The following is a 71,394-nucleotide window of genomic DNA, read 5'->3' on the forward strand; positions in this document are numbered from 1 at the left end:
GCTTCTGGCTAGTGTTGCTACGTCCATACTTAGGTATGGCGGCCCGGCGTGGGGCACCGCGTTAAGTACTGAATGCTACCGACGGAAGCTGGAAAGTACTTACAGGCTTATGTGCCTGCGGGTTGCGAGCGCGTACCGTGCCGTGTCACACGACGCTCTCTGCGTCATTACTGGTATGGTGCCTATCAGCATTCTTATCAGTGAGGACATGGAGTGCTTCGAAATGCGCGGCACAAGAGGCATACGCAGGACTGCCAGGATGGCCTCTATGGTCAAATGGCAGCGCGCGTGGGACAGTTCCACCAAAGGAAGGTGGACCCATAGGTTGATACCGAGGGTAGATAGTTGGATTAGGTCATACCGGTGCCCTGCGGTCGAGATCGACCCTTACAGCGATTAAGTGGCCGCGGAGAGGAAGTTCCGGTAGCGGTGCTGTCGTGGCGTCGGTCTACTGGGTTGGATCCGGGCCCGCGGTTGGAAAGGGGTCCCCGGCAAGGGTCGGGGTAGGTGAGACCCTGCTGTCTGCAACCTTCGGGTGCATCTGATAGGGCCTGAAGGGTAGTGATACCCTTCCTTTGCGGGCAGGCCAGGGCTCACCTATGGGCCGGTTATGCCAACAGTTGTGTAGTTTCCTGGTAGCGTGTAGGGGGGTGTGGTCGAATCACCAGATCTGGCTTTTCTCAGGTTCCTAACCGCCTAGCTCCACGGTCGCACACAGCCAAAGCCACTAATCAACGACAGCACCAAACTTACCTACTCCTCCGTCACCAAAGCCACTTCAAAAATCATTTACAAACCACGCATGTTGAATATAAACTAATTTAGTTTATTAATCTAATTTAACAAAAACGCGTTCACAAATTAATTTATTACTCTATCAATCGACAATGTGCGTCCAACTTGCAAGAGAAAATTTTCACTTCTTTCTCTTCTTATTCAAATTTGTACCCGTTTGCTGCGATGCCGTTCGTTCGTTACCACGGCAACCTGCTCACGTGGTCGCGACGGTTGGGTCAACGTCGGGCGTCGGCAATGCCCGAGCAAAAATGAGCGCGCTGCTTACAGTGTTCACAACAGCTCCATTAACGCTCGAGCATCTTTTCACCTTGTTTTTCACCCCCTTGATTACTCATTCCATGGCACGGGTCGCTTGGCAGCTTGAATTGGGGTTACCCTGTTTGGAACATTCAGTCGTATGTAGTGCAATCTCTGGATTCACTATTCCTAATCGTTACTCTGGGCTTCGAGGCACATAGCCTCTTGCGCATAGTGTGACTCGCAGTGAATAAAATACAACCATTTCCGTTTCTGCTAAAATACAGCCGATCATCCGAAATCCCAACGGGTTCCATAATCCATCCTTCTTCACAGAATTCGCCATGGCTAACGTAACGTGTGAATACGACAGTAGCGGCAATAGCAGCAGGACGAGTACTAACAACAACGGAAGTCTATCGACGCTTAATTCACCCTCGAACGTTGATGGTTCGTCGTCTGTGGGGCGGCGAGTTCGCCGATCGGAAGCGATTCTGCGGCAAGCAGCCGAATGTGTCTCCCGAGGAGAAACCTTCCAGACTGTGAGCGATATGTTCAACATTCCCATCTCGACTATCAGGAAAGAATGATGTCCCAATGCATTTTTATCATACCTCAATTTCTGCTTCAAAACCTTTTTACAGATTCTACATGGCGCGTAAAGGGATCCTCCCACGACGGAAACGGGGCCGGACGGCCATACTGCCGTACGTGCTGGCTGGCACAAGTCATGCCGCACATGCCACCACCACCCCCTCAACATCAACTAATAGCAGCAACAACAACATAACGATACAAAATCAGCATTTTCCGCCTCAGCAACACCACAGCCGAAGCCGTTCGGCAAGTCCGCTCGAACCGCCGTTTCACTTTGCCAACTACAAGCTACCTGAGCTCAGACCAAAGCTGGTCTAGGTTTTTGTTGATTTTTCGTGAACCATAGGTATTAGCACTATGTAGCACTAAGCCACGCCCACCTTGTGTAAATTGTTGCGCCTCAGGAGCCTCTCACGGCAATTATGCGGAATCCCAGGATTTACTACCATCAGTATTACAGTGTATTTCTAAGTGTTCAATGTAGCCTAGTATCGTGCAAAAAATGGTACTTTGCAGAAAACGAATTAGTTTCAGTAAATCACTCAATGATCGTATATAGTTGTCAACATTGGAATATACATTTCATCAAAGGTACTTATTGGTTTTCATATTTATGAGCTGTAATACTCTAAAGACACTCTGTGTCTAAAGTATAAAATTAAGATGTTAGTAAATACGTGTAGAAAATGAGGTACACTGAACTCATACTAGAAAAAAATAAATGGTTTCGTACAAAGAAATAAAGGAGCAACATTAATCATCCGATACCCCTAAGTCCCTGTTGTCGAGTCGCTCCGGATTACGTGCAGTTTCGGATGCTGCAGAAATTCGACATACATCACTCAAGTTACGAACAACGATTTATTAGTCACTCCGCTTTCCGATGTGGTTACACTTCTACTATTATTGTTTATTTTGAGCTTCCCAATAATGACATTTCCATAGACAAATAGACGACCAAAGCTTGAACCAAAGCGTCACAGACAATAGATATACAAATGATAAATATAATACAAATCTAATTACTGCAGGGTATATCAATAGTGTTTATATACTCTACATTCCTTACCTGGTCCGAGGATTGAAATATGCATAAAAACAAAGAATTTTATTGATACCGACATAGTGTTGAAAAATAGAATTGACCCAACAACGTTATAACACGCTTGGGTAGTGGCGTTTCCTTAGCAATCGGGCTTCGAGTCATCTTATTCTCGGTAACTGTTTTTGCATCTGCCGTAGCTGCACCTGTCACAGCGGGATCTGTCTTAGCTGGATCTGTAGGATCTGGATCGGTCGTTGCATCATGCGGAATGGGCCATCTCCCTCAATTGCGCTACAGGCCGACGATATCCAACTCCACTGCCAACAAGAACAACAACGTCACTTCCGCTTCTCTGAATCACCGAACACTCCGGTCGAAAGCTGTGCTCCAATTCTCCCGTCTCACCCTTGATCATGACGGCGTCTCCAATTGCTACATCTGGCCCTTTGGCGTTCTGTCGCTTATCAGCGCACAGCCTCCCCTGCAGTGAAGTGCTAATGAAGGCAGCAGGTCCCTTAAAGATCCTCCAGTAAGCAGCTCCATCGGAGACCCCCCGGCAACAGAATGCGGGGCGGTGCTGCAAGAATACACACAATCCTCAAGCGCCCTCCTCCAGTCCTCCCACAATGACCTCGCAACGCTCGGAACATCCCCTGCTTCCGTCGTTCGACCAACTCACTCATTTGGAGCCAGTTGGGGATAGCACCAAGGATGGCACGGACTAGTCGGATGCTTCCCGCTGGTACAGCAGCTCGAAAACTCCTTGCTGGCAAATGGAGGTCCATCATCCATTCGAACCGCTTCAGGACAAGTGTGCTCCGCGAACACTCGCCCCAGTGCCTCGACACTCTTGTGCGCACGGCACAGGATTTCCTTATTGGCTTACTGATGCACACTCTGCACACTCTTGCACGCGATTTTCCACGGAACGGTCCATATTCGGCCATATTCTCATTGAAACAACTCCAGGATGGCCCCTATGTGTGATATCCAACGCACCCTGCTGGAGCCCCGATGGAAAAATGACTCCGCCATTTCTCACCATTAGACCATCTATGACCCCCAGTTCCTTCGGAAAAACCTGATTTGAAAACATCTGTGATGGCCACACTTCAGATTCAATAGCCTTCACAACCTCTGTGAGTACGTCATCATCACTAGCTTTCTTTCTAATCTCATCCAACGTGACGGCCGACAAACATAGTGCTTTGAAGTCTCATCGAATGGTGGATCTGTCCGCTGCCACAGCCTCGAGAAGATGTCCGAGATATTGTCGGCTCCAGGAAAATACACAACTTCGTCAACACAGCACCAAGACCCACTGCTGACGCATCCACATACAGTTTGGTTGGGTCATTAGGGTCAAAGAATCCCAGCTCGCTGCGCAGGTCGTCAAATGCTGTCCTCTGCTCAGTACCAAACAAATCCACCTCACCCCTAACGAAACGACGCAAAGCTTCGAACCTCTCCCCTTGTCTCCGGCACCCTAAAGCTTCTGATTGCTGCCACTTTGTCGTCGGCAGGACTTATACCATGGCCGCTGATCTTAAAACCAAGTATCTCCAGCTCCTCCACCTCAAACAAGCATCCATCCTTGTTCAGCAAAGCGTGATTCCTCTCAAGGATAGCCAACACCTTTTGTAACCATTCATTATGCTCGGTCAGTCGCTCCCCACACAACAACATCATCGATACAAACTATCACCCCCTCAATGCCCGCCAACATCTCGCTCATTATTCGTTGAAAAATCTCTGGCGCGCAATTTATGCCAAACATTAGGCGCCTGAAACGCATCAGACACCCGCTCGTCATGAAGGTTGTTACCTCTCACGATTCAGGGTGTAGTTCCACGTGGTAGTAGGCAGAGGAAACATCAAGCTTTGGGAAAACAACCGCTCCTTTGAGCTTATTAAGAAAAGTATCGAAAATTGGATGTGGATAGTGCTCACGTTGTATCGCTTGATTGGGATATCGCACATCAATACATAGCCGCATATCATCAGTCCCCTTGGGGACCACTACCATTGGAGAAATTCAGTCAGATGGCCCAATAACTGGTTCAATCATATCGGCATCGAGCACTTCCTGAAGCCCCTGATTGACCCTAGCCTCCAATGCCACAGGGACTCTGAGGTAAGCCAACTTCCTTGGAGGCATAGTGTAATCAATCAACAGCTCCACCTGGACGTTCGGAAATTTTTGAAACGCAACCCTCTTTTGGACAAAACTGTATTCTAACCTCTAACCCTACTTTCAACACCAGAGATCAGAGATCGTTGACATCGTTGTGCCCCTTCAATAATAATAAAAAACAAAAATCCGCATGCCCAAGAATTCATCATGAATCGCTATCCAAGCTTTAAAAATGGCCAAAACCCGCAAGGGTTCAGGAAGCACACGCTGTAAACTGTCAATCGCATTGAAACCCTCTATTCTTGGCGCTACGGTCTTCAACCGGTCTCGCATCTTTTCAATTTCGTTACACTCTCGGTGTGCGCTACGGTCTTCAGCCGGACTCGCATCTTTTCATTTCTTCTTCAGTTGTGCGCTACGGTCGCCAACCGGACTCGCATCTTTTATTCACTTCATCCCCGGTGTGCGCTTCGGTCGTCAACCGGACTCGCATCATTTCTTTCTTCTTTTCTTCACTGCGATTTCACTTTTAAGCTTCCAACTTCTAGAGAATCGATTTTCATTTTAGAACTTGCGACATCTCTCACGATGTCATGGAATTTTTCAAATCGTCCCCGCAATCAATAATCTACATCGTACACAATCCTCTCAAGCATACACACAATGATCACTGACCGAAAATGTAGCATCAAGAACTCAAAACATCCATTTATTATTGTTCACCTTTCAAGTCCCCTCTCAAAAACCGGAACCGTAGTTTAAAGGAAACTTACCGTAGCAAACAAATCGTACCGGCTGCGCCAAATTGTCGAGTCGCTCCGGATTACGTGCAGTTTCGGATGCTGCAGAAATTCGACATACATCACTCAAGTTACGAACAACGATTTATTAGTCACTCCGCTTTCCGATGTGGTTACACTTCTACTATTATTGTTTATTTTGAGCTTCCCAATAATGACATTTCCATAGACAAATAGACGACCAAAGCTTGAACCAAAGCGTCACAGACAATAGATATACAAATGATAAATATAATACAAATCTAATTACTGCAGGGTATATCAATAGTGTTTATATACTCTACACCTGTAACTTTTGTAACTTCGTGTAACATGCACGATTTCCACTTTCAGTCCTCAAATGGCAAATATTTATCCCATAAGATCAATAACTACATGTGTTTACGCAACTGCAATATCTAATAGGTTGACTGAGCATTGTGCTGCAGAAAACTAATTTTCAAAGATATTCTAGGTTCTCCAAGAACTTCCGCGCAATATTCTGCAGGTCCATAGGGTAGTTTTCTGTAAAGAACTAGTTTGCAAAGATGTTCTAGGTCCACCAAGAACTTTCGCGAGTGAAGACCTTAAGATTTACAAGCATAATCGATGGATTACGATTTTCTGAGGCGCTGAAGAAAACTGATTTCCAAAGATATTCTAGGTGCTCCAAAACTTCCACGAGTAAATACCTATGATCTGCAAACCTAATTGTAGTAATAGAGACAGAGAAGAGAATGATTGAAGCGAAAAATATGCGCCTTCTGATTGGCCGACTCAGTGGAAAGCTAGAATGAACAACAAAAGCGAACAAACAAAAAAAGCTGCGCATCGTGGATTCAAGTCAGTTGATAGACGATAGTGGATACGAACGGACACACCAAAAGGCAACAGCAATGGCATTTGCAGTACACAGCAGTCCACCACAGAGAGGTTTTAAAGAGTTTCCTCTCTGCGGTCGGTGTTGTGGCTGTAAGAATAGCCGCAGCGGTCACGACACTAATTAATGGATTGTTCTTACATTACAGAAACGGTGCAACATCTCACAGTTCCATTGAGCATTGTGCTGAAGATAATTAATTGCCAAAGATATTCTAGGTCCTCCAAGCACTTTCGCGAGTAAAGGCCTTAATATCTACAAGAGCAATCAATGGATTTTGGTTACATTACTGATGCAATGCAACATTCTTCTACATGTCCATAGAACATTATGTAACGAACTATTCTTCGTGCAGTTGAAATCCGGAATTTTCGACTAGCGAAGTTGGATTTTTCTCCAAATCCATGCGTCGGACCTAACTTCGGAAGTGGTGCGCTGTATAGTAGACCTGGTCCGCTGTACAGCGGACCACTTACGAGGTTAGGTCCGACGCACGGATTTGGAGAAAAATCCAATTTCACTAGTCGAAAATTCCGGGTTTCAACTGCACGGAGAATAATTTCTTCCAAGAACTTGCACTATATCATGTATGTAACAACAGCCTATTGATTAGGCCGTTACAAATATTTATTTCACTTTTTGTCTCACCATTCTTTGGCTGGTCGAGGGGGGGGGGATAAAAATAATAATGCATTTATTTTTAAAAAATATTAAAAACTCTTTGGATTTGTTAAAGATATTTTGGCAAGACCCGATATTTTGATAAATATTTTTTTATCTGCCCCCTCAAAATGCAAAATCCAGCCAAAAATTTTTGAAGAGGGGGGGGAGACAAAAAGTCAAAAATAAATTTGTATCAGCCTTACTAACTAAAGCTAGTTCAATATGTTCTAGTGATTCTTTCAAGGAACAAGTTCAATAGGGATCATAATTACAAACTGTTAAATATGTATCGTGAAGTGATTACGCTTGTAGATCATGAGGCCTACATTCGTGAGAGTTGATGGAAGATATTTAACATTATTGGATAGAAATTTCTGGAAACTTCCAGAAATAAAATTTGTAAGAAGTAGTTATAATTACACTAGTTTACAGCATTTTTGAACTCGGTAAGCTGATGATCATTTTTGGTGTAAAATCATGCCCTGAGTTCAAAAACGCGAAGGACCAAAACATACAGTTGTGCGGATTTTTTTCGACTTTCCATAAATACAAGATTTTTAATTGATTTTTGTTCAATTTTTAAGCAAAGTCGCTCACTTCACACATCTCATTCTCCGTAATCAATGCTCCGATTGAGTTGATTTTTTTACTGTGACTTGCCTACATATGATATGCCAAATAAAATTTGAGAAAGAATTTTTAAATTGTTTTTTTTTTTATTGGAAAAAAAAATCATTTCTTCATATATTTTTGGAAATGTTGCTAAAATTTAAGGAGATTGTCCCCAAAACTGGCCAATATCTTGAATTTTATCAACCTGTATTCAGATGATCGAATGATATTATATTAAGCTTTTAATTTGTGGAAAAAGATTTAAAATTGGTTAAACAAAACGCAAGATATTTGAATTTTGGTAAATTCCATGTTTTAAAAAGTTCTAAAACTCGATATTGAGCTAAAACGGCTAAAACTCAAAAACTGTTCTACTTAAATTTTTTTAAAGCACGGTTTCGAAATCAGCGCTAAATTATGCTTCAAAAATTTTGGTCGTTGACAGAAGTTCACGACTTTCATTTTTTTTTGTAAACTAGCGTAAATATAATTCGTTTTTTCTAGCTGACAGTTACACTTCGAATGATAATTTTAGGGTTTCGAGAACAGTAGGTTGTTTATTGAAATGGAGTGACCGTAGATCGGACAGCGAAAAAAACACGTGAGTGTTGTATGAGCTACTACAGTAAAGTGAAAAATGTACTCCTCTAATCTTTTTGCTATGCGCCCAAGTATGCGCCCCATGTGCGTTTCCATGGTGACAAGTTATATACTCAAATATTTCATGGTATGCTGCGCCTCACGTCGTTATCTCTTTCACTCTTTCTCAACAGAAGGACTCCAGCAGCTTCACGGAAGCCCTTATTTTAGAGTTAGCGAACCTGTTTCCGAGACTAAAATTTGGATCGAAAAATGTTCGAAGTGTTACGTCTGTTTGTCTGTGGTGACATTGTTTTCCTTTCGGCATTCAAAAACCAAACACTGTTCCTTTTTTTAAACTAGCTTTTTTATGGAATTTAGGCTATTGGTACAATTATTGGAATTATAACTGCTTTCATTTTCAACATAGATTTTCCCTTCTTTTCTGCATAGTTACAATGTTTAGGTAATTATCGGCACCACAAGCACAGGTGTTTAGAAATTTGAAAACATGTATAATAAAATTTAATTAATAATATTTAATGTAACGGCAATTTAACACCGGTAATAATGCCCATAATTTCCTGAAAAGTGCAGTTGGAAAGAACAGCCTCTTTGTAGAAAAGAAGGGAGAATCTATGTTGAAAATGTAAGCAGTTATAATTTCAAAAAAATTACTAATTGCCTTAATTCGGAACATTGTTGGGTTTTTGAATGCCGAAAGGAAAACAATGATACCTTTTTCCTTCTTCATTAAAAATATTTTTGAGTTGTTATAAGAATTGTTGGCATAAACCCACGAGTGATCGCGCTGCTGTATTTTGTACAACACGTTGAAAAAATCTCGCTTTTTGTACTCATCATTAGCGTGGTGCTGACGCAGGTAGTCAACCGCGCGAGTTACGGAAGATTAAAACTGCTTATATGTTCACTTTTTCTATTCCATTGTATTGGAATAATGATAAAAGCCTTTCTCATACCGCATGAATAAAAGGCCTTTGATGCAAATAATTAGGAACAGCCATTGGGATGGATCCCTCCAACCATTTGTGTAGAAAAACGTGGTCAGTTGAGCCTTTCCGAGTAACTCAAAGTTTTCGACAGAAAAATATGTTTAATATAAACCGGCCATAAACTGGTCCATTAGCATCTTGTACAATAAACAACATCAGAAGAAAATGCGTTTTCTCTGTAAATTTTGCACATCACTTCTAAAACGTTATTCATCGTGAAACAAGTTCTGCACAATTTTCACAAATCTGTCAAGAACAAAACATTTTATAGCAACTGGAATGATGACAGTTTGTGAACTTTCAAGATAGAATTAAAGGTCAACATGCAACTGTATACTATGGTAATTTAAACGTTTGAACCATTGTAGAATATTTTTATGGATATGTATGTATTAGCGTGGTTCAAAAAATCATTTTTGCTCCACACCGCTTATTCGATAGTTAGCCAGATTGTATGCATTCTCCCAAAATTTGAGCTCATTTGGTTGAAAATTGAGACTGCACAAGCCCTTCAAAGTTTGTATGGGAAGGGAATTACTATACGAAAACGATATTTTTCATTCAATCGACCGTAACATTTTCCCAAGTGCCCTAGAGGATTAGTTGACCCTTGGTACTCCTAGGCTGTCAGCTACAACTTTGCTGAAGACCGCATTCAAATCGGACGCCTCATTAATTAGTTATCGAATTGTAATCAACTGGAGAAACTTTAACAGTGATCCTTCAGCTTCCCAGCAGGCAACATTGCTGCATATGGCGCCAAAGATAGCACACTGAAATCATGGCTACTATATGTTTCACTGCAAAATGCAGTGATGCCCACCGAATAGTTTACCCATCATAAGTAAAGATTTCGATTCTGGATAAGAATAGGTAACTAATTAATTATTATTATTATTTTTAATATTTATTAAAGACACTTTACCACTTATGTGGCATTCGTGTCTGGCAAACGTAATAACTCCTAACTTACACCTATTGATTTACATTGAATTGTAAGGGATTAAATTTCATTATAAATGTCACAGTCTTTAATGAATTTCAAAGCTTTAGCTTCTCTTTGTGCATCGAATGCTAAGAGTGGCTAAGATTTCACCGAGTGATCCGTTGATACCACAGCTTGTTCGTTGTCCGGTGTAGCCTCTACAGTCTATAAAGATGTGTTGGACCGTAAGATGAGTCCCACAATAGTTGCACACAGGTGGGGGCTTCTTGTTGATTATAAACGAGTGGGTTAGAGTAACTAATTAATGAAACATGCGATTTGAATGCAGTCTTCGGGTGTGAAGAATTAGCATTAAGTTAAAATTCACAAATACAAAGAAATTAAAAAAAAATGCAGTCTTCGGCAAAATTGTAGCTGATAGAGAAGCCTAGGAGTATCAAGGGTCAATTAATCCTCTGGAGCACTTGGGAAAATGCTACGGTCGATTGAATGAAAAACATCGTTTTCCCATAGTAATTCCCATACAAACTTTGAAGGGCTTGTGCAGTCTCAATTTTCAACCAAATGAGCTCAAATTTTGGGAGAAGGCATACAACCTGGCTAAGAATCGAAAACGCGGTGCGGAGCAAAAACGATTTTTTGAACCACGCTAGTACCGTGACCGGCCTAATTCTGCGCAGTCCCTAATTCGGCGCACTTTCTCGAATATACCACAAAATCGCGGACGCTAGTTCAATATTAGCTTCAAATATATTTTTTGAATATTGTTTCAATAGTAATGAAAAAGTTTGTGAAGAAAAATTTTTCATATCAACGATCATTATTTTGTAAAAAAAAATAAAATGATGTTGCAAGTACTGTAAATTGCCTGAAATCTGTGTCCGTTAGCGAAACTGCTAAAAAGTTGCTTCATGAGCTGAAGCATTTTGCGACATAAATAATTGAGAGAATGTCTGCTTTTCCATGCGCATCCTGTACTGCTGTCTTCGAGGAATCAGAATCGGCAAAAAACAATTGAGTTTTCTTCTTCTTTTCTTAATCTTCTTGTTCTTTTTAGGTGCGCAGAATTAGGAACCGGTATTAAATGGTCTTCCTAATTCTGCGCAGACATTTCAACACTAAGTTTTGAACATATAATTAATAAACAAACATCATATAAATGCCACCATAGTTAAAACTAGGATATTCTATGTTTCTAGCAATCCGGTGACAGTAATTACGACTCAACAAGTTAGTTTATGAACTTTGAAGGCTAATTTACGATTTTTGAATTTTTGATCTGACAGTTCGACCAGACTAACCACTTGTTTTAAACATTTGCTATCACCCTAGGGGGAAATTTTATGGATTCATGCAAGCATTCGTCAAATGCGATATATGATGTGAGTTTACATGGAATTTTCTTAAACAGTGGAAACCCTCGAGTTAGACAAGAAAGAAGACTCAGTTTGCAAACAAAGATTGTTGTGCCACCTTGTCACGGCGAAAAAGTTTATATTGCCTTTAGAAATAAAAGTAAATTTTACTAAAATGTGCGTATGCGAATAATAAAAAAGCTTTACGTAGTAGTATTCGATAATGCTACAAAATCCTTTTGTGTATTATGATTAAAATTCCATTTGCTTAGTAATCAAAGTAGGTAGTATCAATGTCGAGGACATGCAAAGTTCCAATATGGTTGTAATGTCGTATAAAGTTGAAAATGAAGAATTCAATTGAATTTCATATATGAATCTTGTTCTCATTACAATATGTTATCTTTTTAGAATTTTTCCCATGTGCGCAGAATTAGGAACAGAGACACACTTTAGAATTTTCATGATTTTATATATAAATTGAGTGTTTTGTATAAGAATTATATTTTTCCCTCATTTACAAAGCTAATAACTATGTGCAGTCAAAAATTCAGCCAAATCGGTTCGATTTGGAATTTGTTACAGCTGATTGAAATTGAAAAAGTCTTAGATGCGCAGAATATGGGCCCTCCACGGTATGTATGTATACATTTTTTACCTTAATTTGTTGCATATACCGTATAAGAAATAGATATTTGCGCGTAATAACACTATATGGTTTTAATCGAAAAATGCTCGAAGTGTTACGTCTGTTTGTCTGTGCTATAATCAAAATCCTTGCCTGCACCATATATGATATATCATTATGATCAACATTGTACTGTTTGTGTATCGAATTATACTTTTTAGCGGAGTTTAAGCTTTTCTGGGGAATGGTACATTCTGAGGAATGGATTTCTGGGGAATGGTGCATTCTGGGAAATGGTTTTCTGGGGAATGGAATTCTGGGGATTGGTATTCTGGGGAATGGTTTTCTGGGGAATGTTATAGAATCATGTTGGACGCTCTCTTTTTCGCTTCACCGTTTTGCAGTCCAGTCAGTGATCGCTGCATTGGTATGAACGAACATCTACCCCCTTAAGGGCCGATTTCTTCACCTACCCGGCTTAACGACGTAAGCCTGGTTTATCTTAAACCACACTTAAAGTTAAGCCAAATTCTTAAGCCAGGTTTAAATATTTGCATTTCTTCACACCGGTTTAGCAAATAAAGGCGACGGCTTACGCTAAGCCAAGCTTAACGAAATTCCCCATATCATTCCAGTGACTTTCCAATGGAAACGTCATTTTAAGCCGCCGATATTTTGAAATGCCCGTTATATGCAGTATGGAGTAACAACAACAAAACATCCGCTGAAATTTTAGCAGGAAAAGCGGAATCGCTCGGTAATTTTTTCGGATACAGAAGGAAATTAACTATAATGATCTACCTAGACTGTTGATGTTTTACCCAACGCTAGTATCGAAGATCTACGATTTACTATTTACTACATATGATCGTTCCACAACATTTGGTGTTCGAAAAGGCGTTGCAATGTTGATTTTATGTTTTGATATCCATAATCGCCTTCGAATAAAGTTGAATTTCGATAGTGAGTTTTTGAAAATGTGTTTCTCGTGAGATGCTCCAGAGTTCAGACCATTTTTCGAATATGTTTAAAATTATGAACTGTGTACATTCAATGAAAACCACAGTAAAGTTCAAGTTACACTAGAAACTAGAATTCCTTAATAGAAACAGTTTATTCTACTTTTATTCCATTTGTTGGTGTTTTTAATACTTTATTTTAAAAATGTTTAGGTGCCGTTCACAACGCTCTAAAGCAGTGATTCCCAAAGTGGGCGAAATCGCCCCCCTGGGGACGAAAATCAGGCCCAGGGGGGCGAAAATTTGAGAAATCAAAATTGGGTTCTTTAGGGGTATCCCGATTTTTTCATAATCTGATTCACCACCCAAAAATTTGCCGAAATCCAAAATTTCATAATTTTTGGAGTCCGGGAACTATTTTTAAAATGCATTTGAAGTTTGTATGGGGAAAAATTTTTGTTCGGGTCGAACTGTCACTTTATCGATTGAACTGTCATTCTATCCACGAAAATTAAATCAGTTTTGTTAATTCAACCATCAAAACGAAGGTATTGAAATCCAATAAAATCACGTTATGCTCAGAAAAATAAGCTCTTTCGATTAGGCTATAGACAATAGCAATATTTTATTCACTAAACAACCCAATTGGGGGGCGAAAATACTAACAAGGGGGGCGATTTTTCAATGATTGGAAAACATCAATAGTATTGAATTACAAGTCGAAAATACCAACTGAATCATAAAAATTCCCGTCAAGTTTACAGTTCAATATTTGTCTAGAATAATAAAAAATGCTATTACTATTAAACTTAAACATCGACTTATTTTACAGAATTATTGGTATTTATGTGGACTCTTTGGCAAAATTGCTAGAAAAAATGACTGCCACACATATTTCTGAAGCAAACGAACATTCGTGAATCGTGATCAGTTTTTGTCAAAATTATGAAAAGAACAAAGTTTTTTTCGCGAATTGATTAGCAAAATTGCGTTTCAACACGTAGGCAGATTTATTCATGGATTTTTTAAGCAAAAGCATGAGGTTCAGACGAATATCAAAACACTTTTCTGATGAAATTCGTAACACAGTGTTTACATAAAATGCCACACACAGTATTTGAAAATATTTCAGAGAAGCTTCTCGGAGGAATTCCAAACTTTACTGGAAGTTAATTTGAAAACATTCCAAATATCTGCGTGAAATTCCGTTCAAATCTAGCCATGCATGCTGCATATTTACTTATTTGATATTTTTTTTGAAACACAGGAAGTATTCAAATTTATAAGGAACTCAATGGTTTGGATCTGGATTTGTATTTGGAGAAAAGTAACAACATTAGAAAATACACCGATATTTATTATTATTATTTTTCATGATTATCGAAATTTTCAGCCCTCGGCAACATACCGATATTTTTCTGAGTTGCACTTTTTCACAAACCATATTTTTGTAATTGTTTCCAAATTTTCCACCAGTTTTATTTGATACTTGGGACCAAACATTGACTCTCAGTTGTTGCAAAACAATGATAAAATATTTGGTTGGGAATATCGAGTGTTCATAGGAGTTCACAGTCCGTTCTATTTCTATTGATTAATGCTTTGAACGGTTTGAAAAGTAGGCACAAACACGTTTTCAACTATATTTTTTGCAGAAATGCAAAAAATCAACGCATTTATAAAACAATTTAATGAAAATAAGAGTGACAAAGATTTACTTGCACTGAAGCGACTACTAGCTTTTCCACAGTAGCTCTTTTATAGGCTTAAGCAAAGCATAGTTTCAGCTTTCTGCTATAGACAAAATAAAACCTAACCTAGGGGGGCGAAAATATTTTTTTGAAGCTCTAAGGGGGCGATACCTCCTAAAAGTTTGGGAAACATTGCTCTAAAGAAACGAAAATATGGTCGTGCGTTACGGCCCATGCAAAAAATAGGATTTTAATATAAAAATGCTTAAATACGATGCACGCTGCCTTGTATTAAAATATGAAACGGAACGTTTTTTGCAGTGCTGAAATAGCCACAAGTTGCAAAAATGATGATTTTTTCAACACGATTTGTACATTTATCCAACCAGGCTTGACGAGTTGGATAAATACAACGAGTGCTGAAAAAATCGAGTTTTGCAACGTGTTGCATACAAAGTTTTTTGTAATTACGAAAAACACCCATCAATTACAACTTTAACTGCACATTCTGAGAAAACATTCAAGCGGGCTTCCACGTGTATTAGCCGTCTTAGCCTATTATCCGATCAAGTAGGGTGCCTGTACCAGTTATCGCACTACCTAAGGAAAACTACTTCTACAAAAATAAGAAGAAGACCTACGAATGTCGGCGATATGTCAAATGATAGATTTGTTTTCATACTTTACAGGAAAAATATTAAATCTGAGCCAAACCCACTTTTACTATTTATTACGGCGTGTGCCAATGATAGGAACCCTGTACCAGTTATGGACATATTTTCTAATTTCGGTTCCACTTCGCACTATTTACATGCATTCCTTATGGGATTTGCCATAACTGGTACACTATGGCGAAATAGGGTGCAAGGAAGCCGAAATTTTAAGGAAAATGATTTATTTCTATCATAATTTGAGCAAAATGTGAAATTTGAATGAGTGCAATCATCTTTTATGAACGTGATCGATTGTTCACATATTTTTTCTTGATGATTTGCATCGTTAAAGGTAGAAAATCAACTATGGCGAATTTGAGGTACTATAGCCATAACTGGTACACTGAGCCTAGGCGTTTCACTAGGCCTTCAGACCAGGACAGACCGAGATGGCTGTCACAAATTTTCAAGCTTCCGTCCAGTTCAGTCTGGCACTTTTTCTTCTAAGAGGAGAAGTTTTTGGAAGGAATAATAGAGGAAAAGACCGAAAGGACGTGCGCGGACATAAAATTCATAGATTTCCGGCATATTAACTTTGTTAACTATGATAAATTAAGCCAAACTAGGAGCAAATTGTCCAATCAAACAACAGTGCCGAAAAGCACTACTTTTCGGCACACTTAAGAGTGCCAAAAAGTAGTACTTTTCGGCACACTTGTTAAAGTTTGGTTGGAAAAGTAGGCCAATTCGCTGCCTTTTCACCGATTGAAAAGTAAGCACTTTCGGAACGTAATTACAAAAATGTAATTTCGACCTTTCTAGATTCAATGTCATCGAATATCTTCGAAAAAGGCAATATGACACGATCGGTGAAGCACTAGATTTGTAGTAATGAGCTAAATTGTTGTATGGTAAGAAGTTGAATTCTCCGTTTTTGCAAGGAAATCGTGCAAAAGCGTGGGTATTATGATTCCTTGACTAATTTGACGCTGTTTGAGTAAAACTTTGGAAAATTGTACTGATTAAGGGACAAGAAATAATCAAAACAATAACACAGTTTTCTAAAGTTTTGCTCAAACAGCGTCAAATTAAGCGAAGAACCATAATACTCACGCTTTTTGCACGATTTCCTTGCAGAAACGGAGAATTCACCTTCTCGCCATACAAAAATTCAGCTCATTACAAATCTAGTGCTTCACCGATCGTGTCCTATTGCCTTTTTCGAAGATATTCGATGACATTGAATCTAGATAGGTTGAAATCTGAGACGTTGAAATAACATTTTTGTAATTACGTTTCGTAAGTGCTTACTTTTCAATCGGTGAAAAGGCAGCGAATTGGCCTACTTTTCCAACCAAACTTTGTGGCTTCGTAGCCGTGCGGCTAGTGTCACCAAGCACTTAGTCGCATCGTGCTGAGGAGCGTGGGTTCGATTCCCGCCGCAGCTGTCAGGAAAAGTTTTCGGCTGTGCCACTGGGCGTTGCATGCTAGTCCGTTGTCTAGTGTCGTGCTTCCTTCAAAGAGCAAAGAGCTCACTGGAAGCACTGAACGTGTCCGTGTCTTATAAAAACTTTGACACAGTGCCTTTTTGAAGGCTTTCAATCTAATGCAAAAACTTGATTGTCCCAAACCCGATATGAATATTTTATACAAGGTTGCAACCATTCATTTGCAAAGATTTACATTCATTTGCTATTATCTCAGTTCAGAAGCATGCTATCGAAAAACAATGTATGGATGAATTCAACCTTGTAGTTTTATCTGAAAGTTTGCCGAATAACATTGGGGTCGCACAAGCATTCCAAAGTCGTGAGCGAGCTGCGAAGGCAACTTTCCACAGCGGGAATGAAATTTACATTCACCGCGTGGACAGTTGCCTTCACAGCTCGATCACGACTTTGGTATACGTTTGCGACCCCAATGTTATTCGGCAAACTTTCAGATAAAACTACAAGGTTAAATTCATCCATACATTGTTTTTCGATAGCATGCTTCTGAACTGAGATAATAGCAAATGAATGTATAGTTTATTGCATTGCTAACTGGACTGCGACAAAGTGCGGAATCTCAAATAAAAGTGCGATATTGCATCAAATCGTTCCGGTGTCTTCACCGCACTTATTCATCACGAGCTAATGAATAAGTGCGGTGAAGACACCGGAACGATCTGACGCAAAATCGCACTTTAATTTGAGATTCCGCACTTCATCGTCGCACTTATAACCGCGCAATGCGCAATAAATCTTTGCAAATGAATGGTCGCAACCTTGATTTTATATTGACGACCCGCCGGCTATAGGTTATCATTTTCTTTATCATCGTCTCCGTCCGTAACCAAACGTTTTACAATTTTATCGTTCCTAAGGGTGTGAACCATTTCGCTTGTTCGTTTAACTTTTAGTTAAAATTTGACATTTGGATAGTTATTTGCCATCGAAAAGTTAAAAAATAACCACGACGGTGGCCCATTTGAAATTTGACAGAGGAGTAGTTATTTGGAACAAAATACAGTACGCAGCCAAATCATTGCGAACAAAAAATAACTATCGAATTGTCAAGACTAACCCTGCTCGCGAGTAGGGTTATTTTCAAAATAACTATCGAAAAGTCAAATTTTAACTAAAAGTTAAACGAACAAGCGAAATGGTTCACAGCCTAAGTGTACATGCTTCTTAAAAAATATTTTCTGCCGTTTCAAAAATTTATTTATGAGGCAGGTGAAGAAACCCAAACCACAGACAAACAGACGTAACACTTCGAACAATTTACGATTCAAATCATAGTCTCGGAAACATATTCGCCCAATGCTAAAAGGACTAAGTTTGGCCGACCATCAACTAGGTGGCGGTAGTGAGCAAACGTCAAACTCGAACAAAAACGATGCGAGCGCCAAGGGTGGCCAGTTGGCCACCTATTCAATTTTGAATAAGACCGTTAAATCAATGTACGATGGGAACTATCAGAGTGTTACGTATCGGTAAATTGCAGAGTTTGGGCACAGACAAACGCCCAAACTCTGCAATTTGCGGCTTAAGCCTGGCTTAGCGCTGCTAAGCCACCTCAGAGCACCGCTTAAAATAAGCCACACTTAACGTAAACCGTAGCTTTATTAAACCGGGTTTAGTGGTTAAGCCAAGGTGAAGAAATTGAAAAAAAGTTAAGCCCGGCTTAAAATGTTGCTAAGCCTGGTTTAAAATTTAAGCCCGGGTGAAGAAATCGGCCCTAAGGGCAGGTGTTTCTATTTCCAAGTTACGCTGATACAGTTCGGCGGGTGATGGATTCTGAATTACTTGTGATGGTACATCTAGTCCAAAACTTTATCTTTTTCTAACCGGAAAATCCGCATTTATCCGTTCTTAACTGTCGCTAACCAACCACTGCTAACTGAGCAGGAGTTAAACGCGGTTAACGACGGTTATCAACGTAATTTTCGTTCAGTGCATTATTTTTCCGTGACCGGAATGGTCAAATATTTAACACATCAAGCCCAATAGGCTCCTAAAGTCCTATCGGGATTCTTGTTTTAAACCACAATATATATGGTTCAAGAGTACATATTTACTCATTTTTTGACGTTTTTATTAACCGTAGTGGAAAATATATAAATAATTTTTATTTTTTTAGCATTTTGTCTCGTCCCTAGCTTATAACACATACTTTGAGTGATTTTTTTTCACCGTGTATGTCAGGTAGGAACATTTTTGAAACCCCAGTGCGAAAAATGTTGAGCTCAGTCACACAAGGTTGACCTCAAATGTCAAAGTAGAACTATTTACCATTTTTCTTATTTCGAATTTTCTCATTATTCCTTTGTTTTTCAAGTTCGAGTAAAGTACAATTCCGATTAGAATACCATCGAAGACGGCTAATAACAAGACAGACATCTACCCTCTTGCTCCATATACCTTGGGAGCTACAAGCACACTAGCGCCACAAACGACTTCAGGGAACAACATCATGAATGAGTGTGCATGCGATGCTACCATTTCCGTGTACGTATTTGCATGTACACGCACACAATCATGTTTTATTGTTCCTGTGAATCGTTGAGGGCGTTTCAACCATGTCGTCTGCAACAGGGTGGGAGCTGGCTGTCTTGTTATTAGCCGTCTTCGATACCATGCTTGATCGTATTATTCAATATAAGCGAGAATTCGTCTTTAATTTTAGGACCCTATTTGATTTGATGTTTCGTTTGAGCTCCGTACTTTGATCTGGAATAAAACGACGCTTTATTATTTCTTGAGCGATTCCTTGCCTGAATTTTCCACGCATCGAGAAAGGCCCTTGTATAGGCCAAGAAATTTCTTGCGATCTGCGTACTACCCTTAAACAGTAAATGTATTTCTGACTAGCCCGATTTCAGCGTGTGGATTTTTGTATGGTGAGATGATTAACCTTCGAGCAATCGCGTCTTTGACTACCTACAACGGCGTGGTGAGATGAGATTTCTGCAATAGGACGCAATCAATGATTGAAAGTAGTGAGCTGGATTTTTGTATGGTGAGATGATCAGTTCTCCATTTCTGCGATGAAATGGTGCAAACAGCGTGGGTTATATGGTTTCTTGCCTAATTTGATGCTGTTTGAGCAAAACTTTGGATAACTGTGTTGTTGAAGTTGCAAGAAATAAATAATACAACAACACAGTTACCCAAACTTTTGCTCAAATAGCATCAAATTAGTCAAGAAATCATATAACCCACGCTGTTTGTACCATTTCATTACAGAAATGGAGAACTGATCATCTCACCATACAAAAATCCAGCTCACTACTTTCAATCTAGTACTTCACTGATTGCCTCCTATTAGACTTTGTTTTAGATTTTATATAGGCATTTTAAAATCTTCCCTTGTGTTGTAGGGATAGGATTTTTTCAAAACAACATCGTTCTTCTTCTTCTTCTTCTTCTTCATGCAGCATCAAATCACCAATAGGATACTGCAAGATGACGTCACAAAGCCGTGCACTGCGTGTTCAGCGAGCTTGTTTACATGGACTTAGTCTCTGGCGAAGATCCGGCAAAACTGTTTTTCGATACAATTTCAGTAAAACGGTAATTGGGTTCTTTAGGGTGTAGTGATGATGATTGGTATACAAAAAAAAGGTTTTATATATAATCAAATAATTCTACAAATCATTCTAAAATAATCTCTCAGTTTATTCCAGTGTATTTTAGGATCATCAAAGCTACGCATCTTCGAAGGTGAGAGACGCAGGCCGTTCGCCTGGTTGATGACGGCATGTGCGAGAGCGAAATGACGATGACAGAAGAAACGAAGACGCAAGAGCGAGAGCAGGCCGAACCGAATCAACGGCGGGGGATGAAAAGAATGACAGTCTTGAGACGGACGTGTTGATTGATGGACGTATGTGCGTGTGATTAAAAAAAGTGAAAAATAGGAAATAGGAATAAAAAAAAAGAATTTGAATGAAGTTTATTGATAGTTATTATTTGATAGAAGAAACCCTACATAGGGGTATCCCAGCGGGGCAGCGCGGACGTCAACCACGAATAGATGTGCCGTAGTCCACATGAATTTGACATGTTTGGGAAATTGACACTTTTGGGCACTCTGACAGATCTGGGATGTGTACGACTTTTGCGAATTAGTCATTACCATAAGTTATTACTTAAGTAAAACGTGTAAAACTAGTAAAAGGTTACCAAAATTTTGGCGTGCAATCGTTCGAAATTACACGACAATGCGAAGATAGCAAATAAATCAGTAAGAAATTGTGTAATGCATCAATTTTCAGCACAAACAATTTTGAACGTGTTTTTGTTGTGAGCTACGGTGATTTTGGCTTTTGCTGGCCCCCTGGGGTATCCGGATTATTTTATAATCGGATTCTCCACCCAAAAATTAGTCGAAATCCAAAATTTCATAATTTTTGGAGCCCGGGAACTATTTTTAAAATGCATTTAAGGTTTGCATGAGGAAATTTTTTTGTTCGGGTCGAACTGTCACTTTATCGATTGAACTGTCATTCTATCCACGAAAATTAAAACTGTTTTGTCAATTAAACCATCAAAACAAAGGTATTGGAATCCAATAAAATCACGTTATACTCAGAAAAATGAGCTGTTTCAATTAGGGAACGTTCAAAAATTACGTCCAACATTTGGGTGAGGGGGGGGGGTCTAGAAAAGTGTGACAGTACGTGTATTGGGTATAGGGAAATTGCGTGACAGAGGGGGGAGGGGGGGTCTAGAAATCCCGAAAAACGATGGACGTAATTTTTGAATCTTCCCTTAGGCTATAGAAAATAGCAATATTTTATTCACTAAACAATTCAATTAGACGATTGGTTGTGTACTAGTAGAGATGAAAATGATCGATATTTCCGTATCATAATGGATTCGGGACGGAAAACGTAAATTCAATTTTCGCCGCTCGTTAAAATTTCAAACACCTTGTAAACAAGCTCGCTGAACTGTCAGACAAAGTGAGGTTAGATCAGGTGCTTGCAGTACCCTATAGCTCAAGAAATAATAAAAAGTCGCTTTATTCCCCCCTTCCCCCTCTGTCCGCTATTTTCCTATACCTAATACACGTACTACTGTCACACTTTTCTAGACCCCACCCTCCCCCATATCTTGGACGTAATTTTTGAACGTTCGCATGGGGCTTGATGTGTGTAGAAATCCTCTACATAGAGATGAGCGGAAGTTACATACGTCGATTCGGCAACGCTGTTTGTTTTGTTTACAACAGCTGCCAACACTTGCTACAAAGCTAGATGTTCAAACTTTGTGCGTGACTTCGTTGTGGTTCAAGTTGTTTTGTTTACATTTCAGGCCAAACATTTCTAAAGGTCCAATCTGCAGAAGAGAGGCTCTCTTTGGTTTCCCTCTCTTTCGTTAATATCTCTACTGTTTATTTGAATTATGATTATCTCCTTGCATAGAACGATGGTCAAAACAATCGTCTTTTGATTTGTACTGCGAAAATAGTTGAAAAGTCTATCATTACATTGTAATAATTGAAAGAGAAAGTGAACAAAGAGAGCCTCTCAAATGCAGATAGGACCTATTGAAATGTTTGGCCTGAATTTTCTATTTATGGTAGAATTATTTTTCAAAATTTTGTTGAAATAGCGGAGCAATCGAAGAAATCTGAAATTCATTGCAAAAGTGTTACGCTAATCATATCGGCAGAAGTGAAGCAAGAAGCAGCAATGGAAGTTTTTTCGACAAGTGCAGCAACAAAATAGGTAGGTACACCTGCCCAAATGGTACAAGACCCTATGCCGCAAATTTATCGATATTAAAAATAAATAATTTTAATTTATTTAGTTCCGATTGCAATACCGTTCAAACGACGCCTTCCTACGAACGATAAGCATGTTCATTTGGCTCACACTTCGACAGTTCTCTCTGCACGATTGGCTCACAATGGCCGCTTCCGCAGATCTCTTTAATGTAGGATTACGCGCGAAACGCAAAATCCGCGCCAGATGTAACAGCCCTGCATTTCAATGCAGAAACGGAGAATTGGGGTTTTAAATTAAGAAAAATGTATCGATTTTTTGATTTTATACGAAAGAGCACCTTTTTCTGTGCCACTATGATTTTTTTCAGATTTTTAGAACTTTATTTTGGTACCTAAAATCAATTTCAAAGAGATTTTTTGAAATCACCTTTTGACAGCTGGGTAACTGTTTGACAGCTCCACCCAGTACAAAATGCGACGAGGGGTGATCCGACAAATCGCTCCCATACAAACTTCAAATTGATTTTTAAATAGGTTCCCGGGCACCAAAATGCATGAAAATTTAGATTTCGGCTCAGTTTCGCATGCAGATTCAGAATATGTAATTATCTCAACACCGCTAAAGAAGCCAATTGACCTTCTCTACAAAAATTCGGCTCATTACTTTAATTCTAGTACTTGCTTCCCGATTGCTTCCTTTGAAAAGGTACCAAAGCGAAGTGGAACCCCAGAACCAGGATTCACGAAACACCAGAAAGAACAACAATACGACAAGGACAAAACACCAAACGCGCACCCGACAACGGAAATGAAACAAATGCAGAATTAAATTTGTACAATTCGTAAAAATAAGACTTATTATTCTCGTGTACCACAGGTATGCACTCCTCAGCTTTTATTTTCCTTACACAGTATTAGCGATAAACAAAGGTATTGAAAAGAAACATCCACATCTCCTTTCCCCTCTCTACCTCACACTTCTTAACTAACGAGCCTGTTCTTTTACTTCTTGCCCTTCAGTGGTGCCAATCCCTTGCGGGCTCGTCTGGCATTCTCCTGCACCTTGTGCTTCGCCACGCGCTTCTTCAGCTTCTCGTCCTTCAGCGCCTTGACCTTGGTCATGCGGGCTTCCTTGGTTTTGGTGGACTTCTCCACGCGCTTCTTGTGCTGATCCAAGAATTTGAAGGCGGTGTTCGTCTTGGGCAGCTCGATACCGCGGGCCTTGAACGAGGCGATGATGCGCTCGTACTTGCGTTTCTTCGAGGCCAGCTGGGCACGACGCTTGGTCACCTGGGCGTACGGGTTCAGCTTGATGAGCTGCTGGGTGTTGGTCAGCGGGTTCAGACGACGCTTGTGACGGTGCACGGTCTTCTTGGCCGGGTTCAGGACCTTGCGGATTTCGTCGCTCTTGAGCAGACGGGCCAGATCGGTGTTGGCCATCAGCGGGTTCGGCAGGTTGTAGTCCTTCTTGACGGTGGACTTGTTCTTCCAGGTGCCGTAGATATCGTTCAGCTGGGCGAACGCCGACTCGGTCCAGACGCACAGACGGCCAACGTGGCCACCCGGTGCCATCTTCAGCAGGTTCATACGGTTGACGCTCATCGTATCGACACCGGGAATGTTGCGGAAGGCCTTGCGCAGACCCTCGTCCTTGGCGTAGATGACCAGGGGACCACGGCGCTGGACGCGGCGACGGTTGCGCATCTTACCGCGACCGGCACGCATACGCTGCGACTTGTACACCTTCTGGACATCGGCCCAGACCTTGGAACGGCGCAGGAAAGCGACGGCCTGCTTGGTCTTCTGGAACTTCTGGACCTCGTCGGAGACGACCAGCGGCAGCTCGGAGATGCCGTCGATGACGTGTCCTGGAAGAAGGAGGGAGACAACGGTTAGAACAATTTTGATACTTTGTCTTTGGATTAAGTGTTGATAGTGATAGTTGCAGAGTTGGTAGCGGTTGGGTAGCAAAATTTAAGGTGAAGTTTGAAGATCTGCTGCTACATTGAAGTTGCTTCAAGAATTTTCCCTTTATTATTTCTTTTAAACACGAAACTGGGCTTTGGGTGGAAATAACATGATCAATATTTTTCTTTGCCGATCCTCTTTGCTTTTCGGGCAACGCATACCTAATATTTATGTGGCAAGTTCACAATCGCACTTTTTGGCCGCCTAATGCTAGCCTGCGACGCAATCTTACGTCCTAGTTCTATTACTTGCATCATGTTAGTCTAATATGCAGAAGATTGATTCAGATTCTTAATTTTTGGATTAAGTTCACCCGCTACCAGCCCTGAATAACATTATTAAAAAATCTGAGTCAGTATTTTCTGGCACTGAATGAACTGATTCCCGTTGATAGACCACGAAACCCGTGTTCAAAATGCGATGTTTTAAAACTTACCTCTGGACTGGACCAGAGCCGGAACACCGGAAGCAGCGATGGCCGAAACCAGAGCGTAACGCTTCAGGTTGACGTTGATCTTGCGGTGCCAACGGCGCCAGGTCTTGGTCGGGGCAAACATACGTCCACCACGGCACATGTTACCGAAAGCACCCTGGCCGGAACGGTGAGTACCACCGCCGCGGACACGCGGAATGCGGGCAACAGCACGGCCGGTACCCCACGATTCGGCCGAGGTCTGGTGACCGGCGGCTTCGCTCACGGCGTACGGCTGGCGCTTGTTGCGGCGCATCAGCTGCGAAACTTCACTCACGACATCCGGACGAATCGGCGCCTTGAACACGTACGGCAACGCAAGATTCTTATCCTTCAGGGCTTCATTTTTGTCAGAATAAATGCTGACCAGCGGGCGGGATGCCGTCAAACTCTGAAAAACGAAAAAGGCATTGAGGTTAGTGCTCTGATCGCTGGCTCTCACCCGAACGTGATGATAAACAAATCACAACACATCCATTATCCACACTAAAAACCACGGTAAACAATCCGGAGTTTCCCATTCACACAGTTCTGCACACACTTTCGACGATCGGAACTCCACAGGCTCTGCAAATCCCACCAGACGCTTCCGTTAATCCTCGGAATCTGCATCCTGCGCCTCGCCAATTCAAATGCACACCACCCATCAACACACAGGATCCTTTTCACTCGCACCACAATCCAATCCATCTGTCAAACACGTGCAAACTTCGCAATTTCCACGAAAATTACGCCAGCATTTTCCCGTCTTTCATCACCACTGCATCACAAACTATTTTCCGAACCATTTCCACCGGATACTAACCATTTTCGATTGCGAATTCACTCGAAAATTCAAAAATACAGTACGACTTCAAATTGTTAAAGCACGTCCGCCATGCCACGGAGGACTGAAAAAGAAATAGCGAAAGCGGAAACGGTCCGAAGAGCCCTTTCGTCGGTCGGCGAGCTGTCAAAAAGCCGGAAATTTCAGTTCAGTGGAACTGTTGCTTCTGCAGCAGCCGATGCTGCATGGGCTGTCTCGCGAACGAAGCGTCGACTGTCAGATCAGAAGTTTTGTTTACATCGTCGGTGTTCGGAAGCTCGGGAAAGTGGAACACCAGAAATCGTTCATTTTCAAGTGATTTCGAAAGCGGAACCAGTTCGGAATGGCAGGAGAAGTACTGGTGGATGCTCTTCCGTACATCGATCTCGGATACGATGATCCCGGAGTGCGGGAAGCGGTAAGTTCCAGAAATGAAAATAGTCGTTCGATTGTCGGCATGATTGGGGAGGCGACGCTTTTTTGTTTTAATTCGACAGTGCTGCCAGCTTAAAATTATTGTCGCAGTACACTGAGCTAAACATGTTTCGAAAATCTAATAGGATTATGATCAAATTTTAAAATTTAAATTGCTCAATATTTTCAGGCAATCGCCATGGTGGAGGAGGAATGCCGTAGGTATCGTCCCACGAAAAACTATCTCGAACACCTACCGGCGCTGAATACGACCGCCTTCGAAACCCCGCTGATGACGACGGAATTCGAACGAATCCAGAACCGGTTGCCAATGGAGCCGCTGAGCATGAAACGGTACGAACTACCCCCACCACCGGCCGGCAAAATGTCCGAGGTGTCGGCGTGGACCGAAAGTGTGGACAACTCGATGGCCCAGCTGGAACACCAAGCCGTCCGGGCCATGAACCTGGACCTGATGATGGAGTATGGGTGCGAAATGTGGAAATCATACCTGGAGGTGCTGACGGCGATGCAAGCCAAGGCCCAGGCACGACTGGAGGCCATCAAGAAGGAAATTCAGGACGTGAACTGGAAGCGAAAATCGAAGCAGACTCAAGGTGGTGAAAAATTGCGCTCATTAGAGGCGCAGTGGGTCATGCTGGTGTCTAAGAATTACGAGATTGAACAAGCATGTGCCAAGCTTGAGGAGAGGATTTATCAGAAGAAAAATCAAATGGTAGGACAGAATAGGAAATAAGATGGTAATTATTATATTTAAATTCATTATTGTACTTGGTTCGACATATCTGTACATTTATTTACTGAGAACTTATCATTTTGGGTACACAATCTTACAAATTTGGGTAAGATTGTCCGAAGAACTCCTGAAAGGATGGTCGGGAGAATTCCTGGAAGGATTTTCAGAATTACTTCTAGAAGGATTCTCGGGAGAACTCCTGGAATGGTACTTTGGATAACTCGGGATTCTCGGGAGCACTTGTGGAATGATTCTCTGGAGAACTGGAAGGATTCTCAGGAGAAATCTTGGGAGGATCCCAAGGAGCACTTTTGGAAGGATTCTCGGGCATGTTCGATTGTCGGGTGAAGGGAAACTTCGGGTTTTAACCGCGACGATAATAAAACAAACAGAGATGGTATTTTCAACATGAAATAATGGATTGATTCAAACGACTGCACTTTTGCCACTAACAACCCCGGAATGTTATTGTGTTGGTGACGGCAGCAACTGCGGCAGCTCGGAAATCTATTTTTAGACCTTCGGTAAGCGGATGGGGACGAGAACGACTAAAAAACCCGGATTAATCCACCTAGTGGTGATAGTGCCTTTCTCGTCGAATATGTACTCATGATCTTTCCGTCGACGTAAGTATCCTGAATCCTGTGAATAACTTATTTATAAAAGCAAGAATCCAAGCCATCATCGAGTTACTGATGGCACATATTTCCGGTGTTATGTTCAATGTATAGGCAGAGCTGAAAAATATCAGACCTCTTAGTTGACTGCGTGACCACCTTTACTATTACTGGAATACCATCAATACCAAGACGATAATATAAAGCTTAAATATAATTTATTTCACAACCGAAAATCACTTAACAGTCTTCGATAAACTTTTTCCTGTACACTTTAGGCTATATTTTATTATCATTGGTTACTAGATTCAAAAAATTTGACCTAAAAATGGAAGCAAGTGAAATTTCTCGTACTGAATCCAATTCAAATTAGAACCATATCACAAAGCGCGAAAAGCAATTAGTCGGATCAAAATTTTGCGCAGCAATTTTAGACGCAAAAGGGGATTGAAAAACTTTGCTCGAGGTTGATGCGATTAAATTTCAATTTTCTCATGGAACCCCCATTCTACTGTATATTTACACCTCAGGAATATGAGAAGATGTGATTTGATGAGCCTGCATCAGTTTTGCAGGGTGTTACAACGCCGCAGGGATATAAGTTTTTGTAGTTTTCTGGACCGGTCTAAAACATGTACCGGTCTAGCCGCAACATAACCACCGCAGCATGACAGCTCGCGTGCGATAGTAGTAGTGTAGTAGAAGTGTAGTAAAGCGAGAAGGTAAATAAAAACATACAATGATGATGATTATGAGGATAGGAATATTTCGCCATTGCATTAAACCGATCAGCCAAATAAGTTGAGTTGTTCAAAGGCGCGTTAATTTAGTGAAAGTATCTCGGAAAGTTTAGTGAGTTCAAAGGCGAGAATAATTCTAAAAATCAGTGTGATTATTGACAATACGGTGAGAACTCAGAAAAGAAAATAATTAGTAGCGATTGTGGAATATTTATGTAATTACTTTCGAAATCATTTCGTAGCCGTGGCCAGTCTGATCCGAGTCCAGGTACCTGGGAAACACCGGTAAGGGAAATAGAAAAGCTGTCCACATTCCGGCGCATCCACTGTAAGTAATTGCATGACAATACTAGCAGAAACGGTTTGAGTATTAATTGCAATTGATCGTGTTAATACTGTACTTTAGATTCGCACTCGATCAAGCTAGGGTAACTGCACCCATTGTCATCCCAAAACAAAATCGGAAACCACTTCTTGTGAGTATTTGTATTTGTATAGAATAAGAATGTAAATTAAATGATTAATAAATTACAGTTTTAAGCGTTGCTACAAAATCTGAGCCGCTCTAGAAATTTTGGTTTCCCTTCGGGAACATTCTTAAAAAAGAAGTGACACCCGCGAAGTGATTCCCGCGTAGTGAAAAGTGTCAAGTGAGGAGTGAAAACCTGCAGCAAGATGGCTTCCGATGCAGAATCCACCCACGACCAAACCATCATGGACCTGACGGCGACTCCGTGCGCCATCTGTGGCCCGTCTACGCGCGACGAAGTTATGGTCGGATGTGACGGATGCGCGGAATGGTTCCACATCCGTTGCGTGGGCATCGAGGAGGGCAAACTGCCGAAGAAGTGGTACTGCCAAAGCAAGGCCTGCCAGGAGAAGGCCCAGGAGTACCACCAGAAGCAGAAGGACGCCAAGAAGCAGGCTCGCACCCGGAAAAACGGCAACGAGTCTGACAAATCCAGCGTCAGCTCTCGCCTAGCTTCGTCTAGCGTGGAAGCGAAGGTGCGAGCGCTAGAGGAGAAGCAGAAGCGCCAATACGAGGAGATGGAGGCGGAACTGCTGCTGCAGAAAAAGGAAAGGGAGATGCAGCGTGCGTTCGAGCAGCGAAAAATGGAATTGGAGCTGCAGATGCGCGCTGAGGAACAAGAGGAGCAAAGAGCTTGGCAAGCGGAAATGCTCCAGAAGAAGAAGGAACAGATTCGGCAGATGAAGGCGGACCAGGACTCGTTCGAGCTGCAGATGGCAGCCATGGATAAGGAGTTGGCGGAACTGTCGGCTCAAAAATCCAAACCGGAGACGAAAGTAGTCGCGGGTGCTTCAAAAGCGGGCCATTCCGGCAAAGTCGACCAAAATGTGTTGAAGCTGAGCAAGGCGAACGTGAGGAAGCTAGCGCAAAGCTACGAAAGCTCCGAAGAGGATGAGGAGGACGACGATTCCGGAGATTCGGATCTGCAGAGCCAGAGTTCGGACTCGTCGATGGAGCGCAAGGCGAAACTGAAGACGTACAAGAAAGTGGGAAGTGTCAGCCAAGACGGGCTGGGGCAGCAGCAGACCGGACCGACGAAGGCTCAGCTGGCCGCGAGGAAGGGGTTAACATATAAACTTCCAAAATTCTCCGGCAAACCAGCGCAGTGGCCATTGTTTTTCGCGGCCTACAAAGCGTCCAATGAGGCCTGTGGTTACATGAACCACGAGAATCTGATGCGACTTCAAGAAGCGCTGGAAGGTGACGCTCTGGAACTGGTGTCTGGGCAGTTACTGCTTCCCGAATCCATCCCGCAGGTCATCGAGAAGCTGCGCCGACACTTCGGCCGCCCGGAACAACTGCTCCAAAGCCTGTTGGACAAAGTGAACCGGCTGGAACCCCCGAGGGCGGACAATTTGAGGAGCTTTGTTCCATTCGGAAATACGGTGGAGCAACTCTGTGGCCATCTGGAGGCCGCGGATCTGAAGCAGCACCTTGTTAACCCGCTGTTGATCAAAAGCCTGGTCGCCAAGCTACCAGATCGCGAGAAGCGGGAATGGGTCCATTACCGGAGGGGCCACGGGGAAACAACCTTGCGAACGCTGACGGATTTCTTAATGGACATCGTCGCAGACGCCTGCGAAGCCAACGTGGATGTCGAGTTCGTGCCCTCTCCGCCGTCCAAAGGAATTCCACCATCCAGAAAAAAGATGCCGAAGGAAAAAGGTGGACTATACAGCCACAGCGAAGCCAGCGGATCGGCCGCCAACGCCGGCGAGGAAAAGGTTTTGAAGCCCTGCAAACAATGTAGGAGGACGGATCATCGGCTGCGACACTGCGGCGAGTTTAAGAAACTGCGGTATGCGGATCGGCTGAGGCTGGTGAACCGGGAGAAGCTGTGCCACGTGTGTCTGAATGAACATGGAGGACAGTGCAAATTCAAAATCCGCTGCAACATCGGTGACTGTCGAGACTTCCACAATCCGCTGATGCATCCGGTCGGAAACACGGTCGGGCTGAGTGCACACATCCGGACAAACTGCACGGTATTGTTCCGGATCGTTCCGGTGCAGCTGCACTACGGTGGAAAAACGGTGTCAGTGCTGGCGTTCCTGGACGAAGGTGCATCCGTCACACTGGTGGAGAAAAAGCTCGCCGACCGTCTGGGCGCGGTCGGAGTACAAGAGCGATTGACCATCCGGTGGACGGGAAACATGTCAAGAGTGGAGGATTCCCGAAGGATGAGCATGTGGGCGTAGGGAACAGGCGCAGCCACCGGCAGGATGCGATTGCACACGGTGCACACTGTGGGAAAGTTGATGCTGCCGCACCAAAAGTTGGATTCGCAGGAGCTTGCCGCACAGCACGAACATATGCGAGGGCTGCCCATCGAGTCGTACGACGGACAGCCGCAGTTGCTGATTGGAGCGAACAACATCCACTCGTTCGCGCCGATAGAAGCGAAAGTGGGTACGCCCATGGAACCGATTGCGGTTCGAACTAAGTTGGGATGGACGGTGTATGGGCCGCGGCAAACAACCTCGTCGGCGGCCGGTAATTATCTCGGCTACCACCAGCAGATTACCAACGAGGACCTGCACGAGCTGCTAAAAAGTCACTACGCGCTGGAAGAGTCAGTAGTGGCAATCCCGCAGGAAACAGCAGAGGAGAAACGCGCCCGGGAAATACTGGAGCGAACCACCAAACGCGTCGGTGATCGTTTCGAAACCGGACTGCTGTGGAAAACGGACGATCCACGGTTCCCGGACAGCTACCCGATGGCGGTGCGCAGAATGAAGCAGTTGGAGAAGCGACTCGACAAGAATCCGAAGCTGAAGGAGAACGTCTGCAAGCAGATCGACGAGTACCAGCAGAAGGGGTACGCACATCTCGCTACCACCGAAGAACTGGCCGGTACTCCTACCGACCAAACGTGGTACCTGCCGATCAACGTCGTTCAAAATCCCAAGAAGCCCGAGAAGATTCGTCTAGTCTGGGACGCGGCGGCGGCCGTGAAAGGAGTATCCCTAAACTCACAGCTGCTGTCAGGACCGGACATGCTCGTCCCACTCATCAAAGTGCTCTGTGGTTTTCGCGAATGGCGGATTGCCTTCGGTGGAGACTTGAAAGAGATGTTCCACCAGCTGCAGATTCGCTCCGAGGACAAGCAGAAACAACGTTTCGTCTTCCGAAAAGATCCGGAAGAACCGCCACAAATCTACGTCATGGATGTGGCGACATTTGGGTCGACGAGCTCCCCCTGCTCGGCTCAATACGTTAAGAACCGGAACGCCGAAGAGTTCGCCGCTCAGTATCCTGAAGCGTCGGTTGCCATAATACGTCGGCATTACGTCGATGACTACTTCGACAGCGTCGACACCGAAGAAGAAGCAGTGAAGCTGGCGCAGGAAGTCCGGTTCGTCCACAAACAGGGCGGATTCGAAATTCGCAACTGGGTTTCCAACTCGCCAATAGTCCTGCGCAGTCTAGGAGAGGAGAAGCCGGCGACGCCGGTGCATTTCAGCCGAGACAAGCAGACGGCCAATGAGAGAGTCTTGGGAGTGATCTGGGATCCGAACACGGACCAGTTTGCGTTTTCTACGACGCACCGCGAGGGGTTGATGCCGTACCTGTACGAGGGGAAGCGGCCGACGAAAAGACTAGTCGCCAGTTGTGTGATGGGATTCTTCGATCCGCTCGGATTGCTGTCGCCGTTCACCATCCACGGCAAGATCATCATCCAGCATCTGTGGCGGTCCAAGTGCGACTGGGACGAGGAAATCGATCCCAATTCCTGGGAGCTGTGGAAGCGGTGGACGAGTTTGTTACCGGAGGTCGAAGCTATCCGGATTCCACGTTGCTATCTTGGCGACGCTAGATCCATCGAAGTCAATTCGTTGGAACTCCACATCTTCACCGATGCCAGCGAACACGGATACGGCTGCGTAGCATATCTGCGAGCAGTCATCGACGGGAACGTCCACTGCAGCCTAATGATGTCCAGGGCTAAAGTGGCGCCGGTCAAACGGCAGTCGATTCCCCGTCTGGAGTTGATGGGCGCGGTGATGGGGGCCAGGATGAACCAAGCCGTTCTGGACACGCACTCCTATCAAATCAACCGCACCGTTTTCTGGACAGACTCGCGCACCGTATGCAGTTGGATCAATGCCGATCAACATCGGTACAAGCAATTCGTCGCCTTCCGGATCGGCGAGATACAAGAGTTGACGAGGGTAGCGGACTGGCGATGGATTCCGACCAAACTAAATATCGCCGACGTGCTGACGAAGTGGGGACAAGGTCCGCCGTTGCAGAGCGACGGAGAATGGTTCAACGGACCAGCGTTCCTGTACCGGCCGCAAGAGCAGTGGCCGACCCAAGAAGCGTCCATTGAGGAGACGGACGAGGAAGCCAGAGGTATCGTGTTGTTCCACGGAGCGATCGACGTCAACCCGATTTCCCGTTGGACGAAGTTGCTGAGGGTGACAGCGAGTGTGGTGCGCTTCATCGACAACTGCCGGCGAAAATGTAGAGGAGAGCCGATAGTGACCATGTGGGCTACGGCAAAACAGCGGCAGCTAAACCAACACGTTGCGGCCAACTATCCATCGGTGAAAGCCCCTCTGGGCCAAGAAGAGCTTCGACGGGCGGAGACAATCCTATGGCGTCAAGCACAGTGGGACAGTTTCCCGGACGAAATGAGTGCGCTCACAAACAATCTGGAGTGCCAGCCGGGCGGCCCAATATCGGTAGTCAAGAAATGCAGTCCGATCTTCAAGAGTTCGCCGGTGCTGGACGATGAAGGTGTGCTGCGGATGGACGGGCGGCTCGCGAACGCGGATGAGAGCTCTTTCGACAAAAGGCATCCGATAATCCTGTCCCGGTCCCATGAAGTAACGCAAAGGCTGATCCAGTACTATCACGAGCAGTTCGGACATGCCAATTCGGAGACCGTGTTCAACGAGATGCGGCAGCGGTTCCAGATACCGAAAATGCGACCGGCGATACAGCAGGTTGTGAGCAAGTGCGTCTGGTGCAAGGTGAACAAGTGCCGGCCGCTTTCTCCGAGGATGGCTCCACTTCCAGTGGAACGAGTAACGTCCCACCTTCGGCCATTCAGCTCCGTGGGCCTTGACTACCTAGGTCCGGTAGAAGTTGCGGTCGGTCGGCGAAAGGAGAAGCGATGGGTGGCAGTCTTCACCTGCATGGCCGTGCGGGCGGTGCACCTTGAGGTCGTCCATAGTCTCACGACGGAGTCGTGTCGGATGGCCATCGCTCGTTTCTGCAGCAAATTCGGCAAACCGAGCCACATTTTCTCCGATAATGCCACGTGCTTTCGGGGAGCAAACAATGAGATGGAGAAGATCAACCAAGAGTGCGCAGAGACCGTCGGCAGCTCAACTACCGCTTGGCACTTCATTCCGCCTGGAACTCCGCACATGGGCGGCGTCTGGGAGCGGATGGTCCGATCAGTGAAAGAAGCCATGCGCGCGCTCGACGATGGGCGCAAGTTGACGGACGAGATCCTGGCCACGACAGTAGCGGAAGCAGCCGACATGATCAACACGCGACCACTAACCTATCTGCCGCAGGACTCGACTGAAACGGAAGCACTGACGCCGAACCACTTCCTACGAGGAACGGTGTCTGGTGCGGACGTGAAGGTGGAGGAATCAGCTACACCCGCAGAGGCTCTGCGGAACTTGTACAAGCGTTCCCAATTTCTTGCGGACCGCATGTGGGAACGGTGGAGCAGGGAGTACCTTCCTACGATCAACCGACGGTCGAAATGGTTCGACGATCGACAGCCGCTCCAAGAGGGCGACTTGGTCTTCGTAGTCGACGGCAAAAACCGGAAGTGCTGGAGACGCGGCGTCATCGAGGCAGTCATCCAGGGCTCGGATGGCCGAGTCCGACAGGTAGACGTTAGGACCGCCGACGGTAAGGTACAGCGACGAGGCGTGGTAAATTTAGCGGCATTGGAGGTAAGGTAAATCCGGGAATGCCGGATGTTACGGGCTGGGGTGTTACAACGCCGCAGGGATATAAGTTTTTGTAGTTTTCTGGACCGGTCTAAAACATGTACCGGTCTAGCCGCAACATAACCACCGCAGCATGACAGCTCGCGTGCGATAGTAGTAGTGTAGTAGAAGTGTAGTAAAGCGAGAAGGTAAATAAAAACATACAATGATGATGATTATGAGGATAGGAATATTTCGCCATTGCATTAAACCGATCAGCCAAATAAGTTGAGTTGTTCAAAGGCGCGTTAATTTAGTGAAAGTATCTCGGAAAGTTTAGTGAGTTCAAAGGCGAGAATAATTCTAAAAATCAGTGTGATTATTGACAATACGGTGAGAACTCAGAAAAGAAAATAATTAGTAGCGATTGTGGAATATTTATGTAATTACTTTCGAAATCATTTCGTAGCCGTGGCCAGTCTGATCCGAGTCCAGGTACCTGGGAAACACCGGTAAGGGAAATAGAAAAGCTGTCCACATTCCGGCGCATCCACTGTAAGTAATTGCATGACAATACTAGCAGAAACGGTTTGAGTATTAATTGCAATTGATCGTGTTAATACTGTACTTTAGATTCGCACTCGATCAAGCTAGGGTAACTGCACCCATTGTCATCCCAAAACAAAATCGGAAACCACTTCTTGTGAGTATTTGTATTTGTATAGAATAAGAATGTAAATTAAATGATTAATAAATTACAGTTTTAAGCGTTGCTACAAAATCTGAGCCGCTCTAGAAATTTTGGTTTCCCTTCGGGAACACAGGGTGTCGACTGCCTGGAAAAACCTGGAAAGTCAGGGAATTTATTTTTGGACCTGGAAAATCAGGGAAAGTCAGGGAATTTTGTTGATGGTCAGGGATTTTTTTTTCACGATAATCATAAAACGATGTATTTTAGTCATACATATTCCTACAGTTCGGCACCAACATTTCAAAAGGGCGTAGCTGCATTTACAACCAATGCCTTCTCACAAAGCTGTGGAGCGTATCCCATCCCTCTCGAGCAATCCACTAGCACAAATAGAAAGATAAAATCCTCCTCTTTCGATTAATGGATGTGAATTGCGTGAGATGGATGAAATACGACCCACAGCTCTGTGAGAAGGCATTGGTTGCAAAAGCAGTTACGCCCTTTTGAAATGTTGGTGCCGAGTTATGGAATTTGAAAAACTAGCTAAATTGTTCCTTTAAACAGTTACATCCATGATTCTGATTAACGATAACATCAATGTATGAACTTCATCCTGAGTTTTGTAGTATTCAGTTAACACAATGCTGTTCTGAATTTTATCATGAGAGACTTATTTCATGTAAACATTACAAGTCCGGTTTAAAACTAGCAAAAAATCCAGAAATCAAAAGTACATCACACTGTACTAAATGTAATGTTTGGTGAATTTTCGACCGATTCTTTGGTGACATCGTTTTGAAATGCCTCATACTTGCATCTTGATGGGTTTCTTTGACTCACTGACGACAACATCCCGAGCAAGGTACACCTTCTGCTTGCGACTGTCCCACAATCGGTATCCATTTACACTGTAGCCTACGAAGTAACACGCCTGGCTACGCGCGTCCATCTTGAATCGTTTCTCCTTCGGAATATAGCTGTAGGCCTTGCTTCCCCAGATGCGGAGTTTGGACACGTCCGGTTTGTGTCCGTACCACATTTCGTATGGCGTTTTCTTGTTCAACGCCACCGTCGGACTTCGATTGATGATGAACACCGCCGCTTGTACTGCCTCGCTCCAAAGCTTCTTCGGTAAACCAGAATCTTCAACCATCGCCCTCGCTTTGTCCAGGATTGTTCGATTCAACCACTCACTCACACCGTTTTGCTGCGGCGTGTGTGGAATGGTGTACTCCACCATCGTACCACGGTCTCTGCAGTAATCCCGGAAATCTTTTCCAACGTATTCACCTCCGTTGTCACACCGCAGGCGACGAATTTTTCGATCGAAGTGGCCCTCCGCCATGCTCGCGTATTCCTTGAATGCATCCAGTACCTCATTTTTTTGCCGCAAGGATGTATGCAGCACTGAAATGGGTAAAGTCATCAGTGAATGTAACGAAATACCTTTTTCCATTCCAGGCCGTCGGCGTTAGGAAGCCGCACACGTCGCTATGCACCAGTTCCAACGGTCTATTGGATCTCGGAACCGGGACGTCTCCAAAGGGCTGTCTCGCATGCTTGCCTAGCACACAAGGTTCACAGACTTCGTTTCCCCGGAACGCTTCCTTTTTCAACGCCATGCCGCTGACCACCTCGTCGCGCATCAGAGTTTTGAGACCACTCTTGCCTATGTGGCCGAATCTCCGATGCCACAGCTCGTATTCGTCTACCGGTAGGGAGACCAGTGCTTCGTCCACCGATCCTCGTTCCACAATTGCGTTCAGCACGTACAGCTTGCCGGACAACTTACCGGTGGCAACGACCTCGCCGTCGCGGCTGATTTCCACTGCTTCGTCTTTAAACGTCACACGCATGCCAAGTTTCCCCACGCACCGAATGGAAAACAGGTTGTACTGAAGTTCCGGCACGTATAGCACGTCGTTCACCACGCAGTCGATACGTCGTCCTCCAACCAGCGATGTCATCTTGACGGTTCCAGAATATCGACCATATACGACCTTTCCGGAAGCGACCACGATTGGGACCGGTTGCTTCAGCTTCACCACGTCCTGAAGGCAATCCGCTGTGTGTACCATATGCTCCGAAGCGCCCGAATCAAGAATCCAATGGAACTGACTCGAGCTCTTACCATCATTCTTTGCACCATCTGACTTCAAAACGAATGCCACTCCAGAACCTGCAGCGTTTGCTCTTCCTTTCTTTGGCTCCTGGGATGACGTCCTTCCGCGCTCGGCTTCCTTCTTCATGGGGCAATTTGATTTCTTGTGACCCACTTTTCCACAGGAAAAACACTTGAACCTCGGCCGCTCTCCGAAGAACGCTGATTCGTCATCCGCCGCACCTTCCACTTCGCCGCAGGTGTTTCTCCGCTTGACGTTTTCGCTGAGTAGCCTGGCCTTCACGAAGTCGAGCGTGCACTGTTCCGCCGGTAGGGTTTCGAGGACTGTTACCAGTTGTTGGAACGATTTCGGCAGGGTTTGAAGCAGATTGAATACCACCAGCCGCTCATGCATCACGATGTCCGCTGAGGCCAACTCTCGAATGATCCGCTCGAACCGTAGCAGGTGCTCTTCCATCGGTTCCGCTTCGCTGTACTTCATCACGGCCAGTTGCTTCAGTAGATAAAACTGGCCGGAAATTCCCTTCTTCGCAAACACGTTCTCCAACGTTGCCCAGATCGCCTTCGGAGTGGACTTGCCTTTAATGTACTCCAGCTGCGAATCCGCGATCTTTTCTACCAGCAACGATTTGCAACGTGCTTCCAGAAGTTTCCGCTCCGCCAGTTTAGTCTCCTTCCGAGCCTTTTCCTGCGCCGTATCCGTTTCGTCTTCCTGGATTTCCGGGATTTCGTCCGCATCCCTCCGGATGCAATTGATCAGCTGCCGCTCCTCCAGTAGCGTCTCCATCCGAAAGCTCCAATTCGGGAAGTTCTTGCCGTCGAAAAGATATGGCTTCGTTTCCGCTTGCATTTTCTTCGGTGAAAAAAATCTTCTTTCTTCCAAACAACTTCCGTTTCCAATGGCAACAGGTGTGCTGGGCCCATAACCTGTCGTGAATGGCAGAGTAAAAGAAAGACGACTGCCTCTGGTAACGGTTTAGAATAGACTGATTTATTGAAACAAACATGACTACTATGATCTATAATAATATCTTTGTTGGAACGTTTTCGGATTCCTTAGTTGTAGCACGCCGTTTTTAGGTTAAGTTTAGCGAGCTCAAATCTGTATTTCATTATAGATACTTGTTAGGATACAAATATAATTTTAAGGAAAATAGGTAACTTACAATTGGTCTCCTTTGGTTGACAGGATGGTTTTATTTTACGTATAATTTTCACTAATGATTCACTCTACCCTTTTTGTACTATCCAACCCGGGAGCTTCTTGACAGCTGCCGAACAACGTCAGCGTACCTAAAAAATTTGGTCCGGGTGGTACTGTCAGATTCAAAGCGGCAAGCGCTACTTTTGAAAAGGACGCAAACCGACAATAACAAACTGCACAAAAAATATTAAAACATTAAACAGAAATCTTAATTTGTTGTTTCCGCTTTTTTGTGGTAGATAAATGCAAATTAAGTGCGGCATGATGAATTTTGTTTACTAGAAGCGAAAATTATATCTATGAAACGGGTAAAGGCAAAACAGTCGGCTTTCATAAAATTGATAATAAACTCATGTTTTCTTCTAGTGCGGTTATTAAGCACCAGCAAGTAATAAATTAGGTTGCTTATGCTAGCATTTTACAGCTACATATCTGGTGGCAAAGCCAAAATGGAAGTTAAAAATAATCATTTGTTGATGTTTTTTTTTCGAGTTTGATCTTCGGTTTGGTCTAGCATGCGCAGTCACCAATTAATATGGAAGACCGGTTAAACATGCGCTTTTATTTATTACATTTCTTACAACAAATAAAAAAGAAAAATCAAAATAATTTGAATTCAACGAACATTAGTTTTTGCGCTTCTGTTGAATACGTCCTTTTGATACGAAACGCTAGCCTCTTGTTGGCTTCCATTCACCACGAAACAAAAAGGTGTTTTCGCATGGACAAAAACTGTTGCGTCAGTGAAGGATGGACCCGTTGTTTACGAACAGTAGCGACATCTGCGATTTGCAAGTAGATACGCGAAACTGAGCTCATCTGTCAAGTTACGGGGGGGTTGGTACTATCAAAGAAGTGGTTTGAGAAAGATGAGTACCGTCAAATGGGGTAACTTGCAACACTTTTCGACTTTGAAGCAATATCATTGAAAATCTAAGCATTTGAACCACCCTGTAAAGCATCGTGTATGCTAATTACCCAGAGTAGAAAACTATGCAGCAATTGATTTATCAAAATATGTTGTCACCTAATCAGGAGGTGCGAAATACATGCTTGTTGCAAGTTTCCCCATCTGTGGGGTAACTTGCAACACAGGACATGAAGTTAAGTTAGCCATCATTAAACAGCACGAACATTCTAGTGCTTAGTCGTATTGTAAATTTTTGATGTAATGCATGAAAAATGCATTGTTAAGATGTACACTAACCAATTGACATATAATTTTTCATGAATAAGGGTTGATAGTTATTGCAAGTGAGAGTATATCGTTTAACAACAGGTCTCACGTCCCTCAAATATAAAATATATATGGATTTCGTGACATAGTACTCGTAACAAAATGTGAACAATGATAATTGTCATTTCTTGAAAAGATAGAGTGAGTCATCTTTAAGTAGTTTTCAGTTTGCAGTGGTGTTTGACAATTTCAACTTAAATAACATGATTGAAACACATCTATTAAACTTTGTAAATATCAAAGTCGTTTATTTCAGTACTCAGCTGAAATAATTTAGTTCATCTAGGTTCAGAATTGATGTTGGGGATTGTTTTAAAGCGCCCATAAACTAAATTAAACTTTTAACAAAATGTAACATGAATAAAACTCTATAATATGGTATTTCCAAACAATGTTTGAAAATCACATTAAAAAATGTTAAAAATGAGTTGCCATTTGAAAATGAACTCGTTACGTAATCAAGAAATGATCCGTTTCGGTTATTTCTGTCAAAAATATCGTGAAATGAAGATAAATAATAGAAGGTTTTGTCAAATTTAACTGTTGCAAGTTACCCCATAGTGGTTGACGAATATAATAATGATTTTTTACATTACTTAGTCGATAAGTTTATTAAACTTTTATCGTTTGGCTAAGCTTACTATTAGGTACCCTAACTGAAACCAAGGTCATCAGACTTATCGCACTTACCATAGGGGAGAAATGAAACACGATTTTCATACTTGTTTTTATGACATGAAATGAGCAAACCGTTTTAACAGTGTAGCTAAACAATAAACAAAGAAACAAAACTAGTTTTTCCAGTAAATCGATCTTTGGTATACATAATCTCTATAACCGAAATAGAAGGGCATACTAGTTTTCATTATTATAAGAAAATACTTCACATTTAGTGTATGTCATCGTGTTGCAAGTTACACCGCTGTTGCAAGTAACCCCGTTTGACGGTAGTCAAATCGGGAGTCAGATGATTTCTGACAATATTTGACACCTGACTGTTGGGGAAGTGTTGGTGACATGAAACAGTGTAGTGCGCTATCAGTTGGCAGTGGCGTAGGGTTGCCCCCAACATCCCCCGACCCGTAATGCACGTCCGGCGCTTCCGGTGGTACTGCGTTACTCTCAACTCCTCCATCATCCGCTACCTTGACATCCAGAATGGCAACCTTGGTTACAGGTCGCCGTAGCACTCCTCCAGAGGTCTTCACAAGTACCTGCCTGCAACGCCCGTCTCGTCCTTGGATAGCGGAAATGATCCGCCCACGAAGCCACCCGTTCCGGACCGAAGAATCTACAACGACCGCCAGATCTCCAACCTTTGGTTCCTTCGCTTCGTCATACCACTTGGTACGTCCAGAGATAGTTGGGAGGTACTCGCGCACCCATCTCTGCCAGAATTGATTCACTAGGTTCGTCGTGAGTCGCCAGTTGGTCCTAAGGGACTCTGGACGTTCTGGGATGGCCATCGGAGGTTGAGCAACTCCCTGCGAGCTCAGCAAAAGAAAATGGTTTGGAGTAAGAGCGGCTTGAGCTTCTGACTCCAGCGGTACAAAAGTCAATGGTCTGGTGTTCACTATCCCTTCTGCTTCGATCATAAGTGTGAGTAGAGTCTCGTCGTCCGGATTTCTGGTCGTCGACAGGGCCGAAAAGGCAACTTTGATGGACCTAACGAGCCTCTCCCACGATCCGCCCATGTGAGGTGCTGACGGTGGGTTAAACACCCACTTGGTGACTGCATTGGTGAAGACGGCTGACAGTTGCTGGTTCATTCCTTGGATCTGCTGTCGGAGCTCGCGGCTGGCGCCTAGGAAATTGGTACCATTGTCGCTCCTGATCTCCAAGGGTGCTCCTCGTCGCACGACAAACCTCCGTATTGCCATCTTGCAAGCCTCGGTGGACAGCGAATGCACCACCTCTAGGTGAACGGCCCTGACAGTGAGGCATGTAAATAGTGCCACCCATCGCTTGACTAGAGAGCGTCCAACCTTGACTTGAATGGGGCCGAAGTAGTCTAGCCCAACGAAACTGAAGGGGCGAGTATATGGACTGAGGCGTGCATCTGGTAGCGGTGCCTCACGCGGACACGTTGGCTTGGCCTTGGACACCTTACACTGCACACAGGTCTTTGTCTGATTCCGCACTAACGCGCGTAGACACGGAACGTGGAACCGCTGGCGCACTTCGTTGATCACGGTCTCGACGTTTCCGTGAAGGTAGCACCGATGGTACCACTCGACGACCAGTTTAGTTAGCCGATGTCCTTTCGGAAGAATTATGGGAAACTTGGTTTCGAACGGTACGAAGATTGCTCCAGCGATTCGTGTATCCATTCGGGCTACTCCAACTTCATCGATGAACGGTGACAGTTTGTAGATTTTACTGGATCTGTTCAACTTCAGCTTCTGTCCTTCCTTCGCCTTCAACAGCTGAATCATCTCTTCCGGGAACTGCTCTTGCTGCACTAGCCGCCAGATTGCGTTTTCCGCTTTATTTAGTTCTTCGTGCGTGACGTGCGAGCTCCGTAACGGCAGCTTCGTCGCCTTCCGCCGGCAATTGTCTGCGAAGCGATAGATGTAGGCAACAGTCCGTTTTAGCCTTTCGAATTTAGAGAAGCGGCTCCAGGCTATGACCTCACAAGGCTCCAGCGTAAGGTGAACGTGACACGGTCTTATCTCGACGATAGTTGCTTCGGGTTCAGCCTGGCGTGGCCACGATTCTTCAGACTTCCACAGGAAGTCCGGACCTCTAAACCAACGGCTGTCAGTTTTCAAATTTGGTCCACTGGCCCACTTTGTGCCGTCGTCTGCGACATTAGCCTTCGATGGAACGGTCTTCGAATCGGTCCAGAACACTCGCTGGGATATCGGCAGGCTGTGACTGTTGCAAAGTGTTTTCATAAGCCTACAGCCTATCAATGCTGCCTGGAGCTCTAGTCTCGGTATCGAGAGGGCTTTTATCGGAGCTACTTTCGCTTTTCCTCCGACAAGTGCGCAGTGATACTCTCCGTGGATAGTGGCCCTGAAGTAGGCGACGCACGCATAGGCAGTCTCGCTGCCATCGACGAAAACATGGAGCTGCAGATTTTCAATGTCCGACGCCGTCACGCCCGGAAAATAGGCGCGTGGTATTCGTACCTCTTCCAGCTCCTTGAACTTTGCGGTCCACAAACACCATCGCTCCAGAATCTGCCCATCTACCGTGTCGTCCCATCCTGCTTTCGTACGCCAGATGTCCTGGATAATGATGCGACCGTGGATGAGGAAGTGGGAAAGAAGCCCAAGCGGATCAAACTGGCTCATTACATATCGCAGAATGCTTCGCTTGGTGGGGTTTACTTCCATGTCGGTTTCGCTGGAGAATACAAGCACGTCCTCAGTTGCCTTCCACTGCATGCCCAGAACACGTTCTATCTGAGCACTGCCTGGAGCTCCGCCATCGCTGACGATCTTCGTTGGTGTAGTGTCGGATTCCCCGACCCGTTGGATAACTGCGGACGAGTTCGAGAACCAATTGCGGATGATGAATCCGCCACGTCGATGCACTAGCTTGACCTCCTCTACGACCTGACACGCTTCTTCTTCGTTGTCGAAACTTTGCAGGTAATCGTCGACGTAATGTCGGCGCACAATCGCCTCTGCTGCTCTCGGATATTCCTCTGCGTGTTCGCTTGCATTCACGTTTTTCACGTATTGCGCCGAGCATGGGGAGCTGGTGGAGCCGAATGTCGCTACGTCGATAACGAAGGTCTTTGGGGAGTGGCCGGTGTCTCCGGACCAAAGAAAAAGCTGACTGTATCGATCTTCTGGTCGGATTTTCAGTTGATAGAACATTTCCATAATATCTCCCACCACTGCTACCTTTCGCTCCCGAAATCCACAGAGAACATCCGGTAGTGGTTGAACCAAATCCGGCCCTTTCAGCAACATGCTGTTCAGGGAAACACCGTCCACCGTTGCCGCCGCGTCCCACACGATTCGGATCTTGTTTGGCTTCTTCGGGTTCCGCACTATTCCGACGGGAAGGTACCACAACCGTCTTGGGTCGGCCGTCGCCAGCTCCTCCTCCGTCGCCTCGTGGATGTAGCCCTTCTGCTGATACTGCGCTATCTGACGCTGGACGTTCTCGAATAAGGCTGAATCAGCAATGAAGCGCTTCTCCAAGCAGCGTAACCGTCGTGCAGCCATGGCGTAGTTATCGGGGAACTCTACGTGAACGTAGCGCCACAGAAGTCCGGTTTCGAATCCGCCTTCGACTCGCCTCGTTGTCTGCTCCAGTAGTGTCCTTGCCCGCTTGTCTTCGTCTGATTCAGGACTTCGATCCACCGCAACGCCTACATTATCCACCGTGAAGTACTGCTTCACTAGCTCGTGCAGACTGTTGTCAGAATCGCAACCGCAAATGTGCAGGTTGCAACTCGCAAAATTCGTCCCGTTTGGCATTGATCCGTAGATAGCCCATCCAAGACGGGTCTTCGCTGCGATCGGTTCTCCTACGCGACCTTCCCGTATTTGCTGAGTGGCGGTGAGATGGGTGTTCTTTGCTCCAATGAGAATTCCTGGAGCCGTAGATTCGAAGTCTGTAACCGGCAGCTTTCGTAGGTGTTCGAACCGGTCAGCGAGCTCGTTGTAGCGCAGCGTCTGTACCGGCAATGCCAGGGATTCTACGGTTCTGACATCCTTCAGCGGATACCGTCTGCCTCCTCCGATTCCGGAAATCTCTACTTCCACTTGGCGCGAACCTTCCTCTTCTCGGCTGATATTGCTCGTCCAGGTTAGGCAAAGACGCATTTCCGCTCCTTCAGCCTGCAAAGCGTCCGCTATGCCCTTCTCCAGCAGTGTAACGGACGATCCTTCATCGATGAAAGCTAATGTTTCTAAGCTCCTGCCCTTGCTGAAGAGTCGCACCGGCAACATGCGGAACAGCGTGGAGCTATGGGTGTGATGTGCGTTCACGCCTTCGGCAGGGGTGCTGCGTGGCACCGCCTCGCTTCCTTGTGGCGTCGAATTGGCTGATGTCGTTGAACTTCCCGAGTCGCTATGTAGAAGTGGATGGTGGCGCATTTGGCAGCCTTGCACGTCACAACGGGCCGTGGATCGACATGGTTTTCTACCATGCTTCCCAAGGCAGATCCGACACAGGGAATGGTCGCGGACAGTTTTCCAGCGATCGTCTGGATTCATCTTTTTGAAAGCTCCACACTCCTTTACTCGATGATCCGGATCTCCACAGACCAGGCAGGTAATCGACAGTGAGGTCGGCGGTACTGCCTTCGTTGACTCCCCCTTTGGCTTCACAGCTGTCACTGCACCGGATAGTGTAGCATGGGCGTTGACGAAACCTTTCTGCTTTTCTTCCCTTTTCGGTTTCGATCCTTTCGGGTCCAATGTGAGTTTGACTTCGGCGGCCGCCGACACCAGATTGGCCATGTATCGGCTGAATACACGGAGGTCAGCCATCGCAAATTGCCGCTTGAACGTCACCCACTCTAGCTTCAGATTTGCTGGAAGCTTATCCACAAGCTCCTGGAGTAGTACCGGATTCGAAAAATGAAGTACTTGTCCCGCTGCCTCCAGATGCTCACAGAAGTTCTGAACTGCCATCCCAAAGGCCACCACCGTACACAAATTATCCGCTTTTGGTGCCGGAACTTCTCGTACTTTTTGCAGCAGCGCATAGATTATTTGTTCCGGGCGCCCATACAGCATCTGCAACGTCTGCATCACTTGCGGCACCGAAGCAGGCAGCAGCAAACGGCTGCGAACCGCCTCTAGAGCGCCGCCCTTCAAGCACCGCTGAAGTCGGCCAAGATTCTCCACGTTGCTGTAGCCACACGCTTCCGTTGAAGTGTTAAAAGCACTAAAGAACATTGGCCACTCTTCCGAATTGCCAGTGAACACTGGGAGTTCCTTCGGCATAACGTGTCGCGCCGCGAGTTGACGAGCTGTCGGCGCCGCATTATCGATATTCGCGACGGAAGCCATCGGGGCACCAAAGGGTGCTTGCGAAATATGTGGGTTGACTTGAGGAAGACTTGTCGGGAGGGGGAAGGGAGTGTAGGACGAGTGTGCATTTATTGTACTCATTTGGGGATGGACTGGCCCTACACTACAGTTTGCGTATTGGGAACAAGCTACCTGACCTACTGATGCAAAATTGCCTAAGCTAGTCGTTACCTGGTATGGTTGACTTACGTGTACCGATTGCATCGGGTAGTTAACGAACTGTCCGACTGAGCTGATGGATGGTGGTAGAGCCTGGGTGGAGCTGGTGAGACCCGTCACTGGATTGACCCAATTGGCTGTTGTGATCGGCGTCGACGATCCCGGACGGTTTGCTCCTCCTCCAGGCTGGAAGTCGTGCATGAAGCTGGTAGCTTGTCCCATCGGATGAACGCTCGTCGGAAGGTGGCTTTGTTGATGAATCGCTTGGCTGGCCGACGGTTGGGAAACTGCACCTGAATCTGTCCCGAAGAGCGACACGATTGCTGGGAATGACGTACTTGCTTGCGGGGTGGATTTGATCCCACTAGCAGTGGAATGTGGTGGTCTTGTTCCAGAGATCGTTGTCGGAACCGTCACCGCACTCGCCGCCACAGAAATTGGCTGAAATTGGCTAACGGCGAACTGATTCAGTCGATGCATCCAGTCTCCAAGGCCACTGGTATTCCCTTCGCTGCTGGCTGCTTCACCCCTCGCGTTTACGATGTCGTATCTTGCCTTCCAGACTTCCTTCTCCAGTTGAAACTTCCGCTGTTCCAGCTGGGCCGCTTGTTGTAGCTCGATTTCCTTCAACAGAAACGCCTTTCGCTCCTCCAGCAATTCGAGGTTAAGCCGAGTGACATCCCCAAGCGACTCTCCTCTCCGGGGGAAGTTGGTCGCTTGCTGCTGCTCGCTACTGACCTGGGCACTAGAGTTTCCTTCGCCGCCGCCGAGTGTTGATTTGGCAACGCATTCTTGGCACTTCCAGTGTTCCTCCTTCTTGCCATCGTCGAAACCAGTGGGGTGACACGGCTGTCAAACTCGGTACATCGCCGCTCCACCCAACATCATTTTTGGTACGGCGCGTTTTGGTACCCACTTTCTGGTCGGTTTACCCTAACTTGCTCCTGATTTTCGGGTGTGTGGCTCGTGTGTTGCTAGTGCTTATTTCAGAAATTACACGTTTCAAACGAAATCGCTGTTTTTGATGATTGTTTCTCTTTCCTTATCACTTTGCACGATATTATAAGTAGCAGCGAAGCAGTGTCGATGTTTCCAGCGCATTTTTTCCATGAATTAAGCAATCAAAACAAAAACATTGGACGCCATGTTGAATTTAATGCTGGGTAGATGATTCTGGCCCTTCGTCATCCCCCTGGTCGAAACCCACGCATCCGTAGTGGAACCATTTGCCGCAACCTTCGCACTGCACCATGTCGTCGATGTTATTCGCCAGATCGCACAACTGGCAGTCGAAGCGGTCGGTCTCCGGCATCCTGACGAATCCGTTCCGAAATGGTCCTCAATTATTTGAGTTTTGTTGGAACGTTTTCGGATTCCTTAGTTGTAGCACGCCGTTTTTAGGTTAAGTTTAGCGAGCTCAAATCTGTATTTCATTATAGATATTTGTTAGGATACAAATATAATTTTAAGGAAAATAGGTAACTTACAATTGGTCTCCTTTGGTTGACAGGATGGTTTTATTTTACGTATAATTTTCACTAATAATTCACTCTACCCTTTTTGTACTATCAAAGAAGTGGTTTGAGAAAGATGAGTAGTCAAATCGGGAGTCAGATGATTTCTGTCAATATTTGACACCTGACTGTTGGGGAAGTGCTGGTCAAGGAGAATACATATGTAAAATATTTTACTAAGGTGGCGCAGATAAACATTGCAAACCACTGGTTGTCTCTTCCACTCTTCTGGTGTTCTTATGCAACTAAAATAGTGACGTCACTATTTCAGTTCCATAAGAACACCAGAAGAATGGAAGAGACAACCAGTGGTTTGCAATGTTTATCTGCGCCACCTTAGTAAAATGTATTCTCCTTGAGTGTTGGTGACATGAAACAGTGTTGTGCGCTATCAGTTGGCAGTGGCGTAGGGTTGCCCCCAACAATCTTAGTTACTACGATTCATTTGTCGTCCTTGACAGTAACACCATGACGGACACCCACCCACCCCCTCCCGCGTTATGGCATTTGCGAACAAGCCCACTGAGTGATTTTTTGCAGCGGAAACTTTTACTCTCGAGAACACTGGAAAATCGGCACGCCCCTTGAGCGTCCAATTTTTTTTGTTGTTTATGCTTCATGGGCCCCTCTTGCCACAAAAAAGCCTTTTTTTGGCAAAAAAGCCTTTACTGTGGGCAGTCCCTCGTTGTCAAAACGCTGTTTTCAGTGACGGGGTTGTTGTTTTTTTTTGTTTCGTGATCGCAGCTTGCGCAGATTTCCCGCACCTGTCCGTCGCGACGTCGCGAATTTTGACAGCAAGAGTAGTTCGTTCGTCCTGAATGAAAGGAAATTTTACGGAGGATTCTACAACACTCTGAGTGGCTGCTGGCTGCAACTTTCTGCTGCTCCGCGCTCTCCCTTCTTGCGTGTGTGTTTGTTCGGGTAAAATTTTTCCTTTTCTTTTCGCGGAGCGGACAGCGGTCGTCGGTTTGTCGGGAAATTCGTCTGTGTTTCGATTTGCGATTTTCCTAGTGAATAGAGTGAAATTGGGGGTGGAAGAGTATCGAAGCCAGCGAAATTATTGTGCGTAATATTGGTAGGGGCTAGAACCAGTGCGATCAAAACAAAATCTAGACCAAGGCCCAAAAGGTGCGGCGCGCGCGGGGGTCGTCTATAAGGTTCCGAGGGATTGCAAAAATATTCGCCTTTTTAGTGGATTCTAAGTGCGTGGATAAGGAAAACGGAAGCAGAAGAAACGACGAGTGGGTGGTGGAGTGCTGCCGTGACCAAGCGTTTAAGTGATTGAGTGTGGCTAACCGGAACAAAAGGGGGGCAGTTTTTGTTGCGGCGGTGTCTGGAAGGATTGTGCGTTTTTATTTTCTGCGGGCGGAAATTGTTTTTCAAGCTTTGGTGAGCATCCAGACATCCAGAGGTGACCGAGAATCGTTGGGAGCAGAAACAGGCTTCTTATCCTAGGACTCTTTAGGAAAACAGGTAAGTTCATAAAAGGAGCTTGTTCTTGGTTTGTTTATTGATTTTAAGGATTGACAAGGAAAGAAATTTGCAGTTACGTTCATTGCTGGGCTGGGGATTGAAGAAGGGAGAGGTGGGGATATGATTTGTCTGAAGAAGCAATTAACAACTAAACAATCAATAAACAAAATCGTTCTGTATTGTCCTTGAATTCATATAATTTATTGCGTTTTTTTTCGTTTTAGGTACATACCATAATTGTTTAATTAAATCAATTAATGAAAATCTGGTAAGTCTAATAAATTTTTCTATCCTGTTAGGGTGAGATATGTCAAGTCAATGATATTAAATTGATTGAGTATGGCTAGAAACTGGATTGCCTACCCTTAACCTGATACAAAGTTGTAAAACTGACAGGGGGATGTCCATTAATTACGTAAGGGTTTATTAGGGGGGGGGGGGGGGTTTGTTTGAGAAATCTTACGCGCCATACAAAAATGTTTGGGTTTCCATACAAAAAAATCTTACAAGGGGGGGGGAGGGGGTGTCGAAAAATCGCAAAAAATCCCTTACGTAATTAATGGACAGCCCCCAGGCTACGATTAATAAATTACAAATTACAAAGAGTTCCACGTCTTCTAAAATAAAATGCAGCACATTTTGCCTCATAATTCCCTAAGTTCCAACTTTCTTGTAAAAAATCTTTGGAATCGAAACAATGTAACCTATGTGAAGTTTTCACTACAACTTTTCATATATCAACATGAATGATTAAATTTCCCGGGAGCATTTGGGGGAAGCAGGCTTAAAACCTGCTCTCAGAGATGTCGTTCCTAAATGAGGCAGTAATCAATCAATTCTTAAGGATTTTTTTTCAAAAAGGCTATTCATGGTGTTATGCGGCTTTATGCTTAACATGGATAGGAATGAAAGATTAGTGGGTAGCACGGTTCCGTTTTTGGCAACTGTAAATAAAAAAATTGTTGCCAAAATCGGAACCCCACTGTATTCTTATGCGTGTAGCTAGGAATATTTGTTACTTTTTTGAAACATAGTATAAATTCTATGTGAACTCTTTTCATTGATGTTCTTTGTGCAATTTATAACCGCATTAGTAATGTTAAAACGTCTTAAAAGCATTGAATCTATGATTATGTTGATTTTAGATATTAACTGCTTCTCAGAGACTTTACAGTTAGTGTTTTTGGAAATGTACTATGACAAACAGAACAGTCAATAATACACTGTAGAAAATTTGACGTTGGTTACAGTTGAGTAAGGCCTTAAAAATATAGCCTTGTTTGTAAGAAAAAAAAATGTTTCAAGATAAGTTTTAAAGCTTTTGGTGACTGAACGGGCTCGTTTAGAAGTTAACCATCAATGTTAACTGCTTTTCCCGGTCAGCCTAGATAGCTGTGTAGTGTCGGTAGCGGTTGTCTCAATTGGCTAAGAATAACACTACGGACCACCTGTTCCGGTGGTAAGAGTCCACTAAACAGGGAACCCCAATCCAAGGTGTCAGGCGAAATAAATGGTTGAGGGGGTTTAAAATATGCTCGATCTTTAACGGAGCCCGTAACATAGGTAGATCGCCTTTATGTGAACTCTAGTGACATCCGGTTTGTCAAGTTGGGGTAATGTGGAATTTGCCCTCCCGAGACTACACTTGATGTTAGGAAAACAAACATGCTTTACGTATCTTACTGCGTACTAACCTATCAAGGACTGTTAAATTCTGGTAATTCAAGGACTCACGTGCTTTCTTATTGTAGAACACATTCTCTAATTTGACAGATTTTTGCAATTAGCCTAAAGTCCCGGGTTTTTCTTTGTTGTCCTGGGATTAAATTAGAAGCAAGACATGGATGGGGCTAGAGTTCCGATGCATGGATAAATATACCGTTTTGTTTTTCTCAGAATTCAAATAGATTGTGTTTCTAATCTCTATGATAACGGGACCTTTTCATCGCAATCGATTTCTTGCACCTCTGGGATAACAAAACAGGAACTGTACAGAAATCGATGCTTCATTGCCTCTCAATGACAATGGAGTAGTACGACATGCACTAAATACTAAGGATACGGGTAATGCCACAAAAGATCTATATACTGGTCGCAGTGGCTCACCCGAACAGAAAAAAGTTTTAAAGCAAAGAGGCAGCATTTACGTTGTTGCAAAAACAGGATCATTCGTGAAAGATACAAACATGAAAATCATGAACAAATTCAGACTGGGTGAACACACGACCACATACTATAGGGATACTACAGATAGGGACAACAAAAAAGAAAAAAATGGCAGACATTTAATTGGTGTATGTCCGCATATGCAGCATCTCATTCAGCAATACAGGTCGGACTCGATTATCCGGGTGACTCCGAAAAACAATCTCCCCGGATAATCGAGCCAAACTTTTTATATTTTATTTTTAAGATTTATCAATCAAAAACAGTTCGATAAACATAGAAGCAAGCTTGTATGATGTTATAGTCCTTAAACTCAACGGCTGGCATGATTTTAACCATATTTATTGAGAGAGAAAGTTTTGCCAAAAAATCTGCATGATAAAAATAATTCTCAAATAAGCTGAATCTGATTTATGGGTGTTGTATTTGACATTTCCTACATCTTTTGACTTATTGCCATCTTAAATTGTGCACACAAAACGAAAAATATTTAATCCCCGGATAATTGAGCCATTTTTTCCGGATAATCGAGCCCCGGATAATCGGGCCCCCGGTTGATTGAACCGATTGAACCCCCGGATAATCGAGTCTGACCTGTACTTGCAAACATTACGTCAATTTGGCATTTTGAACCCAATGATAAAATTTCTTAAAGGAACAACTTTCTCGAAATTCTAAAAGAAATTTCTGATCTATTTTGTACCATATTCTATATTATGAGACAATATTCACGAAATTTAACAGGAATTGCTGAAAAAATCCCATCTTGTGATATTTTGTGAAAACTCTGAAAAAAAATTGCAGGTGTTTCTAAAAAATGAATCTTGTGTAAATTCATATAAAAATTTATGGAATTCTCGAAAAGAGCCATATAGACTAAACGACTCATAACAGTACTAAACGACCAGAGCTCAACAAACATTTTGGTCGCATAAGCATAGCATAAACTGCTTTTAACCCTCGAGTGAAAAAGTGAGCATGAGCATGAGCATGATTGCATTGGCGTATCTAGGATTTTTTCCTAGGGGGTGCCTAGGGGGTGCCAGTTTCGGTGGCTTCCAGGTTGTTTTGTTTTTTTTTGTAAAAGGAAATACCGATCCACCCTCAATTTCTTAGTGTAATGATATATTGTCGTCGCGGTTGAAACCCGAAGTTTCCCCACGCCCGACAATCGAGTTTTCTCAAAATTCATACGTGAAACCTAACGTCGGACGTAGAGCGCTGGACAGCGGACCTGGCCCTCTATCCAGCGCACTGTGCCCGACGTACGTCCGACACACGGTTTAGGAGAAACATTGATTTTCGCGTGTCAAAAATTCCGATTTTCAACTGCACGAACAATACTGCGTTGCGGAAAAAAAAAGCCCGCAAATTTAAACGCGCTATACATGTTTTGAAGTACAGTTTCTTTTTTAGAAAATCCGAACCGTTGTACTGATTTAACACTTTCCCCACCATGTGAGGTTTGAAAACTTGATACCTCGATTGCGTATAATACTTGGAATTTGTATTTTCAGTTTGAGCTTAACAATGATCGCGACAACCCCTTTGATATTGCGGATTTTTAGAAAATTTTCCATTCTGCGGTAGCCGCCGAGTTCTACCGCAGCTGTCAAAGTCCTACCGCAGTCAAGGAAATCATCGTATCATTGAAAAGTCTGGTCAAATCAAAGCATGCTTCCAAAGTGAAATGTTCTGAAAAGCAAAACAAATAACGATCATTGGCGTCGTATCCAAGGCTCGGTCCAAGGTATCCTTGGACTGATTGATGATACCTTGGTGAAAATCAGAAGTCTGACAGCTACGGTAGCTTTTCAATCTTCCGTAAAGTGGAAAACTTTCTCTAAATTAGCGATATTATCAATCCAGTTGAAACCCGGAATTTAATGCGCGCGAAACTCGATTTTTCTCTTCGGGGGACTGATGCTCGCATTAAATTCCGAGTTCGCATGAATTGATAATATATCTGGCTGTATAAAGCTGAAATTCTGACTTACTTAAAACCAACATTGTAATAATAAGTCAAAATTTCAACTTCGTCCATTTTGGATAATCGAGTCTGGTATGTACGTATGATACAAGAAAATTGTGGTTTCGGCAAAACATTGTTACGGTAATTCTTCAGGGAATATTCCCGGCAATTTATTTGGAAATTGTATAATATAATTTGTATTGCAATTTATTTCTCTCAGTAATTTTTTGGGATTGGAAAATTTCTTCGGTAATATTTTTGAATCCCCTCCGGCAATTTTTTAAAGAATTTATTAGGTAATATGTTTGGACTTTGATACTAAACACCTTTCACGCATTTTTTGAAAATTTCATTGAGAAATTTCTTCGGCAATTCCAATAGGAGTTTAGTTGGCTTTTTTTAATCATTAGCAAATTCTTAGAAATGTTTTATCGAGATTTCCTTCGCCAATTTTTAATAGTATTTCAAGTATTTTTTTTTTGTTAATGTCAGCAATACTATTGATATTTGCTTTTTAAAATTCTCCAATTACTTCAATGGCTCTGGGAACTTCCTCACATTTTCTTTTTTTGTTTTGGGAAGGTCTTCGGCAAGTCATTCTACTTCATTATCTATGCTTTTCGGTATTCCTTCGCCAATTCCTTCGAAAATTTCCGAAGGAGTATTTGTTTATAAATCGCTTCTATAATATTAATGAAAATACTTTGGACAACCTATTCTAGATTTATTCATTATTTATGTAAAGAATTCCGGTAATTTTCATCAGCGATTCCTTCGGAAATTTTAGAAACTTCGATTAGTACTTTGGGAACTTCTTCGTAATTCCTTTGAAAATTTATTCGGCAAATTTCTTAAAGATTTCCTTCGGGAATTTATTTGAAAAAAAAAATCTTCTGTCACGGTGATTCTATGGCAATTACTTTTGGAATTCTTTTTAAATTTTCTTAAGAAATTCCTTTGATGATTTCGGTTTTTTTTTTTAATTCCTTTGAATTTGTTTTATGAATGTTTGTGGAAATTTTTATAGAATATATTTCGGCAATTTATTTTGAGAATGAATTCGTCCAATTTTTTAAAAAATCCTCAATATTTTCTTAAGAAATTCTTCTGGTAACTCTTGTATGGATTCTTTGGTAACTATTTTGAAAATTCTAATGTAATTTTAATGGCAATTTTTCCGGCAATTTCTTTGGGAAATTGCCAGGAAGTTTTTCGTGAATTTCATAGAATTTTCTTTGAGCAAGTCGAGTAGAGGATTTCTGATTTTCCAGTTCAGCAATTTTCGGAAACAATAAACATAAATACTATTAAATCATAAAGAATTACAGAAGAAATTACGATGAAATTACCTGAGAAATTTGCAAAATAACTGAGAAATAAATTATTGAAATAATTTCAGAGAAATAGCCATTGAAATTATAGAAAAAAAATCTAAAGAAATCGCTGATCAAATTCCAATGAAAGTACCGCAGAAATTTTCATCCAAAAAGAAAAACAACTATGCCGAAGGAACCCCCAAAGAAATGGCCATATTGCGGTCTAGCGAATACGGAGTCGTGGGTTCGAATCCACCAGATTTTTTTTCACAAATTCACATCTCAATTTATCAATTAGCTACATTCTGTGTCTTCTAATCAATTACAAGTTTTCATCGTACATTCCTATTGGATTTCACAAGAGATTTCCCTAGTAATACCTCATATGATTTCTCTGGAAATTCCAACTATTCCCGAAATTCGTTTAGAAATTCCTTTAGAGATTTCTATTGGGATTCAGCTGGAATTCCTTGAAGAAGGCTAAGAGGAATTCCAGGAGTAATGCCATGATTAATTTCCAGAGAAAAACATGAATAACAACTCTAGAGGAATTTCTGGATGAGTCTTCAGAAAAAATCCTAGAAGAATCAAAGGCATTTCTGGAAGTATCCTAGGAAAGAAGAACCCCAGCAAGAATGCCAAGAGAAATCCCTAGATCCAAGAGGAGTTCCTGGAGGAATTCAATGAGAAATATTTGAAGAAAACCCAGGAAAAAAATCCTTTAGGATTTTCAGGAGGCAACACCGAAGGTACTTCGGTGGCTCCTAGGAAGATTACCTTGAATAATCCCAGCAAGTTTTTAAAGAAATCCCTGGATAAATTCTTAGAAGAATCCCTAGAAGATTTCCGAGAGGTATTACAGTAAGAATTTCTGGAGGAGTTGGAAGAGGAATTGCTGGAAGAACCACAGCAAGAATAGCTTGGAAAATCCAGCTGAAATTCGTGGAGGAAGGCCAAGAGATACCTGGAGGAATTCCATGAGAAATTTATGAGAGAATCCTTGGATAAAATATCTTAGATAAAAATTCCTGGACGAATCACCGGAGAGCTTCTTAAGAAATCACAGAAAAAATCTCAGGAGGTATTCTTAGAAGGATTCTGGAATGTATCATTGTAGAAATCCCAGCAGAAACCCTAAGAGGAATTGCTGGAGGAAACTATACAGGAATTTCTAAAGAAACCCCATCAAGAATGCCTGGGGGAATCCAAAGAAAAAATCCTTGGAAAACCTAGAGTAGTCCCTGCAAGAACTGGTAGAGATATTCAGGAAGAATCTATAGAGAAGGCCCTGAAGGAATCGCAGGAGGAATTTCTGAAGGAATCTCAGGAAGATTTCCCGGAGGAATTCCATTCGTATAGGAAACACTAGAAGAATTTCTGGCATTGTAAGAATTTCTGGGGGAATTGCTGGAAGAATCGCAGGAGGCTTTTAAAGTATTCTTTAAGGAAGGCGAAAAGAAGTTTGTGCAGGAAATCCATGAGGAATTTGTGAAGAAATCTTTAGATAAAATCTCTGGAGGAATTCCTTGATGAGTCCTTGGAGAAATCCCTGGTAGAACAACCAAAGGAATTTCTGCAAGAATTCCAGGGAGATTGCCTTGAAAGATCCCAGCAAAAAAGCCAGGAGAAAGCCGTAGCATAATTTCTGAAGTACCATAGTTGGAATTTTTGGAGGAAGGTTAGCTGGAAGAACCTAGAGGAATTCCTAGAATTCCAGGAGGTATCATAGAAGTAATTTCTAGTGAAATCCTAGAAACAGGAATGCTGGAAGTATCCTAAGAGAAGTTCCTCTAACAAATTCGTAGAGGAATATCTACAGTTCTCCTTGAAAGGATCGGTAGAAGTATACTGGAAGAATCCCTGATGGAATTGCAGGAGAAATTTCTGGAGAAATCTCAGGAAGATTTCCCGAAAGTATTGCAGCAAGTAAGTATGCCAGGAGAAATCCCTAGATATTTTTGTGAAGAAGTGCTAATGGGAATTACGTGGAGAATTCCAGCTGGAATTTATGGAGGAAGGTCAATAGAAGTTCTTGGAAAAATCCCCTGTGGAATTTCTGGAAGAACCTCTGGATGGAGTCCTGGATAAATCCTTGAAGAAATCTATGGAAGAATCACCGAAAGAATTTTTGGATTGGAGATTTTCCGGAAGAACTTCTTCAGTAGACTTTATGAAGGTACCACAGTGAGAATTTTTGGAGGAGTTCTAAGAGAAATTGCTGGAAGAATCACATCAGGAGTTGCTTGAGGAATTCTAGCTACAAGTTTTGGATGAATGCTATGAGAAATTTCTGAAAGAATCTCTGAACAAAACCTCTAAAGGAATTCCTGGAAGAATCACCGTGGGAACTCCTGAAAGGATCCCAGGAAGATTGTCTTGAATAATCCCACCAGGAATTTTTGAAGTAATCCCAATAGGAATCCCTAGAAGAATTCCGAGAAGTATCATAGTAAGAATTTCTAAAGAAATCCTTAGAGAAATTGCTGGATCAATCTCTGTAGAAATTTCTAGTATGTGTAACCCCATCAAGACTGTTTGGAGAATCCTAACGGAAGTTTATTGAAGATATATCGGGAAAAATCCATAAAGGAAGCCTAAAGAAATCACTGTATGAATAGATAGAGGAATTTCTGGAGGAATCCATGGAGAATTCTGTTGATTGTTCTTACCAATATCCAAAACGTTAAAATGTACAACAGGTATGTAAGTAATTCAATGTGCCATTGATAAACATTGTAATTATTGTGTGAAGTTTTAAGCTTTAGGTGACTGTCAAGTGTCAAGGAAAAATTCTAGGGGGTGCCGCATTTGTTCTAGGGGGTGCCAGGCACCCCTGGAACCCCCCCTAGCTACGCCAATGCATGATTGACCGCCCGCGGTTGCTCCTCTGTTATTGCAAGGACAACTGCATTTACACAAAGAACCAACAGGTGATGATTGGGACTAGCTTTCTCCTCATTGTGTAAATGCTGGAATCCCAATATGTTTCAATAAGCAATACCAGCGCCGGCCGCGTCCGAATGCAGGTCAATTGAGGATAGGGAAGGAAGTGATGACGTGAATCTCGCTTGGGCCAATAACCGAGGAATTCTCTGCGTTACTACGAGAAATCACTAGGAGTTTGGATATGGGAAGGGAAGACGTATTAGGGATTTTGTCTTGGTAAACAAATTGCTACAATCAACGGACCGATTCTTCTTTTGTTTTGCGATGAACGATGCACACGCGAAAAACTCCCATTGAAATTGTCTCTACATTCGCGTCATTTTCAGGGAATATTAACAGTGTTTAAGTGGTCGAGCACTTTTCCACGCGAAAACAAGCTAAACAGAAAATCCTATCGCGCGTCTCCACTCGTTATGAAGCAGAAGCCTTTAGTCCATTTCACACAGAAATGAACTGAACGCGACGTTTAGCCTAGCTTAGACCGTCTTAGGAATGTTTGTTAGTGAAGGTATTTTTGACACAAAACACAGTTTGCAGTTTTTTCTTTCACACCCGCGACATTACGAATCTAGGTTAGAATAAAACGCGGAGAACGTGGTCTACTTGCCACTGAATGTTTTAAAAATGTAAAATGTAAAAAGTTCGAGAAAAATGGAAACGAAAGTCTACTGTACGATACAGGCTTGGATACAGGCCAAAAGTAAATGTACATCTAATTTATGTATGAAAGAGGGAAAAGTAATTGGAACTTTCTCACCAAATCAGCTTCTCAGCATCCAATTCAGGATTCACGCAAGGGACCCCAAAATACGTCCCAAAACGACCTAATTTTCTTCACTCCGATAGTTTATACGGACGCTTCAATTGCACCGACATCAGTGCTACAGTGCTACTAATGCAGGAGCCCGGAACCACAAACACACTTTTGCACACGCGAACAGGTACTGGATTTTTTGGATTGGAACATGATTTTATAGAATCAAAATAAAATTAAATTTGACGCAAACTAAATCTTCCAAAAGGCCGTTAGAAAATCTAAAACGAGAGCCGATATGCAAATGTCAGATGCAGCGAAAACACGTCCGTACGCTACCACATCTTGCTACGATCCACCTTTAACCCTCGAGTGAAAAAGTGTAGAATTAGTAAATTGTCAAAATACACATAAATAAAAACAAAAAAAAACCTCTAGTTATCGCGCTGCTGTATTTTGTACAACACGTTTTAATAATTTCGCTTTTTGTTCTCAGCATTAGCGTGGTGCTGACGGTGGTGGCAAACCGCCCGCGCGAGTTACGGAAGGTTAACTTAACTTCAACCAAAAGTGGAGCGGACCTAGTGTGATGGTTAGAACACGTGACTATCACGCTAAGGACCTGGGATCGAATCCCACTTCCGACAAACTCACAAAAATGTGAGTTCTTCCTTTTGAAGGGAAGTAAACAACAAAAAAAAAAACTGTTGTTTTTTCTGTTTTTTTGGGTATGCCTATGAACCATTTGGACATTCTGATGTAACTTGTAAATTTTTTACAGCCGTGGATGAACATATTTGAACACTTCCTTGATGAATTCTGTAAGGAATAAATGAGTTTGTTTTTTATATATTTCTTGATGTCTGGAGATATTAACAGAACTATACAATCAGTCAAAATTTATTACTATTAGACAAATAGTGAGATCGTACCCTTAAAGATTATGGAATGATTCTCTCAAAGCAATTTATCATCAAATTCTCTAAAGCAAAAGTACCCCAGCGGACCCTCGTGCTTTCAAGGACTTTAGCGTTATGAGTAAATTATCAGAGATTCAATTCCCAGCCCTGCCACCAACAACTTGAAGACAAGCCAATATTATTCAATCTATCATCTCTACTCTAAGCAACTGCTCTGACGAAAGAATAATTCGATAACGTCCCTGGACTACATCCAGTGCCGGATTTAGGTGGGGGCAGGGGGCCAGGGCCCTGGGCCCCCACATTTTAGGGGCCCCCACAAAATTCCACTTCACGAAAAAAAAGGAACTTCGAATTACTGTCTTGTCTATTGGCAAGATGTATGTGATATGTTGTGATTCTTTTGAGTAAGAATATTTGTCCATCTTTTTATAAAACTTTAAATTTTGCCTTCAAAATTTATTAATTTTTTTTTGTTGTGCATTTGCCTAACTTTTCAGTAATTGCGCAGTTGTATTTTCTACAACAAGTTGAAAGAAGCTCAATCGTTGTACTCAGCATCAGCGTGGTGCTGACGGTATAGTGGCCGACCACGCGATTAACGGTTAAGAAACATCCCCGAATATCCTGAAAAAAATATTAGACTTAATTCTAGAGGAACTCCAAACCTCTATAAATTACAGAGAAATAAAGTTCCTGCTAAATATGTTTGTTTTTATTTCTGTCTACAGTTTTTTGAAAACATTTTGAAGAATTTTCTACAAAATTCTTGAAAGAATCAAAGTACTTTTTAAGTAATTTTTGGAACTAAGTATTTTTGGAACTTCTGAGTTTGATTTTACTTAGATAGCTCACAATTTACTGAGAACAACAAATCTGTTGAATCATTTTTTAGAGGAAATCTAGCAAGAATTTAAGGCAGATTGTTGTGAAGAGTTTCAGTCCGAATTTTTTGAGTTGAGAGATTTGCTCACTGAAATGAGGATGAATCCATGGCGAACTTCTGGCGAAATGGATTGTCAAAAATTCAGTAGAAATTTGTAGAGAAATTGGCTGTAAAATTTTCCGGTAAATATTTTTAAGAAAGTCAATAGAAAAATCTTTTTGAGTCAAAAAGTCCATTAGGAACTTATCATAAATTTCCTATAAAATTTCTTTAGAATGTTTATTAGAATATTCTCTTTGATACCAGAATATTTTTTTGGAAGAACACTTTCCCTAACAGTAGCGGCAGAACAAGTTTTTGTTAAGTATTTATTCTTTACCAGCAACTTTTCCAGAGATTGCATCAGAGCCAATATAAATTTTACTTGAAATTACTTGAAAATTTCAGTTATGAATTCTTCTTGAACGTTCTCTATGAACTCTGGCTTGAATTTTGACTAAATCTGGGGTCCAATGCGATGAATACACTCTTGAAAACAATTATTTACTTTATATAATTTTCTTTTATCATTGCTTTCACGCTTGAATTTCAAGTCTGTTTTAAATAATTCAGTGAATATTGACATTTTTCATAGTTCTGCTTATTGTTCTAGATTCATGATTCTTCCACAACTACATTAATACCTTCATTACCATATGTGTAAGAAAGATATATTTTTTTATTTTTTTTCATGTTATTTGGGCAAAATTTATCTTCTTTACATAGGGCCCCCACAATGCTGCGGCCCCGGGCCCCCACATGTCTAAATGCGGCCCTGACTACATCACTGTCTACTGGACTGACAACCAATATTGACAACAATATGAACAAAAATACCGCGTGCTCATCGTTCTACCGTCGTCAAGAGTACAAAAGAAAGTAGTATCGAAGCTAGTAGTGTAAGAAAAAATATCATCCAACAGCTCACGTTCTAGTCCTAGCGGACAAATGACTGACTACAAATGTGTGAGGAAGTGAATTTCAAAATAGTTATTTTGACAATGATTTTTTCATTATGCAACCCATTTGGGTTGCATAATATTCATAATGCAACTCAAATGAGTTGCATTATGAACATTATGCAACTGTTTTTCATTATGCAACTCATTTCAGTTGCATAATGAATCAGTGCAGAAAAGTTGAACATTATGATACCAAAACGAGTTATATAAAATTTAAATTATGATACTGAATTGCATAAACATACTTTTAACATCAAAGCCACAGCTTAAAAGTCGTGGATATTCACCGTGGCCAATGACCATGCTGAGGGTGACGGGTTCAATTCCCAGTCGGTCCAGAAACATTTTGTAAAGGAAATTACCATAACTTTTTATGCATAGAGTATCGTCGTGCCTGTCGCACGATCTACACATTAATATCTGTGGAAGTGATCATAGAACACTGAGAAGCAGGCTTTGTCCTAGCTGGGACGTTATGCCAAAGAAGAAAGATCTACTCGGTATTGTGCACCCGGACATAAAATAAAATGGTATAAGGACCCATACATCACGTATTTAGGATATGTGTGGCAAACATAATTGGGCTGGTTTCTTTGTTCGAATGCCGGAATAGCATAAAATCGTTATTTCTTATTGATATAATACAAATTGTCTATTAGAAGAATTATTTATCGATATGTGCTATATTTTTATTAGATTTAAAAATATTGCCAAAAACGGAATTCTTTGTTGCCAAATTCGGGGGGTGCCAAAAGCGGAATATGCCAAAAATGGAGCATGCCAAAAACGGAATCTCACTGTATTTGATTTTAGAGATCCATTCTTTTGTAACAGTGTGATGCTGAAACTGCTCGAACGAAAATATGATCAAACTATTGTTCGTTCAGTTGAAAATCGGAATTTTCGACACGCGAAAATCGATTTTTCTGTTATACCGTGTGTCGGACGTACGTCGGGCACAGCGCGCTGGATGGAGGGCCAGGTCCGCTGTCCAGCGCACTACGTCCGACGTTAGGTTTCACGTATGGATTTTGAGAAAATTCGATTGTCGGGTGTGGGGAATCTTCGGGTTTCAACCGCGACAACAATAATTGTTCCGGGGTTAGATCGTAGTATGGTTCCATAACGGTAACAAGGTATATTATGTAATCATTTACAAATATAGAAATGTAAAAAAAAAATGTTGACGAAAAAAGATTCCGTTTTCAGTACGGTTCCGTTTTTAACAACTGAAAAAAAAAAATGTTGCCAAAATCGGAACCCCACTGTATCACCATTTCAGTAGAAGGAATTAGTTTGTTTAGTTAAGTTAAAAATAATGATTTATGAATAATGTTGAATTCCGATTGCTAAAATTTAAAAGGTTGTACCTTACTTAGCAAGTATTCGTTATATAAATAAACAAAAAAATAAACAAATAAATAAATAAATATTATTGTGATTTAACTATACCAAGTCATGATTGTTCTTCTATATATTTTTTTTTTCGTACATATACGGATTTCGAGACTTATTGGAAAGATTTCTTACAGATATTTCTTATAAAATTTCTAAGTTAGACATACCCGTAATAGTAGTTTACGCAACAAGGTGCAGAATGAAGATTTTTACAGCACGAGTTGTACACTTATCCAACGAGGCTTGCCGAGTTGGATAAGTACGACGAGTGCTGTAAAAATCGAGTTCTGCACCGAGATGCGTACAACGTTTTTTGCAATTTCATAAATTACCACTTGAGGATAATTTAAACAAAACTTTTTCATCAAACTGCACACTGATGTTCACAGCCATGTTTAAGAAAGTCTGATCATAGCAGGTTATACTGTGCAGTTGTCACAATTTTTCAAACCTGCATCCAGAAAGCATCGAAAAGTTGATCAAAACTGAAAACAGTGCTGTAATGGTTCATTACGCAACGCAATTTGGTGTGGGAAAGTAGGCCTTTTCCTGTCAGATTTGCGTGAGGTAAAACAGCCTATTACGATGAGAAATTGCAAAAAGATTGTTTTGGAATCTTTGAAGTATTCTTTTCTAGTTGTATTTTTGAGAGTAATCCTTTTTTTTAACCTTCTTACACCCATAAGAAGGGTATAAATACCGCTCGAAAGACCGATTTACATCAAGCTTTCTGTTAATGGTGATGAGATGCGTGGGTGGATCCTAGAAGGCCCTAAGTCGACCAAAACGTGTTTGTTTACGCAATGTTGATGTGGCCTTTTCAATTGTTCGTCTTGAATTTACATTTGTTGAACAGGTAGATTTGAGATTACGGAATCGCCACTGCAATTATTACACATATATATGACACAGTACTACTGGCTGTGATACCATTTTTTTGTGGGGCATTTATATACACTATGACGATCCGGGGCAAAAAGGACACTTCTATCTGGGACAAAAGTGTCACTCTATGCACCGCGCTTTGGATTGAATATAACCTTAAATACATACGTGTAACTGTTGTTGTTGTCTTGTTGTGATCGTTCGAGGATGGTGCGTCACCCAGCACGGCGTTCCTCGACGAGTTACACCTTCATTTCAATGTGTGTCCTTTTTGCCTTGGTAGGGTGGCCTTCTTGCCCCGGCCCTCTTTCAATGCGAAAAACAAACGAAATAAATGTGCATATTTTGTCCACTTTTATCATATGTTTGATATCAATATCGATATAGGGTAATTGTTCCCTTCGTTGTGGTAGTACCTATTGTTGCGGTAGTGGCAATTTAGCACTTTTTCGACTGAAATGTTACCAAAAGGCATTTTTAATAGATGTATTATGCTTAAATTATGAGATTGCACCATTTGTGTGCTTAGGATTTGCCCAAAAACCTATTAAAAAAAATATTTCCCTTAATTTTTTTGCTGCTGTGTTCCTATTGTTGCGGTATCCCATATGATTTCAATGGGATACCGCAACAATAGGAACCAAAATTAAATTTTTCCTCCATAATAGGAACAGTGTGCCTATTGTTGTGGTAAGCGATTTATGATCGAAAACAGAGAGAAACGATAGTTTTTATATTTTTCCAAGCAAATTTGGATAGAAAACTACCAACTAACGTTTTGCAACCCTTCATTAGATGGTACGATCATTGTTTTTAAAATGAATTTACCTTAATACCACAACGATGGGCACACTTACCCTACTTTTGTAAATAGCAATCTACATTACACTTTGCGTACGATAAACGTTTGATTTAGTGCCGTTTTTACCCAGTAATAATTCAAAATGCTTAAGGTGACCTTCTTGCCCCGGGTCTCCCTACAAACTGAGCTCCTTCAACGAAGAACAATACATATAATCGGAAACCATTATTTTACCTCGTGATCACTGGCTAACACATCTCGTAGTATGGCGTTATCACGACAAGTTTGACCATCAAAATCATGAGTCGATGATAAACGAAGTGCGCCAGAAGTTTTGCATGAGCCGACTGCTTCAGGGGTGTTTTTTTATTCTTCAATCAATTAACCTAATTCACAGCTCTTTTGTCCACTAGGGCACTGCGTGAGCGATTCCAATTGGAAGCTGTACTTACACTTTGTACAGCGCCTAAATGTATCCTATTCTAATTCTACTATATCGAACTGATTGCCATTGCGATGCTTTCACTTTCTACCCTATCACGATAGAATGATGAGCACGAGGATGTTGATGTGTGGCTGTTGTTTTGTTTTCCTTTTTCCAGTCCGATTGGGGGTCCATTATGAGTTGCCGTTCGCCGATGTCCAAGTATCCGGGCCCATTTGAGCCATGGACTCAGAAGAGGGTCAGTGTCAGCTGCTCTTAGGGGGAAGAGCAGCTAACGAAAAATTGCAAGTGCCGGGCTAGGATTGAACCCATGACCATCTGCTTATGAAGCAAACGTGTGACCAATGGCGCCAAGGGCCCCGCCTTTTCAGGGGTGTTCTTGGGAGTTTCATATAGCTTTTCCCTCCATGGAGACTTTCCATAGTGTTGCAGCAAGTTTCAGGGGATTCCAGGGTGTTTGAGGGGCATGCAAGAAGTTTTCGGTTGAATTTTTTTGTTTATATTAATGTGTATTTTAATTTGAACGCTAATTCTACACTTTTTTCAGTTGATTTCAAGGGCGTTCCAGGAAGCTTCAGGACTTTTCAGAGTATATAGTGGGTCCACAGGTGTTTCAGGGTTTTCCATGTTCCAGAGGGTTTCAAGAGCGATCCAAGGATTTTCATGAGGTTTCAAGGGTGTTCCAGGATATCACCTCAAATCCTAAGGAGCTTTGAAACCCTTCTGAAAACCCGTAACAGTTTCTTGAAACCCTAGTAAATTAACACTGAATCCCCTGGAAACCCTTCCGGAGCCCTCCTAAAACCTCCTGAAAATTCTTAAAACTCATCTGAAACATCCCTTCTTCTTCTTCTTCTTCTTCTTCTTCTTCTTAATGGCTCGACGTCCTCAGTGGGACTTGGCCTGCTTCGATTCAACTTAGTGTTCTTTGAGCCCTTCCACAGTTATTAATTGAAGGGCTTTCTTTGCCTGCCATTGCATGAAATTGTATAATGTGAGGCAAGTACAATTTATTTATTTACTACACACTAAGATCAGCTCGGTATTTTTTCCATCTTTTTACTGAGTTCTCAACAGCAGATTTAACTCGGTACGCTCGGTTGTTTATTTTGAGGATATTCTGTAAATGTGTTACCGAGCTCAGCTAAGAAACTGTCAAAAATTACTGAAACACGGTAAATATCGTTACTGGTGAACGGTAAATACGATTACCGAGTGTACCGAGATAAATCTGCTGTTGAGAACTCAGTAAAAAGATGGAAAAATTACTGAATTCAGTGAAAAAATTACTGAGCTGGAACATCTGAATCTTAGTGTGTAGCTGTCCCGGCAAACTTTGTCTTGCCAGCGGTGGTTTGACAATTGTTAGGGTCATTACAGCACGGCACTCTAGATCGGTTTCATATCGATCGTGTTGATTTTCTTCCCAGCTCATGAAAAATCAGTTATTTATGAATTTTCTTACTTTTCTAGTTGATTTTCGTAACTTTTTGTACATATAAACACAGCCACCACGAATACGAGCCGAACCGTGCAAGAGTCATATTGATCGGTTAATCCGTTCTTGAGTTTTGTTGCCTCAAAGGAACTCCAAACTCATTTTTATATATATAGATAGATAAGATATAGATTTATTTATTTTAATCCACCTGACAGTAGTCTACCTGAATGTCATATATAACTAATTGAATCCAATTTAATCTACCGGACCTTTCAACTCTTCTGACGAAACATCTACAATTTTCCCCAAATTCAAACAAGTCGTCCACCAAAGACAAAATTCGGACACTCGAGGTAAGCGGTTCGTAAAACCCATATGCCGTTCGATGGAATCTGGTCATCAGCATCGACGAACCCCTTAATAGTCCCCCGGTGGCACGAAATAGGATTCGGGACAAAAGTTCGGAGGCGTCAATCTCTCCACTCAATGTTTTCGCAACAAACGAAGCCTGTTGAATTTTACGACGCCGCTGCAGCGTATCGAGCCCAATAAGCCGACAACGCGCCTCATATGGAGGGAGATTTTGTGGATCTCTCCACGGCAGGTCTCTAAGAGCAATTCGGATGAATCGACGTTGAACACGGTCAATCCTGGCGATCTACGACAAGTGATAAGGAGTCCATACAACTGCAGCGTTTTCCAATATAGGCCGTACCAGTGCACAATGATACACTATGCCCAGGGAGTCGAGAAAATTTTCTCGACCGGAACGGGAATCGAACCCGCCGTCTCCGGACTGGCGATCCATAGTCTTAACCACTAGGCTAACTGGAAACCCCATCCCTGAAACCCCCTTAGAAGCCCTAGGAAACCCCGGGACACCCGAAAACTTCTCTGAAACCCTTCTGAAACTTAAAAATGAAAATATGATAAATTTTAAACAGTTAATTTAAAATTTTGACAATCGGAATAAACCGTACAACAATTAGCGAGAAATATTCTACATTAGTGTTGCGGCGCAACAAGCCGACTGGCAACCAGCTCGATGGATACAATGCGTCATGAGTGCGAGAGTCTATAGCGTAGAGGGTTTACCGCTCCTGTCAACACAGTGACTGAGCACAAATGTGCGATGTATCCTATAGATAGCAAAGTTTAGGTTTTGTGGAGTTTTGATATATTATTGGTGAATTGGGATTATTTCTTGGATTATAATTGGATCTGATTACCGTAAATTTATAGACAAGTAGGTACTCATTACATTAAATAATTTAAGTATACTAAAACACGATATCACGATAGGTTGACCTAGTCAGACGACCAGTGTTTACGTGCAACCGTGAAGAATTTAGCACCTAAAGTTGCAAGTATGGCCTTATGAATTCTTTAAATTATGTAACTAACTGATTAGCTTGCAGCACCTGAATTACGAAGCCGTAAGAACAGTTGATACGTGGACAGCATATCGAAGAGAAGAGGACTGAATTGTATGTATAACATATATGTTCTTTGTTTGGTTTCATCGTAACTATTCCGTATTTCAGCTTTGAAGCATACGATAGAAATAAACGCTATCAAAAGTCAGTCGTTCTTTAGTCCAGCATCAACATTCTTCAAAGAATTCATCTCTATTATGAGTGATCTCAACCGAACACCGGAGCCAGTACTATCTGGCTGTGTGGCATGTAACCGGCCACACACCGAGGACAACTTCGTTTGTTGTGATAAGTGTGATCGATGGTGGCATTTCTCGTGCGCCGGTGTTACAGCATCAGTAGAGATGCGTGATTGGATCTGTTCAAGATGCTTACCTGTCCCGTACACGACGCCGGGTAGCGTAACTTCGTCGTTGAAATCTGTTTCTTCGAGCCATCGACTACGAACCGAACAACATTTGACGTACCTAGCGGAGCAACAAGAGCTGGAAAGACTGAAAATGTTAAAAGAATTTGAGTTGCAGAAGAAACACCTAGAGCAAAAACATCAGTTGCTAGCTGCGCAAGATGAAGGCGACAATCAGAGCGTTCGCAGTCGTCGCAGCATCGTTAGTCACTCGGCACGCAGCACCCGAACCATGAATTGGGTACAGCAACATAAAAATGCGAGCAAAGAAAATGTTGCAGTAGGTGCACCGCTGGATGGAGCGGTAGGCGGGACGTTAAGTGCAGTGCAAGCAACAGCGCCTGCTGGAAACGACACTCAGCAGCGGCCTCAGCATGTTACGCCCGGGGAGTCCGTGCTGGTTAGAGAGCTTAAAAGGCGTGAAGAAGAATCTCAACGACAGATTCAAATGCTGAGGGATCAGTTGAATCAGCTGCAGCTTGAAATACAACAGCAGAAAAAAGGCAATCAAGTTACAAACGCGGCGACATCGAAGGGAGCAGTTTCTAAAACACGTCCCAATATTACGGCTATCGCACCACCAGCTCACCGGCTACCTAGTTATATAGATTGGCAAATTTCCCCTGTCGAAACTGGTCAACCCGCCCCGATAATGACATTCGAGCAGCCGCGAAAACACGCGCGTTCATTCCAGAATGCCGACACGGTGCCAGACATTCCCACATTCGAACAGCAGCGTAATGTCGCGCGTATGAATCAAATGAACAGAGAGGTCGGACAAACTGTACGTCAAAGAGAGCAGTCTAGCTGCATTCCCCAAGCATCATCCGTCGAACGGAATCCAGTAATCGAACGTCAACGGCCGCAGCCCACACTAACTATCGCGCACTCGGGACCGAGCAGCAGTGAACCGCCAGCAGACATGGCCGTGGCCGCGGCAAACATCGGACCTACTCAGGAGCAATTGGCGGCAAGGCAGGTTTTACCACGTGACCTACCGACGTTTAGCGGCGACCCAGCCGACTGGCCTGTATTTATTAGTCATTATAACTACACAACGCAGGCATGCGGGTATAGCAACGGCGAAAACATGATTCGGCTTCAACGTTGTCTGAAAGGCGCAGCTTGGGAGTCCGTAAAAAGCCGCCTTATTCTTCCGGCTTCTACTCCACAAGTGATAGAGTCTCTGCGAATGAGATTTGGGAGACCGGATCTGTTAATAGAATCCTTTATCGAAAAGGTGAAAGCTGCATCAACTCCCAGAGCCGACAGACTGGATACATTGATCGAGTTTGGAACGTCAGTCCAAGGCCTTTGCGACCACATTGTTGCCGCCAATCTGCTAGAACACCTAGAAAATCCAACGCTGTTAAAAGATCTGGTTGGCAAACTTCCTGCGGAATACAAAATGAAATGGGTTTCATATCGCAAACAAGCGATAAATGTCAATTTGAAGACCTTTACTGCCGCTCTACGCATAACTGTCCCATGTTATATGGGATTCCCATATAACATGGGACAAACGGGCGTAGAACGGCAGTTTAGCGTCTTTATGGAGGAAATTGTTGAAGACGCATATAGTGTGTCCACGTTTGCTTCCAACGACCGGCAAACCAAACGTGATGGATCTAGACACAACAATGGTAGCTTCGTTCACGCCGACATCGGTGACGATGTGCAAGAACATAACGAAGAAAGCAGGGCTAAGCACGTATCGGCAGGTGTAGAATGTTCCGTCTGCCATAGGTACGGGCACCGAGCAAAGGAGTGCAAACTATTCCTGGAAATGACTGTCGATGAACGGTGGAAGAAGATTCAGAATCAAGATCTTTGCCGCACATGTCTGTTTAGTCACGGACGTAGAGCATGTCGTAACTCTAACAGGTGTGGTATCGATGGCTGTCAGTACCGCCATCATCCACTGCTACACCCTACCGCAATTAAGCACCCGCCTTCAAACAGACATCAGATTGATCATATGCATCATCACAGCCAATCGAAGCTCCTATTCCGAATAATTCCGGTCACGTTATATGGACAACAAGGTATCATCAATACGTTCGCCTTTTTGGACGAGGGTTCTTCTCTGTCGATGATTGAGAGCAGCCTGGCCGATAGACTAGGAGTTGATGGATACAGTAGGCCGCTCTGCTTGAAATGGACCGGCAACGTAACCCGCGAAGAAAACGACTCCAAAAGAGTGGCATTCGAAATCTCTGGACTAGGAAAAACTGAACGTTACTGGATTAGCGACGTCGGGACTACTAAGTCGCTGAATCTTCCAATGCAAACATTGCCCGTGAAAAAGTTGATGCAGGACTTTCAACATCTTCGAGGAATCCCTATTGAAGAATACCACGATGCAGTACCCCGTTTGCTGATTGGCGTTGATAATCTCAAACTATCACTTCTTTTGAAAGTGCGTGAAGGAAAAGAAGGCGTTCCAGTTGCGGTGAAGACTCGTCTTGGATGGTGCGTCTACGGCGGTCAAAGAAGCGATGATTCTTCCTTGGCCAGTTACCACATCTGCGAATGTAATGAAGACACGGGAATGGACGAAACGGTCAAGGCGTATTTTTCGATGGAAGACGTTGGTGTGCGTCCGACGAACGACTGTATGTCTGAAGAGGACAAACGGGCGCACCAAATTTTGGAGGAAACCACCATTTTTGTTGGCGACCGGTATGAGTCTGGACTTTTGTGGCGTTTCGATAAGTTCGAATTACCTGACAGCTACCCAATGGCTATCAAAAGGCTACAGTGTTTGCAGCGCAGAATGGAAAAAGATCCAGTGCTGAAAGAGAACATTCAGCGACAAATACAGGAATACCTGGAAAGAGGATATGCCCATCGAGCATCCGCCAAAGAATTGTCGACAGCTGATCCACGTCGAATATGGTTCCTTCCATTAGGGGCAGTTGTCAACCCTAAAAAACCCTCCAAAGTTCGTCTTATATGGGATGCTTCGGCAAAAGTCGACGGTATTTCGTTGAATGATATGCTGTTAAAGGGACCCGACCAGTTGGCTTCGCTACCAGGAGTGATATTTCGTTTCCGACAACATCGTGTTGCAGTCGTCGGGGACATAAAACAGATGTTTCACCAAATATTCATCAAAAATTCTGATCGCTACGCACATTGTTTTTTGTGGTCTCCCAAGGCGCAGAAGAAGCCAGACGTTTTCGTAATGAACGTTGCCACTTTCGGTTCTACCAGCTCCCCGGCCACA

At 43.0% G+C, this 71,394-nt stretch overlaps 6 protein-coding genes across 9 annotated transcripts in view; 4 read left to right on the plus strand and 2 right to left on the minus strand.

Moving 5' to 3' along the window:
* Positions 1-23,612: 23,612 nt before the first annotated feature.
* LOC109621625 (large ribosomal subunit protein uL4) lies at positions 23,613-26,191 on the minus strand. The gene is made up of 3 exons (XM_020075703.3): positions 26,033-26,191; positions 25,192-25,618; positions 23,613-24,655 (listed from the first exon to the last, which is right to left on the minus strand). Exons 1-3 carry the CDS (start codon positions 26,033-26,035, stop codon positions 23,790-23,792), a joined length of 1,296 nt encoding a protein of 431 aa, XP_019931262.1. The 5' UTR covers positions 26,036-26,191; the 3' UTR covers positions 23,613-23,789.
* A 91-nt stretch (positions 26,192-26,282) lies between these two features.
* LOC115253921 (pre-mRNA-splicing factor SPF27-like) lies at positions 26,283-27,247 on the plus strand. The gene is made up of 2 exons (XM_029851728.2): positions 26,283-26,450; positions 26,637-27,247. The coding sequence occupies exons 1-2, from the start codon at positions 26,376-26,378 to the stop codon at positions 27,201-27,203; spliced, it is 642 nt and encodes a 213-aa protein (XP_029707588.1). The 5' UTR covers positions 26,283-26,375; the 3' UTR covers positions 27,204-27,247.
* A 989-nt stretch (positions 27,248-28,236) lies between these two features.
* On the plus strand, positions 28,237-31,332 carry LOC134285474 (uncharacterized). Of its 2 annotated transcripts, XM_062846261.1 has the most exons (3): positions 28,237-28,726; positions 28,803-28,888; positions 28,967-31,332. In XM_062846261.1, the coding sequence occupies exon 3, from the start codon at positions 29,236-29,238 to the stop codon at positions 31,285-31,287; it is 2,052 nt and encodes a 683-aa protein (XP_062702245.1). In that variant the 5' UTR covers positions 28,237-28,726; positions 28,803-28,888; positions 28,967-29,235; the 3' UTR covers positions 31,288-31,332. The 2 variants fall into 2 exon arrangements, with proteins under 2 accessions (XP_062702245.1, XP_062702244.1); XM_062846260.1 differs by having other exon boundaries at positions 28,803-31,332.
* Positions 31,312-35,911, plus strand: LOC134285472 (uncharacterized). Of its 3 annotated transcripts, XM_062846259.1 has the most exons (3): positions 31,312-35,382; positions 35,459-35,544; positions 35,623-35,911. In XM_062846259.1, the coding sequence occupies exon 1, from the start codon at positions 31,312-31,314 to the stop codon at positions 35,020-35,022; it is 3,711 nt and encodes a 1,236-aa protein (XP_062702243.1). In that variant the 3' UTR covers positions 35,023-35,382; positions 35,459-35,544; positions 35,623-35,911. The 3 variants fall into 3 exon arrangements, with proteins under 3 accessions (XP_062702243.1, XP_062702241.1, XP_062702242.1); XM_062846257.1 differs by having other exon boundaries at positions 31,312-35,544; XM_062846258.1 differs by having other exon boundaries at positions 35,459-35,911.
* A 6,343-nt stretch (positions 35,912-42,254) lies between these two features.
* On the minus strand, positions 42,255-47,716 carry LOC134291040 (uncharacterized). The gene is made up of 3 exons (XM_062858303.1): positions 47,612-47,716; positions 42,321-47,253; positions 42,255-42,268 (listed from the first exon to the last, which is right to left on the minus strand). Exons 1-3 carry the CDS (start codon positions 47,714-47,716, stop codon positions 42,255-42,257), a joined length of 5,052 nt encoding a protein of 1,683 aa, XP_062714287.1.
* Positions 47,717-68,259: 20,543 nt separating this feature from the next.
* Positions 68,260-71,394, plus strand: part of LOC134291044 (uncharacterized) — a 14,341-nt gene continuing 11,206 nt past the window's right edge. The window contains exons 1-2 of the mRNA XM_062858308.1: positions 68,260-69,140; positions 70,128-71,394. The exon at positions 70,128-71,394 is cut by the window's right edge and continues 1,064 nt beyond it. Coding sequence (XP_062714292.1) covers positions 68,260-69,140; positions 70,128-71,394 — 2,148 coding nt within the window. The remainder of the gene's footprint in view (positions 69,141-70,127) is intronic.

Source organism: Aedes albopictus, chromosome 1 (genome assembly GCF_035046485.1).
Source record: "Aedes albopictus strain Foshan chromosome 1, AalbF5, whole genome shotgun sequence".
Classification (NCBI taxonomy): domain Eukaryota; kingdom Metazoa; phylum Arthropoda; class Insecta; order Diptera; family Culicidae; genus Aedes; species Aedes albopictus.

What these genes read in the sequence shown, in the direction of transcription:
- LOC109621625 (XM_020075703.3), bottom strand. An exon ending in GGCTCTGGTCCAGTCCAGAG is followed by an intron (nt 24,656 to 25,191) that starts GTAAGTTTTAAA and finishes TCCTTCTTCCAG; the next exon opens with GACACGTCATCGACGGCATC.
- LOC115253921 (XM_029851728.2), top strand. Translation starts at nt 26,376, where the DNA reads ATGGCAGGAGAAGTACTGGTGGATGCTCTTCCGTACATCGATCTCGGA. An exon ending in ATCCCGGAGTGCGGGAAGCG is followed by an intron (nt 26,451 to 26,636) that starts GTAAGTTCCAGA and finishes CAATATTTTCAG; the next exon opens with GCAATCGCCATGGTGGAGGA.
- LOC134285474 (XM_062846260.1), top strand. Translation starts at nt 29,236, where the DNA reads ATGGCTTCCGATGCAGAATCCACCCACGACCAAACCATCATGGACCTG.
- LOC134285472 (XM_062846257.1), top strand. Translation starts at nt 31,312, where the DNA reads ATGCGATTGCACACGGTGCACACTGTGGGAAAGTTGATGCTGCCGCAC.
- LOC134291040 (XM_062858303.1), bottom strand. Translation starts at nt 47,716, where the DNA reads ATGCCGGAGACCGACCGCTTCGACTGCCAGTTGTGCGATCTGGCGAAT. An exon ending in AATGGTTCCACTACGGATGC is followed by an intron (nt 47,254 to 47,611) that starts GTGGGTTTCGAC and finishes CGAGTTTGACAG; the next exon opens with CCGTGTCACCCCACTGGTTT.